This window comes from Arachis hypogaea, chromosome 10 (assembly GCF_003086295.3).
Source record: "Arachis hypogaea cultivar Tifrunner chromosome 10, arahy.Tifrunner.gnm2.J5K5, whole genome shotgun sequence".
Taxonomy (NCBI): domain Eukaryota; kingdom Viridiplantae; phylum Streptophyta; class Magnoliopsida; order Fabales; family Fabaceae; genus Arachis; species Arachis hypogaea.
In genome coordinates this window covers 6,705,533-6,777,621 of record NC_092045.1, presented here as the reverse complement: position 1 = coordinate 6,777,621, position 72,089 = coordinate 6,705,533, and the positions used below count along the sequence as shown (strand labels likewise).

Here is a 72,089-nt window from a genome sequence, read left to right as displayed (position 1 = left end):
CTCACCAAGCTTTTCGATCTGCCAGTGTGAGTATGTCGTTGTTTCGATTGATTCACAATATTTTTTCTGCACTTCTCTTATTATGCCATCAAACATAAGAGTGATTACACACCGAATTTGTCCATATCAACGTAGTATAAATAGTACTATTTTCTCACGAATTCAAAATAGGTTACATGTGTCTCAGGTTTATTGCGATATCCAAGGAACTATTTCTAATGCTCTTTACAAATTTTGGCGGGCGTTCCTCAATATTTTGTTCAAGCATCTTCATTGATTTGTAACACTCATGATACAAGCTATTCTTTGTTTCGTTCCTGGACCTCCCTATACTTTTTAAGGTTGTACTTTTGATGCCTCTAATACTATCTTCATTAAAGTGGAACATTTCTGATAACATTATTATTCCAAAATTTGGTATTTTTGCGTCCTATGTGCCTTTGAGCATCAAAAACATAAAATAGATTGTCTGTTGTTTAAATGAATCTACCTCGTTTGCCTATGGGTTAAGGCTGGCTCTGAGGTTTATACACCATGTGCAGGTCTGTGTATCATTCATGGTTCACTTCAGCATCTTTTCTCACATTCCGTTCGCCTCAGAGCAACCAAGACCTGATACACAGACATGGACCAATGGTGGATAGGCGATGAAGACTTGGACCCAGAGACAAACGAGGTAGATTTATTTGAACAACACATTGAAAACTTATTTTTTGTTTCTGATGCTCAAAGGTGCAAAAGACGCAAGAATACCAAATTTTGGAATGATGTCATCGGTAACAAATTTTGAACCTTCCATATATTCAAAATGATTAGACGTTATTATATTTATTTTCTCACATCTTGGCCACAAGGGTCACATAAATATAGTTATGTTCTTTATAGATTTTGATGCATAATGAAGAAAGCTCGTTTAAGTGTAAGAGAAGCTCTGGAACAACCTATTAATAGTGGAAAGATCATACTGAAATTCAACAGATAACTACAACCAATTGGAGATGGAGCTGGTCTATTGAGTGAAATTCTTGGATTGCTAGGTGCTGACTAATTCTTGGATTGCTAGGTGCTGACTACAATAAATTTCCTATATGTGAGGAAATTTGAAGAAATGAGCCAGACAAGGACAAGATTTATAATGATTGTGTAAAGGTAAAAATTAGTAGCGTTGTTGAATTAAATCGATTCTTTCATTTAACAATTACTTACAATTTAAACTTCTTATTGCAAGAAATATTCTACTTTGATAAAGATAGTATTGAAAGTATCAAAAGTACAATTTTAAAAAGTATAGGGAGGTCTTGGAAGGAAATAAGGAATAGGTTGGATCATGAGTGTTACAAATCAACAAAGACGCTTGAACAAAATATTGAGGAACTCCCGCCGGAAATTGATAAAGAGCATTGGAGATGGTTCTTTGAGTATCGCAGTAAACCTGAGACACAGGTAACATATTTTGAATTCGTGAGAAAATAATACTATGTATGCTACATTGGTATGGACAAATTCCGTGTGTAATTACTCTTATGTTTTATGGCATAATAGGTACGGGTGTAATCGGCTCAGTTCGGTTCGGTTTTGGACCGAAAACCAACCGAACCGACCTGATCGGTTCTTCAAAGAGACCAACCGTTCGGTTGGCTGCAGTTTGAGCAACCGAACCGAACCAACGGTGGTTTGGTTCGGTCGGTTTTTTCGGTTTTTTTACACCTACTTATCTGAATTTAAAATGCCATAAAATGAAATTTAAAACCTTCAATAAACTAGAAAAACAAGAGTTTATCACATCCAAATCCAATACAAATTCAACTTAATTAAACATAAAACAAAAACAATTAAAAATGTCTAGCAAAACAACAAGGTTAAAGGGTAAATGTGTAAAAACAAAGTTTCTGAACCAATATTTCGGTTCGGTTTGGTTCGGTTCGGTTTTTACTGAGCCAACCGAAAACCAAACCGAACCGATCGGTTTAATTCGAAAAAAACCAAAAAAACCGGTTTTTTTTATTTTCTTTTCGGTTGTTGTAAATTTCGGTTCGGTTTTGCGGTAAAATTTGGTCCGGTTCGGTAACTTACACCCCTAATAATAGGAAAAGTGCAAGAAAAATGCTGGTGAGGTAAAGAAAAGAAGAGGTAATTTACGTTTAAATTCACTTTGAACTTTATTATCTACTACATTTCTTTTTATTTGGGTGGAATATGGTGATGGTGTAAACTATATTGTTACTGTCAGAATTACAGAATGAAAGATAGTAGAGGTGATTTATGGAATTAGTGCATAAACGAATTCATGGCTCCTAGATTCATGAAGAAGCTCGGGCCATTGGTATAAGTACTATGTTGAGATCCTTTATGTTGTTTCTCGTTTGTTTTAATTATAAAATTGTGTTGAATACGCTCTAACCCGTAATTACTTATGTTTGCTTATTTATGTTTATAGGAAAAAATTATAGAGATTGAGCAGCGTGATGTATCCTCTAAAATGTTGTTTAAGGATGATTCGTTTGTCCAAGCTCTCGGAAAAGAGCACTCGGGTAGAGTGCGTGGTGTGGATTTTGGAACAATGCCAAGTCAACTCTTCCATCCGAGTTCGCATTTGTCAGTGGATAGAGCTCAAACAGAGGACACCCAAAGGATGCTATTTGAACTACAAGCAGAGGTGGCAGCCAAGAAGTTGAAAAGGAAGGTAATGGAGAATTTAGTAGCAGCAGAAAAGATTGTGCTTTAGGTTATCTAATTCAACGTGTGCTTTATGTTATCTAATTCAACGGCAAGGTCGGGAGTTACCACTAGACATTGATGCACGGATGAATTCCTTGGAGGGATAGGAGTGGAAGATAGATATTAAGAGTTGATCTTATTTTATTTGAAGTGTACATTTTTTTTTAATTTGACTATGCAGCTTTATTAATTAGAGATATACTTTATTAATATTAATATAAATATATTAGTTTGTTTCGCAGTTATATTTTCTTGAGTTTTCGCCCTCAATTTGAATTTTTAGTGGAAAATTAATAGGATTTTTAATATTAAAAAATAACTCCCAAAAAATAGAAAAAACCCAAAATATTTAAAGAAAAACAAATTAATATATTTTAATTTAAAAAGTTAGCAGCATCAAATAGTGGCGATTTGTAACTAACGAAAATAGACTCGGAAAAAATTTGCAATTTTTCAAATAGCAGTGATTTGTAATTGCCAAAAAAAATAAATAAAATAGCAGCACATAATAGCAGCAGTTTGTATCCATCGCAAAACAGCATCGTTATCCTATTTGGGCATATTGCGGCGGTTAAAATCTGCTGCCATGCAATCTGACATGAAATGTCTGAATAGTGGCTGTTATACTAGCGGTTTCTGGGAACCGCCGTAATACTTAACCACCGTGCGCTAAAGGATGACGGTTCAAGGACTGCTGGAGAGCGATTTTGCGGTGGTTTAAAAATGCCGCAAATAGCAAAAAATTCGCCACTAATATATGCATCTGTTATAGTGAATTGACTTTTTCTTAGGAGGCAAACAATCTTTTTAAAAAAGTTAGAGATGTACAATTCAATTTGTTTTTTCAATTAGTTCACCACAATGGATAAAATAGAAAATTAAAGAAGGTTGAAAATATATATATGTCCCTCGTACAGTACCTTGAGTTAATGATTAAACACTTATTTCAGCTAATTTTTCTTATGACTATCATCATCAAATAATGTAATTTCATAATACTAAGGGGGGAGGATATAAGAAGCTAAAAGAAAAATTAACATTTATAAGAAATATGTTGTCTTTATTTTGTTCTTGCAAAATACATTATAAAGTTGAAGTGAAAAATGTTATTTGATTACAAGATTTTGCAAATCAATTGCCAAACGAAATTATTGTCCTAAAGAAATTTACAAATCTTATTTATCAGGTACAAGTATTTTAACATGATTAATATCCCAAATGATAATAAGGGAACCTAAAGTGTAGAAAAATGGTTGGTTCCTAAAGTAAATTCTCAAAATAGAAAAATTATTATTGATCAAGATGGTCTTATTATAGAGATAAATACTCGTACAAAGCATAATATAACTATTTGTAAAACCTTAAAAGAGGTTCAGGTATTCAACTGAAAATAAAAATATCTCAAAAGACTATGTCACTATGAGAAATGTGAAAAGTATGTTAAAGGCTTATTTTTTGCCGAAGTTAAAAGACACAAATCGAGTTGAAATTGAAGTACATTTGAAATAAAAATGATTTTTAAGTGTATAACCAAAATCCCTCACGTTGTAAAGATAGTGGGTTATAAGTTTTGTGCGAAATGAATCTTGACATTGATTATATTGCTATAAATGTGGTAGACTTGATTATACTTAGATCTCTTAAGATCAAGGTTTTGAAAATCGGACTGGACCGGCTAGTTCAACCACGTTAACTAGAAATCGGTTATCTGGCCGGTCCGGTTGACCTCAATTGCTTTGCAAAAATCTGGTTAAAAAATCGACGGAACCGGCAGTTAACTGACGAACTGGCCAGGTTTTTCAAGTCCTGCTTTTATGATCTACTCTGGAAACAGCGTCATTTTGACGCCAGGAAAATAATAAAAAGAAAACCTGAATCCACTAACCCAATCCCCTACGAACACCTCATTCAGTCTATCTCCTTTCCAACCCTAATTTCCTATTTTCCCCTAACGAGTAGAAGTAACTCCACCTCCCTCAGTCCCATTCCCTTGCCACCCTCGCTGGTCGAACCTTTTGTCGTGGTCTTCTTGAGGCTTCTGTCGTCGTCGCCTGGTCATCTGAAGCTTCTATCATCGGCGTTGTTTGGTTGTCACGTCGTCGGAAGGTCGGTTTAAGCTTCTGCCATCGTCGTCGTCAGAAGGTTAGTTCAAAACTTCTGTCGTCCACCGCCTCTGTTCTGTCCTTGCCGCTGTGGACTTTAGGTTTTCTTTGCTCTTTCTGCCACCCTGAACTTGTCTATCCTTGGTGGTCTTTCTTCTCCAATTAGCACTCCTCCACTACTTCCAGTATTTTTTGCTTCCGTTATTTTTTATGATTCTGATTTCTGAGTTAATTTCTCTGATTCTTGTTAACTTTTTATTTTCTAATTCTTGTTAATCCTTTTTGTAAGTTAATTTTTCTTATTTTTGTTCATTTTTTATGATTCTTGTTAATTCTTTTTCTAAGTTAATTTTTTTGAAATAATTTGTTCATTATTGATGGAATCTTGTTAATTTTGTTGATTTTTTATGGAATTCTATGGATTAACATAATGTTGAGGTTCGGGTTAATTGTATGGATGTCCATAATCTTGGCATCTTGTTAATGTTGTCGATTTTTTATGCAATTCTATGGATTAACATAATGTTGAGGTTCAGGTTAATTGTATGGATGTCCATAATTTTGATGGTACCTATGTCCATAATCTTGAGGTTCAGGTTTATCGCCATAATCTTGATGGTAACTGTTAATTTTGTTAATTATGTTCAAAATGTTTAGGTTCAGGTTAATTGTATAATATTTTTTAATAATTTTATTTAATATTTAATTAAATTAGTTTGACTCGTTAAACTATTAAACCAGTTACTCGACTAATTTATTGACCGGTCTGATTCTTGCAACTTTGCTTAAGACTCTGATAGTAAAAGAAACAAGACATGTTTAACAAAAAAATGTTATTGTGGCATGTTATTTGAAAGGCGTAGAAAGTGAAATTGAAATAAAAGTCCCTAAAGGATTCAAAATACTTGAAGCACATAATTTTTTTTATAGATTTATTCAATAAGACTTTAAAAATAATCGTATGAACTAAAACAATTTGGACTCATGTGTATAATGGCCTTAGTGAATACTTATTGAAAGATGAATATAAAAATAATTGTTTATGTCCATGTACTTTCATAAAAATGTTTGAATTAAAGTTTGTTATATTTGTTTATTTGATAATTTAGGATCTTCTGAAGAGATCCTAAACACCATGGATTATTGAAAAAAAGAATTTAAAATGAAAGATCTTACGATCAAATTTTTTCTTGGCGTACACTTGAATATCCGTGAGATGATGTTGTTAGTGGTATAATCTTAGTTGAGGCATGTTCACCACTTTGCATGATATGAATGCTTATATGTTTTGATAAGTGACAATATGTGCTTATGTTTCTTGTTTTAACGAGTGTTTTGAAAAGAAATAAATATGTATCTTTTGCATGACTTTATCCTAAATCTTTTGGTTGATTATATGGATTAAGGATAACTCATTGCATGATATATGTTTTATGATATAACATTTGGTTTGATGAGTAATTCTGATAGATATCATGTTTCGACAAAGATTCGATACAAAAAGTTTTTACTATTTTACGGGAAGTAAAAGTGGATTTTACATGAGAATTTATACATCAAATTCAAGTACAAGCTCATCATGAAATCAATCATGCATGCAATGAAGATAAAGTGACAAGAACAAGTCCAACAAGCAAAAGTTTAGTTGTAGGACTTTAATTTTTACTCCATAAAAGTAAATCAAGTTTATCTAATTTTTTTTAAATAATTTTTTTTTGTTTTGATAGAAAAATAATTTTTAGGATTATATATATCTTGGAATCCAATTTTTTTGAAGGGGGCAAGTTCACCATGCCCCTCGGTGAATCTTGTCAAATTTATAAGGTTCGTCGTGCCCCTTGCCAAACTTCAAATGCTTTAACTTCACAATCACTTCTTTTTTAGAGTTGGGGAGCACCATTTCTACTACGCTATTACTCCATGCATGCATATGCCACAAACAATTGAACAAATAATAACTTGAACATCTAATTTCATCCCAGTTTTTCTCATGAGTTTTCAAGAGTACGTATTCTCAAAAATACTAATGTGAAAGTACAAAAATGTAATGTCATTTCTAAATACGGCTTGTTCCTGTGTATTCCTCAAATGGAGACGATGATAATGTTGTTGCCGTTGCCGCCGGCGATGTTGAAGAAGTCATACTTGTTGTCTGTTCAGTATTTAACTCCGAACTTTTCTTCTCACCCAAACCAAACTAGATTTCTTTAGAATTAAGAGTCTTGCTCATAGTGTATGTTCTTCCCAAATTGGAGGCACAGAGACTTTGAAGTTCATCATAGAATTTTTGTAAAGTTTGCTGAGGGATTCGGCAAACTTTGGTCAATATGCTGAGTTTGTAAAGGGGCACGGCAAACTTGTCCTCCACCAAAAAAGAAAATTAGATTCTAGAATATAATTCCAGAATTATTTTTATGTGAAAATACTTTTTTATTTTATTTCAAAAAAAAAAATTTAAGTTTATCTCTCAAGTTAAAAGCATATTTTGTCAAAGTTAAAATGATTATAGAAGGTAAGACCCAACCTAATCATAATCAAGGTGCCAAAGTTCGAAATTTGAATTTTCGAGCAATTCACATAGAGAATTGACCCCTATGTTATTATTGAGGATCAATCCTCACATGTTAGCTAATCCAAAAATTTAAATTTTGCTATGTGAGGATATTTCTATCGTAAAGGTTGGAATCAAGCTTATACATTTAAAAGACACAAAGACCCTACCAAAAAGTCAAAAACGTATTTTCTTGACCAATAGGTTCTTTCCATCTATTCCCAACGAATATGGGAGTTTAAAGGCCTATAAATAGAGGTTTATGTGAATGTTTTCAATACATTACATCTTTTATATTGATAAAAAAATTTAAATTTCACAAATTTTCAAAAGAATTTTTATCAAAATTTAAGAGATAACTTTAAAATTATCATAGTGATTCATTTGTAATTATATATTCTTTTAAGACAGTTTGTATAATCTGAGTTTTATCTTTTCCCATTGTGAAAGAAGAATTGTATAACTTTTTTACTTAAAATATGATTCTCTAAAGGTGATTTCTTTGATACTCATCTAATTTAAAGGTATTACATACTCTTCTTATGTGTTCCAATTAATTGATGACAAGTGTATTGATAAACCCCATTTTGAAGGTTTATCTTGCATTGATTTTAAGAGATTTTAATACCTTTTACCCTCATTTATCCAATGAAATTGCATGGTTTTGTGATTGTCTCCTTATTTGTGCTTAGATGTGAAAACATGCTTTTAAACCCTTAATTTGATGGTTTTAATCTCCCTTTGATTCCACTAGATGCCTTGATATGTTTGTTAGTGATTTCAGATTGAAAAGGGCTAGGAATGGATCAAAGGAGTGAAGAGGGAAAGCATGCAAAGTGGAGAAATCATGAAAAGTCAAAGAAGTTGAACTCGCCCATGGACGCGCGCGCGCACCTGGCGCTTGCGCGCACCTGCGAATTACCCCATGGACGCGTACGCGTGATGTGCGTGTATGCGTCGGTGCTGGTTTATGATTTTTTAAATGAAAACGTGACCAACGAATTCTGAGGGTTGTGGGGCCCAATTCCAACCAACTTTGGCGCCAAAGATGCTATTTAAAGCCAAGGATTGAAGAGCAAAGGGAGATTTAGTTCATATTCACACATTAGGATTAGTTTGGAAGTAGTTTCTAGAGAGAGAAGCTCTCACTTCTCTCTAGAATTAGGATTAGGATTAGGATTAGTTCTTAGATCTAGGTTTTAATCTTTGCTTTCTTCTACTTCTACCTTTCAATTCCTTGTTGTTAGATTCATCTTCTTCTATTCTTTTGTTGTAATTTCCTTTATGTTGTTCTTATGCTTTGTTGTAGATCTAGTATTGTTCCTTCTACATTCTTTCAATTCAATAAGAGGTAATTCATAATAATTGTTCTTCTTTGATTTTCTATTGTTGATCTCTTGTTTTTGTAGTTATAGATTCCTTTAATTCTTGCATTTAATAATGTTTACTTCTATTGCACTTTATGTGTTTGTTGAAATGTCTCTTTTAGTTTTAATATAGATTTTGTTCCTCTTGGCCTAGGTAGAGTAATTAGTGACTCTTGAGTTATCTAATTCCTTTGTTGATTGATAATTGGAGAGATTGCTAATTGGTTTGGAGTGCACTAAAGCTAGTCTTTCCTTGGGAGTTGGCTAGAACTTGTGGCTCAAGTCAATTCATCCACTTGAATTTCCTTTATTTAGTAAGGGTTAACTAAGTGGTAGCAATGAACAATTCTCATCACAATTGAGAAGGATAACTAGGATAGGACTTCTAATTCTCATATCTTGCCAAGAGCCTTTTATAGTTGTTAGTTTATTTTCATTGCCATTTACTTTCATGCCTCTTATCCAAAACCCCAAAACAACTCAAACCAATAACAAGACACTTTATTGTAATTCCTAGGGAGAACGACCCGAGGTTTGAATACTTCGGTTTATAAAATTAGGGGTTTGTTACTTGTGACAAACAATCTTTTGTATGAAAGGATTATTGTTGGTATAGCTTGCAACGAGAATTCATTTGTGAAATTCTAAACCGTCAAAAATCCAATCATCAAAATGGCGCCGTTGCCGGAGAATTACAATGGTGTTGTGTTATTGGTTATTGTATATATGTGAATATTGTGAATATGTTTGCTTTTTGCTTCTTTGTTAGTTTTTAGTTTGTTCTCTTTATTTGTTCCTATTTTTTTTTTGTTTTTGCCTTCTCTTGCTATCATGAATTCTCACTTTGGCTATGAGTGTGATTAGAATTATGTTGTAGGTGATGAGAACTTCAATGAGAATGTGTATCAAGGATGGGACAATCAAAGGTGGGAGGAGCCATATGCATATGATCAATCTTCATGGCAACAACCTCCACCAATGCACTATGAAGAAGAGTCATTCTATGATGCATATCAATCCAATGGCTATGGTGAATCATCTTGTGACTTTCAAGAACCACCACCATATGCCTATGAACCATATCCTCAACATAACTCTCAACCATACTCACAAGCCCCTTCTTACCAACCACCTTCATATGACCCTAATCCATATCCATCATACCAACAACCATATAAGCCATATGAACCACACATAGAGCCACCACCACTCCAACATCAACATTTTTAAGAGCTACCTCCTCCACATTATTACCAAGATGAACCACCTCCAATATATGAAAATTTTCAACCACAAGATGAATACTACTTTCCACCACAACCTCCCATGGAAGAATACTCATGTCCTTCAATCCAAGAGCCACATGATCCTAATCATATTATTCAAGAGAAACAAGAGTCAAGGGATCATCTCAAGGAAGCATTGGATCAATTTCAAGAAACCATGGAGTGTGTTGTACAACAAGTGGAAAGAATGGAAAACATTGAACCCCCACAATTCTACCAAGAACAATCACCTTCCTATTATGAACCCTTCCCCCAAAATGATGAACCCTTCCACCCACCCCAATCTCTAATGGATGAAACCCTTGGTGTTCTTGCTCAAGGACAAGAAGAGATGAAAAGGGATGTGCAAAATTTTATGGCCGCCTTGGATGCGGTAACAAATCAATTAGCCTCCCAATGCTTGAACACTCAAGGAACTCCCATGGCTACATGTGGAGAATCGAATGAAGAACATAACATGAAGGAGAGATTGGAAACTCCGGTGGGAAATGAAGGAAGTTGCTTTGTATTGGAACAATTGGAGGAAGCTTTAATTGTTGAAGACAAGGAAGAAGTGGTAGAAGACTTAGGAGATGCGGAGCCTCCATGGGAACATAGAGTTGAAGAAAACTCCTCCAAGATGATTGAAATTGATGCTAGGGAGGAAAGTGCACACCTTCCAAGGCATACTCCATATGAAGACTTGGATGGGATAGAGCAAGGATTGAGTTCCCTTGGTGATGAATATCAAGCACCAAGTCTTAGTGGTGAAGAATCCTTTGAACATGAAGAACCTTCTCCGGTTGGATTTGAAAGCATTGAGGAGGTAAATTTTTCTCACCCTCCCTATTATGATTTGAGTAAAGGAAAAGGTTTAGATAAAATTGTTGAACAAAGGATTGAGATTAAGAGATCTTGTGAAGAGGTGGAAATCCCTAGAGATAGAAGAACGGGGGTTGGTTACGCTTTATCAAGATCTTTGGAAGCATCTTTGCCTAGGTTGCCATCTACACCTTCATTTGAGTGGGTGAAATTCATTTCTATTAGCTTTATTATCCCACTTGAATATGGTTTGCTTGAAACGGATGGCCAACTTAGGGAAGTTTGTGGGATGAAGCGTAAGCGGAAAAGGTTTTGTGGTGAGCGTTGCAAATCAAGACTCATTATGGTTGATGCATCAAACATGAGATATAAAGGTTGGAGTAGTGCTCAAATAGATGGGTCTAGGAGGATTGTTGGGCACTTCATAGAGAATTCTTCTTGTTCACCACCCGGATGGACTAATAATGATGATCAATCTCAAGACGGGTGTGAAAACAAAGTGTGGGACCCCGGATCACAAGAAGAGGATCAACTTCGGGAGCCCCAAGCTTATGAAGAACTCCATCAAGACTTGGCTCAATCCATAAAGAATCTTGGGGCACAATGGAGAACCAAGCATTGGTGGGAGTTCCAAGATGAATACAAGCACAAGCCACCTTGAGAGGAGCTCCCCATAAGTCCAACTTAAGGACAATAAACAAAAGTGCTAGGTGGGAGACAACCCACCATGGTAAAATCCTTTCATTCTCTCTTTTGTACATATTGATAGAATTAGTTTAAATTCATGTTTTGATTAGTTAGTTGAGTATAGTTGGTAGTATAATATGTTAAATAAGGTTTTATGGTATTTTGGTAGCTGTTTGGAGGTTTGGAATGCTTGGATTGGTGCAAGAACTTAGGAAAATTTTGAAAAACAGAGCACCATCCGCGCGTACGTGCACTGCGTGCGCACGCGCACTTTAAGCATTTTCGACCACTTACGTGTCCGCGTACATGGCGCGCGCGTGTAGATACAGAAGTTCCACTCCCAGCTAGCAAACCCGAGAGTTAGGCCTCCACTGTGCGAATGTTGAGCCTTAGGCCCAATACCATCCGCGCGTGCGCGCACTTGGCGCGTACGCGCCCATCATGCTGAATTCGCAAGGTACGCGCAAGCGCACATGGCGCACGCGCGCAGATTATACCACCTGCACTCCTGGTACTTTTACCAGAGAGTTGTGCCAACTCTGGGCCAACATTGGGCCGACGGCCTGGCTGACCATCCACGCAGACGCGCACTGTACGCGTCCGCGCCCACGCCCACATCCCCATATACGCGCTAGCGCACTGTCCGCGGCCGCGCCACTCTCGAAATAAGCCATCGACGCACGCGCGTCATGCGTGCGTACGCATGGATGCCCTTTCCTCCATCCACTTCTTTTCTTCTCCTCTTTCCATTTCTTTCCTTCCCCTTTCTTCCTCCCTTCTTCTACCCCTCATCCAACACTTCCAAACACCATGGATAACCATTTATTTTAGTTAGTTATTAGTTAGTTAGTTAGTTAATTAGTTAGTTCGTTAGTTGATTAGTTAGTTTTAGTTTAGTTTTCATTTTATTTTCTCTCTTTTCATCATAAGTGTTGGATTGATATTCTTGTTTACCATTAATTGCTGCTAAGTATTAAAAATGGATGTTTTCTTAACATCATTATGTTTACAATCTTTGTTGGATTCTATGATTGAGGTTATACTTTACTACTTGGTTTTGAGTTTTTCATGTTTACCTTTTGAAAATACCAAGTGATGAAAATTGCCTTCGAGCTTGTGACTCGTTTGAATTACATAATTTGGCCACCATGTGATTTGAACCGTATTCTTTGGTTAGGCAATCTCTTGATGGATGATGATGTGCATTTACCTTAATGCATGGTATTTCATGATCATATGCATCCATATATGTTTGACTTGAATGCTTCCATGCTTCTCTAATGCTTGTTTTACCTTACAAGTTTACTTAAAGCATCTCAAGCACACTAGGATAAGTGAAGTGCATGCTTCTTTTGTGACATAACTTTTAGGCTAATGTGTGTTCTAAACCGCGCAATTTAGAATTCACACACCTACTTGTCATCAATGTCACACTAATTCACTCACTCAATTCTAGTGATTTACCTCATTCCAACAATTATGCTTCCTTGCTTTTGTTTTCCCATCTTATGGTGTTATATTTTTGTCTTTCATGATGAATGCACCACAAGCAATAATGGAAGCAAGACTAAGAACACGCAGCAATCCGGAGAGTCGCCGTACCCCCTTGCTCATCTTTGAGTGCACCGAGGACGGTGCAAACTTTTAAGTGTGGGGAGGTCGTCCGACCGGTCGGCGATTTTGGGTGACAAATTTCTAATCCCAACACTTTTGCATTTCATTTTAGGTTTTTAGGATTTTTGTTGCATTTTCTTAATTTTTGCATATGTATACACAATAAGCTTAGTCAAAATAATGAAAATTTTCAAGATTTCTATCTATAGGGCACCTCAATTGATTTGAGTGAAAACCTTTCATAAAACTTGCTTGAATCATATATATATATTGTGGATCATATTTTTGAGCTAAGAACACAAGCAAGTGAGATTTGAGCCTAATGGTGTGGTTACATCCTATAACCACTTATTTTCCTTCTTGTGTGCATTATTCTCTTTCTATGAATGTAATCTTTGATTTGTTTGATTCTTTATGTCCATTATTTTGTGTATACATGCATTTATATGATTGAGGCCATCATTTCATTTAGCTCACTTACCCAAATGGCCTTACCTTTCATCTTCCTTTGTTAGCCAATTTTGAGCCTACGATTAACCCACTTGGTTCTTTAATTTAGCACATTACAAGCCTTAAAGCGGAAAACAATAAATGTCCTTATTTGGATCTTTGATTAGCTTAGGCTAGTGTGTGTGAGTATCATTCAAGTGTGGGAACCTTAGGACATTGGGAGAGTTAAAGGTAGTTTTGTATTGTTATTGAAATTATTGGGAATTGGGTATATACTCATGTATTGATCAAATGTAAAACCTTATGCATTGATGCTCTTGTATATAAAAAAAATGAGAAAAACAAAAGAAAAAGAAAAGAAAAATAAATATGGAAAAAAAATATAGAAAAAGAAAGAAAAAAAAGAAAGAAAAAGAAGAAAAAGAAAGAAATAAAAAGGGGACAAAATGCCCCAAATCAAAGTGTAGCTCAATAAAATCAATGCATGAGTGTTGTGAAATGAAAAGAAATTGCATGAGTATGTGAAAAAGTGAGAAATGGGTAGTTAGGTTAGCTTTGAAATTGTATAGGATGTCATAGGTTAGGTGGGAAGTTTAAGCTAATCAAAGATTCAAATTTCAAACTCACTTGACCAAATATGCATCCTACCTTGACCCTAGCCCCATTACAACCAAAGAAAAGACCTCGTGATATATGTATGCATGCATGAAATATTTGTTGATTGTTAGAAGAAAAACAAATCTTAGAAAGCATGATTAGGAGAGAATTGAGAGAATCGACCCTAAACACTTGAGCGAATAGAGTGCAAATACATCCGGTGAGGGTTTGATGCTCAATTACATGTTTCCACCTATGATCATCTCTTTTCATGCAAGTTTGTAAACATATTTAATAACTCTATTCAATTGTGGATTAGACTTGCTAGTCCTTAGCCCTTGTGCATATATGTTTCTTGGGAATTGATTTATTTTGACCAAGCAATTGCATTCATTTAGATAGTTGCATCTAGGTAGATTGCATTTAGTTAGTTCCATTGAATAAATGCCATACCTTTACTGCATTCTTGGTTTAAGCATGAGGACATGCTTGGCTTAAGTGTGGGGAGGTTGATAAACCCCATTTTGACGGTTTATCTTGCATTGATTTTAAGAGATTTTAATACCTTTTACCCTCATTTATCCAATGAAATAGCATGGTTTTGTGATTGTCTCCTTATTTGTGCTTAAATGTGAAAACATGCTTTTAAACCCTTAATTTGATGGTTTTAATCTCCTTTTGATTCCACTAGATGCCTTGATATGTTTGTTAGTGATTTCAGATTGAAAAGGGCCAGGAATGGATCAAAGGAGTGAAGAGGGAAAGCATGCAAAGTGGAGAAATCATGAAAAGTCAAAGAAGTTGAACTCGCCCATGGACGCGCGCGCGCACCTGGCGCTTGCGCGCACCTACGAATTACCCCATGGACGCGTACACGTGATGTGCGTGTATGCGTCGGTGCTGGTTTATGATTTTTTAAATGAAAATGTGACCAACGAATTCTGAGGGTTGTGGGGCCCAATTCCAACCAACTTTGGTGCCAAAGATGCTATTTAAAGCCAAGGATTGAAGAGCAAAGGGAGATTTAGTTCATATTCACACATTAGGATTAGTTTAGAAGTAGTTTCTAGAGAGAGAAGCTCTCACTTCTCTCTAGAATTAGGATTAGGATTAAGATTAGTTCTTAGATCTAGGTTTTAATCTTTGCTTTCTTCTACTTCTACCTTTCAATTCCTTGTTGTTAGATTCATCTTCTTCTATTCTTTTGTTGTAATTTCCTTTATGTTGTTCTTATGCTTTGTTGTAGATCTAGTATTGTTCCTTCTACATTCTTTCAATTCAATAAGAGGTAATTCATAATAATTGTTCTTCTTTGATTTTCTATTGTTGATCTCTTGTTTTTGTAGTTATAGATTCCTTTAATTCTTGCATTTAATAATGTTTACTTCTATTGCACTTTATGTGTTTGTTGAAATGTCTCTTTTAGTTTTAATGTAGATTTTGTTCCTCTTGGCCTAGGTAGAGTAATTAGTGACTCTTGAGTTATCTAATTCCTTTGTTGATTGATAATTGGAGAGATTGCTAATTGGTTTGGAGTGCACTAAAGCTAGTCTTTCCTTGGGAGTTGGCTAGGACTTGTGGCTCAAGTCAATTCATCCACTTGAATTTCCTTTATTTAGTAAGGGTTAACTAAGTGGTAGCAATGAACAATTCTCATCACAATTGAGAAGGATAACTAGGATAGGACTTCTAATTCTCATATCTTGCCAAGAGCCTTTTATAGTTGTTAGTTTATTTTCATTGCCATTTACTTTCATGCCTCTTATCCAAAACCCCAAAACAACTCAAACTAATAACAAGACACTTTATTGTAATTCCTAGGGAGAACGACCCGAGATTTGAATACTTCGGTTTATAAAATTAGGGGTTTGTTACTTGTGACAAACAATCTTTTGTATGAAAGGATTATTGTTGGTTTAGAAACTATACTTGCAACGAGAATTCATTTGTGAAATTCTAAGCCGTCAAAAATCCAATCATCATGTATTCATTAATTCCAATCAGCAAATGAATTTTTAATTTTTAAAAATTAAAAATAATAAATTTAATACATGTATTAGATACTTTATATATACATAACTTAATACACTGTACATAAGTTTTAACTCTGGTTAAATCAAATCACCATACATGGTAAACCTTAAATAAATTATTTAAAAAAAATTAAAATTGGGCCAATTCTCCCTAACCCTAATCCCATCAACGGCACCAATTCCCCAGTGAGGCAGCAAGCCAACAACCCCTCTAGGCTCCAACCCCGCCGGCCGTCTCGTCATCTTCGTCTCGCCGGACACGGTGCGGCTCCGACGACCTCCCTGCACGTCGCGTTTTGGCTCGCAGCCTCGCAGGTCGTCTTCTTCACCGCAGCTCCTTGCTCTGTCGATGCTGTCATCGCTTCCTCTCTATCACTGTTGCCTCCCCTTTGCCAGAGTCTGCTTCGCCGTGCTCGAATAGGTTGGTCTCCTACTCTCCTCACTTTTCTGTGTTGGTGAAGTGAAAGTGTGAAACCCATTATCTCTATTTTTTTGTTATTCAACTGGATTTTAATTTAATTAAGTGAGTGAGTAACTGATTAATGATGTTGAATTGTTGATTATGAATCTGTTTATGTTATATTGTTAATGGCAGATTGATGATGTTTATGTTATATCTGTTTATGAATCTGATTAATGATGTTGAATTGTTGATTCTTGGCCGTGTAACATACATAGGTTAATGGCAGATTGATATTTGTTTTCTGATTATTAGTGTTTATGGTTGTTTTGTTGGCATACCAAACTTTATGCCATATTCATCCCAGCCACTCTTCTCTACTACACAATCATCTCCAGAAACTATATAGCAATCTTCAATTTTGGTGTTTGTGCAAGAATGTAAGAATAGGAAAAAAATCAACAAAATGTAAGAAAAAAAATTTATTAATTTATATTCTATATGATTTGTTTAGGCACTCTTAGTTTGTTGTTTGGAGATGGAGTAATATAGTCTCAAACTCTGCCGGGATGATTTAATCGATACCCATATAAAAAGTTATAACGTTAAAAAAAAATTAAACATATTTGCTATGTTTCAAGATGCTAAAGCAAACACTCCCTTAATGGATAGATGCATAAAATTGAATCTGTCATGTGATTTGCTTCCGGCATTGAAGCATAAGAGAATCAAGTGCCTCATAACTTGACCCACCTTTGGCCAACGATTTCAACACACTCTCTTTGACCTCTTTGACTCTCTCTTCCATCGCCTTCCTTTCTTCACCCTCCATTACACCCCCTTACCACTCTCCTATTAATAGTAGTTGTTATTTTGTTGGTGTCACAAAAGTCAAAAACTCAAATGTGATTTTGAAATGCTTTTAAGACTCTAATTTGAATAATGTGACCATATATATGAACTAATAACTATATCACAAGATTAGGATTATTATTATTATTATTACCTGCTATAAGTTGGATGAACATGCCATGATCGTGAATTCAGGAGTGTATATTAAAAATTATAGGAAACAAGATTTTATTAAAAAGTATAAAACAAATAATTTAGGGTATTGGAGTCTGACTTTCCATATATATGCATATGGCCACAAGCCCACAAAGATGGAAGTGACATAATAAACCCGGATTGTCAGGACTTTCTGATCTCTTGTGATATTTGAACATCAACAGCATCAATTGGCTTACTCAGCTTATCTCCATTGATTATATAATAATACATCTATAGTCTTAATTTGAGATAATAATGCATGCATCATCCTTGAAACATTAATAAAGATTCCTGCTAATCAGCATCTTGATATTATAATGAACTGTTATGTCTAATTGAAAATTTAATTTAATTGATTTTGTAAGAAATATAATTTTATATTATATAGAATCATTTTTTATATATTTTTCTGTATTGTTACTATAACAAAGTTTTCATAGCGTGAGGTTATACTTTATAATATACATTGAGATAAGTATTTTTAGAGTAATTACTTTTAAAGTGCATATTAAATGTAATATAAACACGAATACTATTGTAGTAGTATTAACTAATTTCATGTCTATTTTTGTATTAGTTATCTTTAGAATTTGAATCTTGGTTGTTCTTAAAATATTGGTGAAGATATTATTTTAAATTTTTTAAGTTTTTGACTATTTTTTATTTTTTATTTATGTGAGACCGGTTTTACCAGTTCAACCAGTGATTTATCGATTGAACCAATAAACCAGTGAACCAGTAACCTAACCGGTTTGAAAAATCTAAGCTGCTATTTTATAACTTTGAAAACTAAATATTGCTTAAAACTATCATCATGAACTTATAAACACCTTAAAATTAATTAATACATAGGTGCGTTTATTCAAATTTTTCTTATATATATATATATATATATATATATATATATATATATATATTTGTTTACTATTAGTTAATAATTTTTTGATTACATTGATTGATTGTGTATTATTATTTATTGTGATAATATTTTTTTTACTATGCAAATTTCCTTAGATGCAATTAAATAGTATTGTGCTCATACATTTTTTTTACATTTTATGTTAATAATAGACTTACAACACAAGTATGGGGAGTGTTCACAAAAATTCAACAAAGAGTTCTGTTGAATTTGATGATTTGAATTTTGAGTATAGTGGTTCTAGTGAAGAGAATGATATAAATATATCTCAAAAGAAGGGTACAATTGATGAAGCTATGAAAATGGTTGATCTTGGAGATGGATTTGGTGAAGTTGAGAAGAAGTTAACTGAGTTGACCAAGGATGACATTTGGAATATTGAGCATGATAGTGTAGAGCAGTGTGTTCAATTCTACAAAAATTATGCCAAAGTACATGGTTTTGTTGCAAGGTGTGATGAAAAGGGTTATGATTTCAACGACAACCTTAACATGAGACAAATGGTTTGTAATAGAGAGGGTACACAGAGAAAGAAGTATCTGGAGATGGAGAATAGAAAAAGAGACCACAGGCCGATAACACGTGTAATATGTCAAGCCAGAATTAGATTTCACTATGATATGAAATTGAGGAAGTGGAAAGTCACTGCATTTAAAGAGACTCACAATCATGACCTTATCCCACCTAAATATATATAATTTGTCCCTGCATATCGCGTAATGATCGAGGCCGACAAAGCACAAGCCAACAGTCTGCATGATTATGGTGTGAGAACTTGCCATATAATGGGTTTCATGTTAAAGCAAAAGGGAGGACCTGAAAAAATTGGTTTTACAAAGAAGAATTTGTATAATCATTTCGACAAATCAAAGCGTGCTAAAGTGAAAGATGGTGATGCATATGCAGCATTGAGTTACTTGATTTCTAAGGCCGGTGAAGATCCATTATTGCAAGAAAAATTTACTCTGAAAGATAATAAACTTAAAAATTTAGTATGGGCTGACGGAGCTAGCATAATCGATTATCAATGTTTTAGCGATGTACTAGCATTTGACACAACATACCAGAAGAATAAATATAACAAGCCATTGGTTGTCTTCTCAGGAACTAACCATCACGGTCAGACATGCATATTTGGTTGTGGCTTGCTAGCAGATAAGAAGCATGAGACATATGTATTAGTTTTGAAGATTTTTCTTGAAATAATGGGTAATAAACATCAAACAGCAGTGGTGACAGATGGTGATCTTGCAATGAGAGGAGCAATTAGAGAGGTGATGCCAAATGCAATGCACCGACTTTGTGCATGGCATTTACATCGCAATGCGTGTGAAGCTATAAAAAATTCTAAGTTTCTTCATGGATGGAAGCACCTTATGTACGAGAATTTTTTTTCCGAATGAGTTTGAAGATAAATGGCATCGCTTAGTATCAAAATTCAAGCTTTCCGAAAACGAATGGGTGAAAAAACATACGAGATCAAAAGGATGTGGGCTTCTACATATTTGAACGACACGTTTTTTGGTCGAATTAGGACTACGTCACAATGTGAAGGAATTCATTCGTTGATAAAGCACTATATTGGTAAAAAATGTTATCTTTTGGATTTGATGCATAATCTTAACGAGGCAGTGAGGCAATATCAGACAAATGAGCTATTATCTGATTTTAAGTCATTGTTCTCCAGTCCAGTTTTAACTACATGTTTCGAAGACATCGAAAAGGAAGCAGCCAATATTTTTACCCATAATATGTTTAAAGAGGTAAAGAATGAGATACTAGAAGTGAGTAAACTAAACGTTGTTAGCGGTATTTGGATAGCAACTTGGATGAAGAACTGCATTTGGATTGATGATTATAACATTTATGTAAGTTACATTACATGATAAATTTCTAATTGTTTAATTTCTAATTACATAAGTGTGACTTACTTCTGGTTTTATCATTTGAAGGTTGATGATGCAACTAGGATGCGCATTGCTATAGATTTGATCATGAAGTCATACAATCATGAAATCATACAATCTGAAAAAAAACACCATTATCAAAGCTGCTAAGAAGAACTACAAAAAAATTTAGGAAAAGAACAAGAATTTAGTTAAAAAATAAGAGTATATGTTAGTTCTTATTGCATCAGTTGGAAAAATTCTAAATAAATTATGTTAACTATAAATGATATAAATAAGTCATTTTGGTGCTAGTACTTTTGTAATGCGATTTTTTTTGTGGTAGCTATCTATTGTTATAGAATCTTTCTATATATAAATTAAAATCTATAATAATCCTATATATTTATATTTTGGAATATTAAATTTTCTTTCTCTTTGTAAGAATAGATTTTGTTATGACAGCTTTTTTTATAGAATGTTTCAACCATTTCTATCATTCAAAAAAATTTCTATTAATTAAAGACTATATAAAACTCAACAACAAATAAGGGTATGTTTATAAATTTTTAATGTATATATCACTTAAAATACATATAAAAAAGTAATTCCTAATTACATTATTTACAAATAAAATTTCAATTGACTTTTCAAACATTGCAAAACAATGCATCTTTTTTTTATACAACTAATTGAAGGAGTGACTAATTTTTAACAAATCAAATTTATAACCTCTTCATTACCTGCATGTCATGAAATTATTATTAAATAAAAATAAAGAAATCTCAAAGATATAATTTTGTATCACAAGTAACTACAAAAGATCATATCTACAATAATTTTAACTCAACAATGATCACTATTACATAACTAATTTAAACTCGTATGTTCAAAGCAAATTTTATTCAAGTAAATATTACAAAATGCTTCAAATTAAGTACTCTGTTTCTGCTAAATTTGTGTACCAATTTTTATTGATTGGTTAAGCCGCTCGAAATGAACATCACATCTATATAATAAGTATAAACTAATAAATTATAAACAGGAAATGATAATCATCAATACCAGAAATTTTATATGAGCTATAACCTGTATTTATATTGTACGATTATTAAGAATTGTTACTATTAATTTTTTTCCTACTACTCTTTGAAGTACTTTTTGTTTTAGTAATTCTAAATTAATGAAATAATATTGTTACTGAAGGAGAAAAAATTGGAAAAAGAAAATGAAAGATAATAGGCTTCAAAATAGATGATGTAAATGAATATGCCTCTAAACTATCAAACTAAATTCTGAACTTGCGGATTAAAGTATTGACAAGGAATAATTTTAAAAATTTATATTCAAAAATATTTTTAAACAACACATATAGCACAAATAACTCTAGCAGCTATATATATCTACCAAAACGAACTCTAGCTACTATACGAAGTATCTAATGATCATTTAAGCATTTAGTCAAATTGACAGCAGATTTAATAATAATAATAATAATAATAATAATAATAATAATAATAATAATGGTGGCATCTATAGCACAAATAATTTAAGCAAAAATATTTAAAATAGTTCTGGGCTTGGAACAATGAATAAATAGTAGCAAGAACAAGGAAGTGAGGCTACGGCCTGTGAGCATCGAAGGACGAATGCTACCTGCAGAAATGACGGCCAGAGCACAGAGCGCAAGACTTCAGGGCAGAGTTCCGGCGAGAGCAGCGAGAGAAGAGAAGAGAGCAACGAAGCAGAAGACTAGAAGAGAAACAGAGTTGGGGAAGGAGATAAAAACCATACCGCCAAAATCTCTCCTTATCTTCAAAATTGGATCTCGGGTCGGGTATTATTGGTGTTTGGGTTGTTGTGTGAAATCGGAATATTACACAGATGTATGTTACACGGCCAAGAATCAACAATTCAACATCATTAATCAGATTCATAAACACATATAACATAAACATCATCAATCTGCCATTAACAATATAACATAAACAGATTCATAATCAACAATTCAACATCATTAATCAGTTACTCACTCACTTAATTAAATTAAAATCCAGTTGAATAACAAAAAAAAAACAAAGATAATGGGTTTCACACTTTCACTTCACCAACGCAGAGAAGTGAGGAGAGTAGAAGACCAACATGTTCGAGTATGGCGAAGCAGACTCTGGCGAAGGGGAGGCAGCAGTGATGGAGAGGAAGCAATGACAGCACTGACAGAGCAAGGAGCTGAGATGAAGAAGACGACCTGCAAAGCTGCGAGCTAAAACGCGATGTGCAGGGAGGTCGTCGGAGCCGCACCATGTCCGGCGAGACGAAGAGGACGAGATGGTCGGCGGGGTTGGAGCCTGGAGGTGTGTTGGCTTGCTGCCTCACTGGAGAATTGGTGCCATTGAGGGGATTAGGGTTAGAAAAAATTGGCCCAATTTTAATTTTTTTTAAATAATTTATTTAAGGTTTATCATGTATGGTGATTTGATTTAACCAGAGTTAAAACGTGGCTAATTTTTTTTATATTGTTTAAATATATGTGTAATACATTATTATTGGAAGATTAGGTGTTTTTTTTATATGGTGTTTTATTCAAATCGGACGGTCCGATTTGCTTGAAGAGAAAAATAAATTACAAATCGGAAGGTCCGATTTGTTTGAAGAAAAAAATAAATTATAAATCGGAGGGTCCATTTTGTATTTTGTATTTTTTTTTATTTTTTAAAATAAAAATCGGACGGTCCAATTTCAACGTTAAAATTTTTTTTATTTTCGAATTCACAAATCGGACCGTCCGATTTGTGATTGTTTGTTTGAAAAAAATAAATAAAACAAACAAATCGGTGCCTCCGATTTGTACATCCCATACCAATGTGAAACACATTTCTGCTCACAGCTTTTTGTTATACACTTCTCTCTCTTCCACATAAAAAATAACAAGCGTTAAAACGTATGTACAGTATATTAAATTATGTATATATAAAGTATCTAATACATATATTAAATTTATTATTTTTAATTTTTAAAAATTAAAAATTCATTTACTGATTAGAATTAATAAATACATTTGTCATCAATTAATTAGAACACATAAAAAAAATATATAATACCTTTAAATTAGATGGGAATCGAAAAAATCACCTTCTCTAAATCGTGAGGTTAGTTATACTTATACTTATACACCATAGTCAATAAAGATACCGAGAGTTATATAAACACTGAAGACAAAACGCTTTAACTTGTAAATGTCAATTTGTATAGAGTAATCAATTGAACTTTCAACTAATATTTTACATGTCAACATTTATAGTTTAAATAAACTTAAATCATAAATAAAAAGAATTATGTTATATATACATTAAAATCAGTTATTAAAATTAATTATTAATATAAAATATATATTAAAATAAAAATATACATTAAAAATAAATTAAATTATATATGTATTCATACACAAATATATTAGTGATTAATTTTAATAACTAATTTTATTGTACAAATAATATTTTTGAAATAAAAAATAGTAAATTTTTCACAAGTGTGAGCATATAAAGTTTATTATAATGAAGACTAGTTACTGTCATTGTTGGATTAAATATATACTTAATATGTTTTATTATAGATTTGATTAAAAGTATCTGGATTTTAAGATAATAAAAAAAGATAATAGATAATAGAATAATAGATAGATTAATTTATTAACTTTTTAGGTTTTTAGTTTCTTCTCTCAAAACTAGTAGCTCACTTTGTTTTGGATTTTTATTGGAAAATTCCACGCTTCTAGACTTCTATTATTGTAGTGTAGACCCCATGTGTCTTTATTTATTTATTTATGTCCACTTTTAATGAAATTGCCTTTATTAAAAAATATAATAATTAAATTAATCTTTAAAAGATGAGATATTCTCTAAATTTGTTTTTAAAAAATTTTATCAATTAAATTAGTTTTTCAAAAATTATAAATTAATTATATTTGTCCTTTAGTTATTTCATTAATAATTTTCATCAATAATTAGATGATGTGAATTATTAATTGATAGCATATATGACACTTAACATGTTAAATTAAACGTTGATCAAATATGTTTATGAAAATCTATCAATTTAGTCGCTAAGTTATATTGGAAATATAATTTATGTAATTGGGACAAAAAAACTAAATAAATTTTATAAATATATTTTGTCAATGTTTAATTACACGTCAGATATTATATATGTTGTCAATTAATATTTTACAACATTAATTATTGACAAAAATTATTAATAAAATGATTAAATAATAAATATGATTAATTTTTAATTTTTGATAAATCAATTTAATTGAAAAAAAATTAACAATAAATTTAAAAAATATCTTATTTTTAAAAAATTAATTTAACAATTAATCTTTAAAAAATAAAAATTTAGTGAAGAGATCTTGTATTTTGGTCAAATCTAAACTGAAAATCAATCAGAATGGTATCAAATCAACTTAGTGTCATAACCACTATTATTATGGCCATCTCTCACCGTTCATTCAAAAGACATCCTATTTAATTATTAGTTATTAATTATACTTTAATTAAAGTAGGAAAGGGTGGCAAAAGAACCTTCATATGAAACAAATTGATGGCAATAATCCCCAAGTGACCGAATCTAATTTTAATTTGAGACAAAAAAATATAATAATTAAAAATATAATTATAAAAAATTAATAAAAAAATAAAAAAAATAAAAAATAAATTATATTTTTTATTAATTTTTTAATTTTTTTTAATTAAAATAGACATAAACTACACTAATTTAATGTTTGATACATTATTTTTGTTTATCTCTTCTGTCAAATACATTGTTTCTGTATCTCGGTGTCCTGAGCAGCCCTTCATATGAAACAAATTGATGGCGGTATTCCCCAAGTCACCGAATCCAATTCTAATTTGTTTCCGTAATCTAATTCTCCTTGAACAATTTCCAACAAATTGACTTGATAACTGTTTTGGCCTACAGGAGCCACGAGGGTACTATAAAGTTGTGCAACGTATCTAGTTATCTACATAGTCACACCACCCAACATACATAGAATTTCTGAATCTAAACCTTAACCTTGTCCCCGAAAAATTCGATAACAACCAAGTATGGTAGTAAAGGTGTATGGTCCAGCATATGCTTCCCCAAAACGGGTGCTAGTGTGTCTGATTGAGAAACAAGTTGAGTTTGAAACAGTGGATGTTGATCTTTTCAAGGGGGAACATAAGGAACCTGAGTTCCTCAAGTTGCAGGTCCAACTTCTGATTTTTTGTTCTTCTAACTGAACCTCTTATTTACCTTTCTGTTTGCTTTATGTGGTTTCAAGATTTCTTCCTTCTTTGTATTTTTTTATGTATAATTATACGGTGGTACCTTTTCTTCTCCTAATTGTGCAGCCTTTTGGAGTTCTTCCTGTTATTCAAGATGGTGATTATACTCTCTATGGTTAGCTCACTCAATCCCTTACAAATTTCGTCAATTTTCCTTTCTCTTTCCCTTTTTTAAGTGCCATGCTTAGTAATTTAGTTTTATAAAATAATTTTAGTTGGATGGATGAAAGAAATGTGATAGTTAATTTGACGAAAGTGTGGAATCTAGCAAGATGATAATCTAGCAAGGATTTGTGTCTATTTTGCTAGATTTGGTTCTTGTGCAGCGACTAAAATATAAGAAATTGAAACAAAAATAAAACTCAATATTTTGTTTGGTATAAAATTGGAGACAAAAACTGAAACAAGAATAAAATTTTAATTTAATTTGAACAAAGGGTAAAATTAAAATTAATTAATTAAAATGAGAGTATTTTAAGTATAAAATGTTATTAAAGTTTCAATTTTTTCTCTAAAAATTTCAGTCTCCTATGTCCCTATTTTGTAGAGATACTAAAATATTGAAATTTTAGAGAAAGAAACAGAAATTTTAGTACCAGAGTCTTAGTCTTTCTGTCTATGTGCTAGTACCTCAAAACAAATGCTACTTTTAAGTTGTGTGGAATGATACAATATAAAAGAGTATTTATAGGTGTTAAGAGAATTTTTCATTTAAATTCATTCTAATGCACTTTGTGAAACCAATTCTGCAGAATCTCGTGCAATAATCAGGTACTATGCCGAAAAGTACAGAGATCAAGGGACTGAATTGCTAGGAAAGACAATAGAAGAGAGGGGTCTAGTGGAACAATGGGTTGAAGTTGAAGCCTACAATTTCCAACCTCCAATCTACAAATTAGTGGAGAATATTCTATTTGCCCCAATTCTGGGTGTTCCCTCAGATGCAAAAGCGGTTCAAGAGAGCGACGAAAAGATTGCCAAGGTTCTTGACATATACGAGGAGAGGTTGTCGAAAACCAAGTACTTAGCCGGGGATTTCTTCAGCCTTGCGGATCTTAGCCATCTGGCGTTTGGTCATTATCTTGTGAACCAAACCGGGAGAGGGAATTTGGTTAGAGAAAGGAAGCATGTGAGTGCTTGGTGGGATGATATTAGCAACAGGCCTTCTTGGAAGAAGGTTCTTGATCAATACAAGTACCCTGTCTAATTTGTTTCTATGATCTAGTTAGGAACATAATCAGATAAAGCTACCATGCTACCAATAAGGATCATAATTTGTTTTTCTATATTGCTTTTGTGTGTTTATCATAAGTTATTACATGAGAAATGAGAATAAATATCTTGTGTTGTTGGAGCTTCGCTTGAATACCTCTATTATCATTTAGCAACATCAGTTGAGAATGTAAAATAAGAAATTAAAGATAACATTTTTTGCTAGAATAGAACAATGAAATTCGCTCAAGTAAGCATTAAATTTGAATAATCTAACAAGTATCAACTGAGGAGGAGAAAGTATTGTTGTCCCATACATGGAAAATAGAACAAATTCATCCATAAACAAAGCATGTGCAGCATATGTGGCATTGCATCCATCCATGACCATGATTTGTGATAACTTATCATATAATTGAACTTAGACTATATTTCAGCAATCTTAGATTTTATCTTTAAAGATAGGTTAGTTTCAATCAATAATTTTATCGTTTCTATAATCATCTTTAAATTCAGTTTAACATGATCTTGACAAGTAATAATTCTGATACACATGTGGTTACTATTGTATCTTTTTATCGCCCAACAATATATTTTTATTAGACTAATCTTAAAAACCAAACATAGTTTATTATGTATTGTACATATTTAACATAGAATGACACCTTGTAATAAGCAAAAAAATATCTCTGTATTTCTTTATTAATTTAGATCTGAATTATAGTGTGACTCTTAAAATAAATATTGTAACTTTTGAGAATTACATACAAATTTAAGTACAAATAATATTTTTAACCACCGTAGAATCGATGACAAATATCTAACCGAGTAGAAAAAATCGTCGCAAAAAGTGATGCAAATTAAACAAAAATAATTTTGTAGCCGCCGTTTACAAAATTAATAATTTGATCAATTATTGAATAGTCGAATACACCTATAGTATTGAAATTGGAAGGACATATTGGTCCGTGTATAAAACTAACGGAACTTTGCTAAATATTTTTCAATTAAATAGTTAGAGACTATCTGACTTGTTTTCTCCGAAGGGTGAAAGGCATCCCAAAATACATATTTATTTGCATCTGAGCATGCAAATGGACTTTTTGGGTCGCATAAGTAACTCATCTCAAATCTCCCTGTTCCACAACATCCCACTTGCGCAACCTCAAAACCTGAATATTTTAAAATATTTACAAATAAATAAATAAATAAATTTCGTCTGATATTTCATTTCATTTAAATAACTGCATTTCACCATGACTTACCAATAAATAAACAAACAAATAAATGAATGAATTTAGTCTAATATTTCATGTCATTTAAATAACTGCATTTCACCATAGCTGAATATTAACGGACTATGCTTTGATTTGTTTTGAAAAATAGTTTATCAAAGTTTGTTTTCGAAAAATATATTTTTTTAAAAATTGTAACATATATAAATATAAAAGTAAATTTAGATATTTATTAATATATAATATATTTAAAAAAATTTAATTTTAATAAATATAATGCTCTTAAAAACAATTGTAATATTTAAAAGCTATAAGTACAAGCAAATAATTTTTTATTTATTAAATACAAAACGAAATGATTTTAGTTTTGAAAATAGAAATATATTTTCAAAAGAATAAAATATTAATTTAGTAGGATAACATTTAATTCATTTAAAATTTGTTGAGACTCAAACAAAATATTTAAAACATTAGAAACTAAATTAAATATTTTATTCAAACATTAAGAATTAAAATAATATTTTTCCTTTTCGAAAACCTTAATAATATAGAGAAGTAAACTATGAGTTACTAATAATATCTTTGGACTACAATTTCTTAAATCATGCTTTAACCTTACAAAAAGATAATCAACTTTTTTATTTTATTTTTTATGTGCAGTTAGAATCCCAAATCATATTTAAAAACAACTGAACCGTAATATTTCAATTAAATTGTTTTATTTATGGGCTTCAATAAATTAGTCACTGTAAAACATGTGCTTTTTTAATTAGTTGATTTTAAAAATTTAGTTTCTATATTTGAAATTCTTCCTATACTATATTTCTAATGAATTAAGGAAAGGTATATACTATATATACAAAAACAGTACACTTGTTTTTTAAGGAAAAAATTGGAACCAAAACAAATTATATGATCAGACCAAAACTGAAAAACACATGTTTTAAAGAGATTAAGAAATGGAAACTTGTCTAAGTGTTTATTATGTATTATTTAAGGTAAAAATTCAGTTGAAGTCGACTTCACGTGAAGTTAATACCTGAAAGCTGTTAGAATTATCTAACAGACGTGAGGTCGACTGCACCTGAATTTCTACCATTATTTAAACCATATTAATTGTGGCAATAATATTATTTGAACATTTCTAATAAATAATAATTCACAGTGGACTTACCAAAACGAGAAGGCTGTGTAACAATCTGCAATAAGATATCATATGCATTTGCATCAACTAATTGAAGCCCAGGAAGGTCCTTGTTAAGCTTACTCACTAACCATCTCAATTTACCATTAAATTCCAAAGCCACGTTATTGTATTCCTCCACGCAACCATGAAATTCCATAATGTTTATGGCTCTTTCCAATGGTAAACACCCCATAGGAGGCAACCCTGTCAGAGAAATTTTCCTTGCTCCAAGATGATATATTTCCTTGAAAAAATTCTCAGCTAGTCCAATTAAAAAATTCTCGTATTGTTGAACTTCCCTGAATTGGCACCTATGCTGAGGGAGTGTGTAATAGTTCTCTAGAAAATCATTTGTACCGATGCTAACTAAATATAATGCTTCTTTCAATATTTCATTAGCTTTCTCCTCACCAAGATGTGCCCTTAATTTTCTTTGGTACTCCTTATAGTACTCAATTTCTTTCCATAGAGGTATCACATCCTGTAAAATAATATAAAATAATTAAATTTTCATTTAAAAATAATAGCTTTGATATTTTAGAACAAAAATTCAACCATGAAAAAAAATTATTATGCACAAAGTATATTAGTTCAACTCTGCTTTATAAAGGAGATTTTCCTTGTAGTACATAGTAATTAACAATAAGTTTTTCATTTAGAAATACAATTTTTAAGAGAGAAAAAAAAATTAATATTGTTTAAATGAGATTTGGTAAAATTTTATCAAAAATTTTCAATTTTAAAAAAATCAGGCTATCTTTCTTTAATTTAGAATGTCATGAGTTATTTTATTAAAATACAAATTTTTGGATATAAAAATGATAATTTGCTAATTGGATTAAAGTCAGATACATATTCATACCATACATATGATACAAAAAGATTCTACTATGACATTTATTAAAAAAATTCACAAATATTATTTTTGTTCGTTATCTATCTATATCTCTTTATATTTGGCTCTTAATTTGTAGTTTTATTTCTTTTGATAACAATACTGTTCATACCCTGGCCCAATGTCAAAGGCCCAGGTCCAAATAAAAGGCCTAATCTGTAGGATTAAGCCTAGCTAAGTACCGGCTTTCACGTAAGAAGTCGGTATCAACCACGACTTGCTGTAAAGAAGTCGGACATGAGATTAGCTGGCAGATAAACACTCAATTCAAATGAGTAACCGCCCCTAAAATCTCTCCAACCGCTTCATAAAGCCATGTCTTAACCTCCCTAAGATAATGGGACGGTTAACACCCTAAAGATACGGCACTACTCCAACGGTAGTTATTGGCTCACCACTATAAATACACTGACACCCCTCAGGTATCTCTAAGCCCAATACTCTCTAGACCTGCTAACACCCTTGCTGACTTAGGCATCGGAGTGTCCTTGCAGGTACCACCCCCCATTCACCCACTTGTACAAGTCGGAAGGAGGCTCCAGCGTGTAAACCAACTCGGAGTTCACCCTTCGCGGACGATTGGGCCAACCTACACCATTCATTCCATTAATCTCTGGTTACCCACAGTAACATTGGCGCCGTTGCCGGGGACCCGAGAGATCATCCCTTGATGGCGGACAGATCCTAGGAAGAAGGCCATGTGGAAACAGATTCCGAACAAGAGAATCTGGACACAGGTAATAACAATGTGGACTTAGCCCTCCACCAGGAGGTTAACAATCAGCAGAGAGAGGGCACCTCCGGGGTAAAAAACCCGAAGGCAAACTCCTCAGACGAACGCGAATCAGAAAAAGGCGGACCATCCCACGTAACTGAACTAATGGGGTTAGTCCACAGCCGCCTGGAACAGTTGGAACAAGAGCGGGAGCAACAAAAGGAAACAGAGAAGTATCTAAAAGAGGAGATGGAACGGCGAAAAGAGTTAGAAAGAAAACTCTTAGAGCTGGAATCTTTCCTCAAAAATCGCAACTCCCGTGACCAACAGGAAGAGCCACCATTAGGGGGAGAGGATCCCTTTAGCGAGGACATAATGAGGGCTAAAGTTCCGAGGAACTTCAAAAGCCCTGATATGGACCTCTACGATGGCACTACGGAACCAAAGCATCATCTGAGCAATTTCAAAAGTCGGATGTACCTGGCTGATGCTTCCGACGCTACGCGATGCAAGGCCTTTCCAACCACTTTGTCGAAAGCAGCGATGAAGTGGTTCGATAGCCTTCCCCCGAGATCAATCACCAGCTTTGAAGACCTCTCAAGGAAGTTTTTGATGAGGTTTTCAATTCAGAAAGACAAGGTAAAACATGCACCGAGCCTCCTGGGAATAAAACAGGAGGTCGGGGAATCTTTACGAGCCTATATGGAAAGGTTCAACAAAGCATGTTTGGAGATCCAAGACCTGCCCACAGAGGCAGTCATAATGGGGCTGGTCAATGGGCTCAGAGAAGGTCCCTTCTCACAGTTCATATCTAAAAGACACCCCGTTTCTCTAAGTGATGTACAAGAAAGAGCTGAAAAGTACATCAATATGGAGGAGAATGCCAAATTAAGGGACATGAGTTGGCGACCTGGACTCCCTCCCTCAACTAAAGAGAAGGAAAGGGAAGCCAGGAAAAAGGAAGAACTCGGTCTCGAAAGGCCAAGGAAATATCACTCTTATACTCCCCTAAAAGTTTCTATAGTGGATGTATACAGAGAGATTTGCAACACTGAAAGACTGCCACCCCCCAGACCCATTAAAAATAAAAAAGGGGGGAGCCGCAGCAATTACTGCGAGTACCATAAAATATATGGTCACTCCACGAACGACTGCTACGACCTCAAGAATGTGATAGAAAAGCTGGCTAGAGAAGGTCGGCTTGATAGATATCTCATAGAGAGGTCGGACAACCATGGAAAGAGAAAGCAAGAGGATGTGGATAGAAGAGACCCACCGCCGCAAACTCCAGAGAGGCATATTCATATGATCTCAGGAGGGTTTGCGGGAGGGGGGCTTACTAAATCCTCTCGCAAAAGACATCTTAAAAGAGTCTACCAAGTCAGGGAAGAGTCACCCGACCTCCCTACTATTTCGTTCACAAAAGAAGATGGGCAAGGGATAATCCATGGACACAATGATCCAGTGGTAATAACTATGATCCTAGCAAATGCCCATCTCCACAGAACCCTAGTAGACCAAGGAAGTTCGGCGGACATTCTTTTCAAGCCAGCTTTCGATAAGTTAGGGTTAGATGAGAAAGAGTTGAGAGCCTACCCCGATACCCTATATGGATTAGGGGACACGCCAATAAAACCACTAGGATTTTTGCCCCTTCACACCACTTTTGGAAAAGGGGAAAGATCAAGGACTCTGAGCGTAGACTTCATAGTCATTGATAAAGGGTCAGCCTATAATGCCTTAATTGGCAGGACTACCCTTAATCGGCTCGGAGCAGTGGTATCCACTCCCCACCTCTGCATGAAATTCCCGACCTCAGCGGGAATAGCAACGGTAAGAGGAGATCAAAAATTGGCGAGGAAATGCTACAATGAAAGCCTAAATCTGAGAGGAAAAAGCAAAGAAGTCCACACTATAGAGCTCGGTGGCGCAAGGGCCAGAGAAGAGCTGCGACCTCAACCGGGAGGAAAAATCGAGGATACGAGTTGGTGGGGAGGAAGGAAAAAACACTTACATAGGAGCCAACCTAGGGGAAACCCTAAAACAAGGGTTGGCTGAACTCCTAAGAGCTAATTCCGACCTCTTCGCTTGGAAGGCTTCCGACATGCCCGGGATTGATCCCGAGCTCATGTCCCACAAGCTCTCGGTTTACCCAGGATCTCGACCTGTACAACAAAGAAGACGCAAGCTCGGCACAGAACGAGCCCTAATAGTAGAAGAGCAAGTACAGGCGCTCCTGGAAGCCGGCTTTATTAGAGAGGTCAAGTACCCAACATGGCTAGCCAATGTAGTACTAGTCAAAAAACAGAATGGTAAATGGAGAATGTGCGTCGACTATACCGACCTAAATAAGGCATGTCCTAAGGACCCTTTTCCCCTACCAAGTATTGATACCTTAGTGGACTCCAGCTCGGGGTACCAATACTTGTCGTTCATGGACGCCTACTCGGGATATAATCAAATCCCGATGCATGAGCCAGACCAGGAGAAAACATCATTCATCACACCCAAAGCCAACTATTGCTACGTGGTCATGCCATTCGGATTAAAGAATGCAGGAGCCACATATCAAAGGTTGATGAATAAAGTGTTTTCCCCCCACCTGGGGAGCCTAATGGAAGTATACGTCGACGACATGCTAGTAAAAACCAAGAAAGAAGTCGACCTCTTATCCGACCTCTCACAAGTCTTTGACACCATAAGGTTGCATGGGATGAGACTAAATCCTGCAAAATGCGCCTTCGCGGTGGAAGCAGGAAAATTTCTAGGATTTATGCTAACACAAAGAGGGATTGAGGCCAATCCCGATAAATGTAGAGCCATCCTAGAAATGAAAAGTCCGACTTGTTTGAGAGAAGTCCAGTAGCTCAACGGCCGACTTGCAGCGCTCTCCAGATTTTTGGCAGGATCGGCACTAAAATCCCTTCCACTATTTTCCTTATTAAGAAAGGGATGCCCATTCGAATGGACTCCGGAATGCGAGGAGGCGTTCCAAGAGTTCAAAAGGTTTTTAAGCCAACCTCCTATCCTAACCCGACCAGTGCCAGGAAAAGACCTCGTTCTGTACTTATCCGTAGCAAACAGGGCTGTCTCGTCGGCCCTGATAAAAGAAGACGAGGTCGGACAACACCCAGTCTACTTCATCAGTAAGGTTCTACAAGGCCCTGAACTAAGGTACCACAAACTAGAAAAGTTTGCCTACTCCTTAGTAATAGCCTCACGAAGGCTACGACCTTATTTTCAAGCTCACACAATAAGAGTCCGTACAAACCAACCCATGAAGCAAATCCTTCAAAAGACAGATGTTGCAGGGAGAATGGTTCAATGGGCAATAGAGCTCTCCGAGTTCGATCTGAGATATGAAACTCGGACAGCAATTAAAGCCCAATGCCTTGCCGACTTCGTGGCAGAATACGCAGGGGACCAAGAGGAAAAACCGACTACATGGTAACTCTATGTAGACGGATCCTCCAACAAAACGGGAAGCGGCGCAGGCATAATATTAGTAGATGAAAGAGGAACCCAAATAGAGGTTTCCTTAAAATTTGAATTTCCGGCTTCAAATAATCAGGCAGAATATGAAGCCTTGATAGCCGGACTAAAATTGGCAGAAGAAGTCGGTGCTACAAAAGTGATGATATACAGTGACTCACAGGTGGTGACCTCCCAAATAAGTGGAGAATATCAGGCAAAGGACCCTAATATGAAGAGGTATTTGGAAAAAACTTTGGAACACCTTGGGCGCTTTGCAGAAACCGAGGTCAAACACATAACTCGGGATCTAAACAGCAGAGCGGATGCCCTATCCAAGTTAGCAAGTACCAAACCAGGAGGAAACAACAGAAGCCTGATTCAAGAAACCCTCCAAGAGCCCTCGGTAGCAAAAACAGAAGATAAGCAAGAAGTACTTGAGGTAGTCGGTTTAAACCTCGGATAGATGAATCCCTTAGTCGAATACTTGAAATTCGACATCCTCCCTAAGGAGGAGAAAGAAGCTAAAAAGATCCGAAGGGAAGCACAGCATTACACCTTGGTGAGAAATATCCTCTACAGAAGAGGGATATCAACACCATTGTTAAAATGCATACCGACCTCAAGAACCACCGAGGTATTGGAGGAAGTACATAGCGGGATCTGTGAAAATCATCTCGGAGCAAGATCACTAGCCAGAAAAGTAATCCGAGCTGGATTCTACTGGCCGACCTTGCAAAAAGATGCCACCGAATTTGTGAAAAAGTGTCAACCGTGCCAGATGCATGCAAATTTCCACGTGGCTCCCCCAGAAGAGCTCATTAGTATCACTTCTCCATGGCCTTTTGCAAAATGGGGAATGGATTTGTTAGGTCCTTTTCCCCAAGCGCCAGGACAAGTCAAATACTTGATCGTGGGAATAGATTACTTCACAAAATGGATAGAAGCAGAACCACTAGCCACTATCACCGCTCAAAGAAGTCGTAGGTTCCTCTACAAAAATATCATCACAAGGTATGGGATACCTCATTCCATTACTACGGATAATGGAACCCAATTCACCGACGCTACCTTCAGGAGCTTAGTGGCCAGTATGAAAATCAAGCATCAGTTCACCTCGGTGGAACACCCACAGGCCAATGGGCAAGCCGAGGCAGCCAACAAAATCATACTGGCAGGACTAAAGAAGAGACTACAGGAAGCAAAGGGAGCTTGGGCTGAAGAGCTCCCTCAGGTGTTATGGGCTTATAGGACAACCCCCCAATCCGCCACAGGAGAAACACCTTTCCGACTAGTCTATGGTCTAGAAGCCATGATTCCAATAGAAGTCAATGAGCAAAGCCCAAGGGTAATTCTCCATGACGAGGTCGGAAATGTACGGGGACACAAAGAGGAGCTCGACTTGCTCCCCGAAGTCCGAGAAGATGCCCAGATAAGAGAAGCGGCATTGAAACAAAGGATGACTACCAGGTACAACAAGAAAGTCATTCGAAGAACATTTGCCCCGGATGACTTGGTCCTAATCAGAAACGACATTGGAGTCAACAAATCAGGAGAAGGAAAGCTCGCCGCAAATTGGAAGGGACCATACAAAATCAAGGAAGTGTTAGGGAAAGGTTATTATAAAATAACCGACCTGAACAGCATTGAGTTACCAAGATCGTGGCATGCTTGTAATATGAAAAGGTACTACAGTTAAAGCGAACTCTACTCCCTGATGTACTCTTTTCCCAACTCCATGATTTTTTCCCAAAAGGGTTTTTTCTGGAGAAGGGTTTTTAACGAGGCATCATAGTAGAGGCTAAGGGAAAATAGGCTATTTACACCCTTAGTAGCAAGAAGGTACCTCCTCAATTAATAAAGATCTTTTCATCTACAATATCTCTTATAACATCCTTCTTTATTTTTCCTAAGTCTTTCTACAAAACGCGCCGACTTAAGCTCGACAAAACGTGAAAATCCCATGAACCGACCTAGATGGTCGTCAGGATAAAACGACGAGGTACAAGTCGGCGTAAAGAGGTTGTATGAGTTGATCGTAAAAACTCGGGAACAATCCGACTCCTAAGTCGAGATGAGACCCGAGTAAATCGAACTCGGAAATACTCCGAGTAGATAAAAAACGCATCACAAAAATAACCTAAGTCATAAAAACTCACTAAAGCAAAGTTGAGTATAAAGGATAACAAAAAGAGATTGGAAAACCTAAGAAAAGTTTAAAGGCTGCATAAAAGCCCTTGAACGAAAAGGCTTGAAAAACAAGACAAGCCAATAGAAAAGGTTTTCAGAAAAAGATCAAGAGGGTTTTCGAAATATCGAAATTAGAAAAGCATACACGCATGAGGTAACTTAAACCCTTATCCAAAAAAAGGGCATTTATTTTGTTAATCTAAACCCTTATTCAAAAAAGGGCACTTGCTGGAATATTTTGTTTACGGCCTTAAAAGGCCAAAGGAAATTGTTCAAGTGTCACCAAATAAATGAGTTTAAAAAAGGGGGGACTCACAGGCCGAGCCCCCATATAGCCATAAAAAATTCATTTTTTCAGAAGAGTAGAAGGATCACCACCACCAGACTCAGGAGGAGCGCCACCGGGACCAGGAAGAGAGGCTGAAGAGGAGGTCGGAGGAACAACTGAAGAGCTCGGAGCGTCTTCAGGACGAGGAGGGGACTCAATAATCCTCTGCCCCCGAGTCTTCAGTTCTGACTCGGAAACAACCACGGGGACAGGAGGATCCACGATAGCACCATCAATAACGACTTTATCAGGATGTAAAGGAGAAAGATCCAAGTCGGGAGCGATAACTCTGACTTGCTCCAGGAAAATTCTCCAAGACACCTCGGCACCATCAGCAATAGAGTCCTCCAACTCGGCATACGCATTCCAGGAATTCAGCAAATCCTTCCTCACAGACACAAGATCCTGAAATAAACTCTGGTAACTATCTTGTGCTGTCTTCCTCAAGTTCGCCTCCATAGTACATTGGGCCCGCAGCTTGCTCTCCTTCTCCCGGAGGCTATCTCTCTCCTCTCTCAATTTAGCTACCTCCTCCTTCAACTCCCTCTCATGACCCTGGTAAGCAAGAAGCCTCCCCTCCAGCTCCTTAACCTTCGAGGTTACCCCCAAAGAGCTGAGGGGAGTCTTCTCAAAGATATCCAAAAGCTTGCCACAAACACCCGCCGTCCGAAAACTCTCCTCAGCCAGAATGGTGAGGTGGTTTCGAATAGAAACATCATCCATGCTTATATGAGGATAGATGTTGACGAATGCAAGAGCATCCGCCTTAACCCCACCATCAAAAGAAGAGCCAGACTCTAAAGTCTTACGCTTCTTCTTCTCTGGCTCAGGAAGAAGTCGGGCAGAAGGAAGTGGTCGGGACAAGCTGGAAGAAGAAATCACAATGGGCTGAGAGGGAGTCCCCACGTTTTGAGGAGGAGGAGGAGGAGGAGGAGGGGAGACGATTGCCCTGGCACCACCGGCCCTAGCCCGAGATTTTGCCTTAGCCTCCTGAACCCTCTGGTAAGATTCCTGAGCATTCTTCCTTGCCATATCTACAAAAAGAAATAAATTAGCAAAATTTACAAGTCGGCAAAAACTCAAAGAAACAAGTCGGAAATAGGAAATGCATTTACTACCTAGTTGCGACCGAACAAAGGTCGGCGTCCCCTGAAGGAATTTCCTAGTATCCAAGTATGGGCCCTCCCCCACGCTTCTCGGAAAAACCCCACAATGGCCGCCTCCACCTCGTCTAGGTCATCTAGACCATACTTTTCACAAGGGGAGGCCTCCAGCCAATAAAGGGGAAAGCGAGGGGAAGAATGCTCATCCAGGAAAAAGGGGTGGTGACCCTCTACAGCTTGCACTTTGAAAAAATAATTTTTGAAGTCATGGAAGGATTCATCAAAAAGAGTGAAAATCCTCCGACCTTGTATGGCTCGGAAGGATACCCATTGTTGTTTGTTGTTTAGCCCACTAAAGGGCTTAGTCATATGGAAAAGAAAGAAGAAAATCCTCAAAGAAGTCGGAAAGTCCAAAGCGTGACTAACAAACTGAAAAATCTTCAGAAAACCCCAAGAATTGGGGTGAAGTTGAGTAGGGGCAACTCGACAGTGGTGCAAAACAGATACTTCAAAATCCGAGAAAGGAAGGAAAACACCCAAGCGGGTGATCATACATTCATACATAAAGAAAAAATGAGGGGCCGCCTCATTGATTCTCCCAAAACAAACCCGGTCTTCCGGACCCGGGGTTATCAACTCATATTTTGGCTCGTCCTCCTCCGAAGTACAAAGCCTGTGATGAGTACGAAGATGAGTGATAAACTCAGCGTCGACCAAGGGTTCCTCCCCAAGGACCGTGACATCAACCCATTGAGAAAGAACATCTACAGAAGCCATTTTTTCTTTATATAAAAGGTAACAGAAACCTACAAAAAAAAAAGAAAAAGAAAATCAAAAAACACGGTCCCTAAAGAGAGGGGATACGAAGCCGAAATCTACAGACCAACCTATCCACCCACAAAACAAAAGCATAAGGCATGACGTGAAAGAAGTAAAACTAACCTTCGTCCGAAAAGTGAAGGTTGGAAAAAGCAGAAATCTTCGAGCACCAGAATGCAGCACGAGCAAGGAAAGAAGAAGTTTGAAAGATTGCAGAAACGGAAAAATGAAAGAGAGGGAAAGTATTTATAAACATGCTAAGGGGCATAATGGTAAAAGCGAAGCAGTCATTAATGAGATTGCACCGTTACCAAAGCCCTCAAATCCCTGAATACTTCCCCAACGGACACGACGCTTGAATTGACGTAACTGTCAGAAACAAAAGGTCGCGAAAATCACGTCGGTTTATAAGACCCATGTTTCCTCCAAATAAGTCGACTACGAACCCGAGTTAAATACTTGAACCCAAGCTCTAAGAGACTTTGGGCTCAAGTAGGGGCACTGTTCATACCCTGGCCCAATGTCAAAGGCCCAGGTCCAAATAAAAGGCCTAATCTGTAGGATTAAGCCTAGCTAAGTACCGGCTTTCACGTAAGAAGTCGGTATCAACCACGACTTGCTCTAAAGAAGTCGGACATGAGATTAGCTGGCAGATAAACACTCAATTCAAATGAGTAACCGCCCCTAAAATCTCTCCAACCGCTTCATAAAGCCATATCTTAACCTCCCTAAGATAATGGGACGGTTAACACCCTAAAGATACGGCACTACTCCAACGGTGGTTATTGGCTCACCACTATAAATACACTGACACCCCTCAGGTATCTCTAAGCCCAATACTCTCTAGACCTGCTAACACCCTTGCTGACTTAGGCATCGGAGTGTCCTTGCAGGTACCACCCCCCATTCACCCACTTGTACAAGTCGGAAGGAGGCTCCAGCGTGTAAACCAACTCGGAGTTCACCCTTCGTGGACGATTGGGCCAACCTACACCATTCATTCCATTAATCTCTGGTTACCCACAGTAACAAATACATTTACTAAGAGTAATTTCTAGTGCAAAATATATAGAGTGAAAGTAATAACACACACTTACAACAACATTTGAAGTAGCATTGTCAAACCCAGTTCTAGCAGACGCAAAACAAACACCATTAGAATAATTGGCCTAAGACCAAAGGCCTCAGAGATAAAATCAGGGGCAATTTTTCCATTTGAGAATCTCCCTGTTGTGTTTCCATCAGGAAAATCACGCCCATAAGGCTCAAAGTTGCTCCTTGCAATTGTTGGAATGAAGTTGTTGTTACCAGAATCAACTGATGAGTCTCCAAACACTATTATTGCTGGAACCTTGTTTTTGTTATAATTATTATTATTATTGACACTGCTGCTATGTAAAAAGAAATGAATTTGAAACAGAAATAATGAGTAACACAAAAAAATTTTCATGATAATAATGTTGGTTATGCTTTTGTGACAAAAATCCTATATTGAGTGCAGAATACTGCAGATAGAGAGGTACCTGTGACAGGTATGCTATTTATTGAGAAGGAGAGGTTATTGTCCTTTTTAATAAGAGGAAAAAATGTTAACTATCACAAATTAACAATTACATTAAGAAAATAGTAATAGACTTAATTGTAATTAGTTAGTCACTTTAGTATATACTAATTAGATTATAAATTAATTTAGCTAAAAAAATTAAAATCTAAAATAATATTTGTTAGGTGGTTAACCTTATATACTTTTTTATGTATCTCAACCACTACAAAATTAATTATATCCATACATTAAAAAATTAGAGACAAAGAAGAAAGAAAAGCAAGAGATACAGATATGGCTACCTCTAATTCAATACTAAACACCGTATATACCTTTAATCTAGGTGAAAAACTTTTGAGATATTTGTCACATAAACAGCCATTACCAAAAAGACCAAAAACTAAAACAAATTAGAGCCAAAAGAAAATGTTTTAGTTTAATACTTTTTCTTACTACTCTTTATGTTTTCAAGTAAGTATTTACTTTTTTTTAATAATTTGTTTTATAAATAAATGTTGATAAAATTAGAAAACTAATTAGTATATATGGAAATGAATATTGTCACTGTTATTGATGAGAAGAAAAAAAATAGGACGATTAATAGATAAGGTAGAAATCAAAGATAATAATAAAATGAGAGTTGGATAGTGATTTTTTACTAGACCTTTAAAAATTTTATTCTTAACCATTCTAAAACCAATAATGACATCATATAATAAGATCTCACAATTTAGTGTTGAACCATACTTTAATCCTATTCATTATAGATATATATTTTTTTAGATGCTTTGCAATATTGCGCACTCATTTGACTTAATTGTGTTTGTTATAAATAAATGTATTCAATTTATGAGTAATCATTAATCACTCATTGAAAATCATTCAAGCATATCTTAAGTGCTGTCTAAATTTTAGCTAATCCTATCATGTTTGAAATAGAGTTAATCAACAAAAATTGAAAAATTGTGCATGTTGGAAGAACTAACTAGGTAGCTGGCATCTACACAAAAGCTCCATCTTAAGTACAAATTTAAAGATCATTCACAAATCTCCCTTGATTTTGAGGGACTGACAAGAGAGATGCTACTAATAAAAAATCTTCAACTGAATTAGTTAGAATAGGTCAACGATAGTTAGTGTACAAAACAAAGTCATAACTCATTTTCTTTGCATGACTTGCATTCTAAAAAATTACAATTTCTCTCAATTCAGTTCTTTCTGATCTAATCTCTTTTTACTATCAGTTCAAGAACTTCAATAAGTTTAAATGCTAATATCAAATGCTTCAAGGGAAAATTTATTATCTGAAAATTAAGGATAATTAGTTGAATGTTGAGACAATTGGTCAAGGTCGAAGAAATGAGAAGATTGTCCATAGATAGATATGAGTATTTGTTAGGATTTGGTTGAATTAGTCCCACATTGCTTAGGATAGCAAATGGAGTGGGTGGCCTAGGCTATAAATATGAGGCTAAGTTCTTCATTTGTTTTTGCACCAGTCAGAAACACTTTAAGCTTGTATCTGATTTTTCTTTTCCTCTGTACTCTTTGATTAGAGAGTGTTGTGAGGTGTAGTTAGATATTTGCTTTGAAAGAGTGTGGGTGTACTGGGGTGCCGGTGAGAGAAAGAAGTCTATGTGTTGTAACAATTTTCACATAGTGATATTCTCTGGTTGTCATTTGACAACGGCCGTGGTTTTTTCTCCGGTAATTGGAGTTTCCACGTTAAATTCTTGTGTTGTGATTGTATCTATTTTATTTCTCTGTCAAAGGTGTTTTCTCAAGGGGGAATGGTGTCTTATTCCCAACAAGTGGTATCAGAGCTTCGGTTCGGTGGGATTTATTCTTAGTATGCTCTGTGGTTGCAGCCTAGTCTAATCTCTTTGGTTGCTGTTGTTGTTGCTGGAAGGCAGTGTGACTCTGTGAGAGTGCAGTTTGGAAAAGGTTCTGGCTAAGGAAAGACTTGGTATTTAAGTGTGTCCATTGTGACCCACCTCTCTTTCCTGGGGACCCTTCCTAGTGCACGGTCTACAGTTGAGTTATAATATTCCAGTATACGGTTGCAACAATGTCAGGATATTCAAGTGCTGTGAAGCTTGAAATAGAGAAATTTGATGGAAGAATCAATTTTGGCTTGTGGCAAGTACAAGTCAAGGATGTGTTGATACAATCAGGTTTGCACAAGGCGTTGAAGGAGAAGATCTCTGGTTGCTCTCTCTATGAGAGAAGATGATGTTCTCTAGAAGACAAGAAGTATCCTCATGGTATTACCGCACTGCCATGGATAAGGATAAGTTGTGGCAATCGGGTCCACAATTGCACACGGGCATTGGTTGGCGTTGAGATGCAAGGTGTGTGGCGGAGTTAGGTCGATGGCTGAAGAACTTCCAGGAAAAGCCAATTTGGAAGTTGCACCATGAATTTTCAGCAAGGTTTCGATCTGTACCAAGGCGAAATTCTTGGAGTGGTCTAATTCCAAGTGAGTATACTTTCATGGTGGAGTATGATAGTTCTCTGAACTATGATTGTCGGTATAGACAATGGCAGCAAAGAATTGTCGGTGTTGACAATGGAAGCTGAAGATGTGTGACTATTTCAATCAAGGTGGAGATTGTTAGGATTTGGTTGAATTAGTCCTACATTGCTTAGGATAGCAAATGGAGTGGGTGGCCTAGGCTATAAATATGAGGCTAAGTTCTTCATTTGTTTTTGCACCAGTCAGAAACACTTTAAGCTTGTATCTGATTTTTCTTTTCCTCTGTACTCTTTGATTAGAGAGTGTTGTGAGGTGTAGTTAGATATTTGCTTTGAAAGAGTGTGGGTGTACTGGGGTGCCGGTGAGAGAAAGAAGTCTATGTGTTGTAACAATTTTCACATAGTGATATTCTCTGGTTGTCATTTGACAACGGCCGTGGTTTTTTCTCCGGTAATTGGAGTTTCCACGTTAAATTCTTGTGTTGTGATTGTATCTATTTTATTTCTCTGTCAAAGGTGTTTTCTCAAGGGGGAATGGTGTCTTATTCCCAACAGTATTTTGGTTAAGACTTGTTGTCCGTCAAAAGATTTAAGGAGCAATCCACATCGGTTTTTGGATAAAGATGAAGATTTGAGACCAAATCAACAACTAAAGTAATGATTGAGAATTTAGAAAATCATGCAACATGAAAACTTGAAGTCCCCAGTCAGTTTCTTCTATAAGTGTATTATGTCTATAAATAGGATAAAGAAATTGGAATCAAGGCATATTTTCATTTTATTATATAAACACATGTACTCTGAAAAATTTTGGATTATACTAATAAAAGGAAGGATGCATTGTTAGTGCATGTGAGTGTTTAGAACAAATTTAATTCTTGTTCTATTTATATTTTTGTATTTTATTTTTTTTATCTTTATAAATTCTACAATTTATCATTTCACAATTTATATTTTTTTAACTTTTATATTTCTGCCAGTTTCATTCAAATTTTTGTTGTATTTTTAGTTTTTTACACATTTTAATACAAATTATCTATTACTTTTTTCTTCATGTGATTTTTCTTACTTACGAAGACATATTTAAATTTTATTTTATTATTTTAAACTATTTAATAGTACTATAAATTTATTGTGCAACTCACAAAATGAAATTATGTTTATTCTTCGAATTAAAATTATGATACTAACTTCATTTATCTTAAATTTAAACAAATTAATTACTCACCAAAATTTATTGAATTGCGTGCATGACTAAATATTATAATAAGACTTTCCAGAAATATGATAAGAAAATAATTTTGGTAAGAAATTTGGATAGATTGAGTAATTGGAATAATGAATCATCAAACATACAAAAGGTTAAGAAGATAAATAATAAAGATGAATGATTTGATTTTAAAGTTGACAGACAATTAAAGGTTCACAGTGAATTTAGTACGTTATGGACCCAATCTAGCAAAAGATAGGTTAAGGCAACGGTAACACAAATACCATAGATCGAAAGAATGGGCCACCCCTATATTAAGGCAATTATATTACACAGCTAATATCTTCTTAAATTTATCAATGTATTTATTATAGGGCATGCAGACATTAAATTTTGATAAATTTAAAAATTTTTCTTTTATAAAGATAGAGAGATTTAAACTTATAATCTCTTAAATGAATATAAGAAGACTCTATCATTTAAATTATAATTTATAAATAAATTTAAAAATTAAAAAATAAATAAAAGTCGGTTTACATTTTCAGTTCATTCGACGTTTTATTTTAATTGTGTGATAAACGAAAGAAAATAATTCACATCAAAAAATAATTTTAGAAGATCGTAGAGTTAAAGAAATTTTTAGTCATCATTGTATAAAATTACAAAAAAAATCTACAATTAAATGAATTATTATATATTTATGTATAATTTTGTATATTACTTCATATATTTTTTAAAAAAATATTCAACCACTAAAATAACTAAATTTAACATAATAAAATAATCAAACATGTTATAACTTAATAATCATTTTTTTTCATAAAAATCATATCTTATACTATAGTTATTTTTTTGTTTTTATGTAGCATGTCTCTGTTTTTTCACATACTGATTCAGTTTTTTCTACTCCTCTAATAATAAAATTATAATTGCCTAAAATTGTTCAAAATGTAATTTTTAATATCAAATTAAAATATTAATCAAGTACGTAGTGCTTGGAATCTTTTGAAATTGGAATTAATTTAATTGAAAAATCAATTATTTTATTTAGAATTAGAAAAAATAGAATTAATTTAATTTTTAAATCTCCTAAATTTGTTTTGATATAATATTTTTTATATATAAATGAGCCAAAGACCCAAGAAAACAAAAAATACCTACATTAAAATCAGGTATATTTACAGGGAGATGTACTCTCATTACATCAAGTACTCCAATTGGATCACTAATCAGCAGATATTACAATTGAAAAACATAAATTTTTGTTGTGTCCTTTAGGCGGAGGACATTGATTCAACAACAGTTTGACAATGAGCCACAGCTATTGAAGAATGGTGGTGGATTATGCAATATAATTGAGGAGAAAAAGATAAAAATGCAATATTTTAAACTCAAATCAATTTAATTCTCACTAATTTACTATTTAAACATAAAAAATAATTTTTAAATCATTATAATTCTCATTTTATATGACTTATTCCAAAATTGATTCAAAATCCAATTTGATTCCAAAATTTTACACTTCCAATTTCCAAACACACGGACAAAATTTAAAGTAGAATTCATATAGTACTTGAATTTTATTGTTTATTGAAAAATGTTAGAGAACTATTAAAAATTATTATTTTTGGTCATTAATTAGTCACTAATATTTAAAAATATAGAATAAAATATATTGTTAAATTACTTCATATTTTTTTGCTTTTACAAAGTAATTAGCCACTAAAATAATATAATCAAACTTATTATAATAGAAAAAATAAACCTGCTGTAGTGCAAATTACCAAACTTGTATACAACATCATTCAAAAAATTTTATAAACACTGAATATGAATTCTTATGTAGTATTTGATTATTAACTTAGTAACTAATTTTTTTTTTACACAAATAGTATAATGTTCCTTTAAAATAACTAGACTAAAACCCCACTGTAGTTCCTATTCATTTGGTTGCCTCCTCCTCTTTCTTTTGCTTTTGTTTTGCCGTAGCATGTTGCCTCTTTCTCTTGTTCTTTATGTCTTTATTTGACTGTCACATGTTCTTTCTATTTCGCAGTGGTATATCACCTCGTATTTCTATTCTTGTGCTTTCAGTGTCGCGACGTCCTCCTCTGTTTTCACTTCAAATTAAATTTTTTAGATAATTAAGAGCTCATTATTACTATAATTATTGCCATAATCATGTATTTTGATCTCTCTAATATCCTCTCTCATGTTCTAATTGTTTCAAGATGACTATTTGCAAAAATAAGTTCGTTGATATTGTTGGTGAACGTCTTCAGTCACATCAACTACTTTTTCATTATTCATGTTATTTGTATTAGCTTTTTTTATATAATTGTTGTATCAAATAAAAATAGGAATAGACATATCCATTGATAATATATAAGTTTGTTCAAAAAAAAGAATTAACAATAGAGAAAAGCTCTACATCAATGTAACTTTCACTCTACGCCCCACAGCCCCTTTTGTTTTACACGCGCCTCTTATAACCTATATAACGAATCCTTATTTTGCGTTATCAATATTTTTCAACGTAAACTTTTTCATACAACGTAAACTTCTTTCGCATTCTTCTTCCTCTTCTTCTTCTTCTTCTTAATTAAATTCGTTATTTTCCTCTTTTGTATTTTTCTTCTCTGCATTATGGATCTGGATTGATTCAACACAATTATCTTCGTCGTTCATCTTCTTCTTCGTTTTTTTTCTTCGATCTGCACTTTTGAATTGAAACAATGAATGAATCAACTTCAAATCAGTTGAATGAGTGCAATTTTGATGATTCTTTTCAAACGCATCAATTTGATGAGGTTTGGATTATTGAATTCTGAATCAAATTTAATGGAATGAAATTTCTAATTTTATTTTAAGTGAATTGAATGGACTGAGGTGATCTACATCTGAATTGAATTCAATTGAATTGATAATATGTAACTGTGAGTAATTGTGAGTGTCAGTAATTGTGAGTGTCAGTAATTGTGAGTAACTCTGAGTAAATGTGAGTAACTTTTCGGTTCGGTAAGTACTAAGGAGGTGGTTCATCACTTTCATATTTTTGGTTTGGTCTGCAAAAAGGATTCTAACAAAAATTAGACCAATATGTTCTATTTTCTTCCCTAAGCACTATATAATAGTTTCACCGCCGTAATTAAGATTTCGGTTCACCATAACTAAGATTTTGGTTCACCATGAGTACTGTGTTCGGTTCACCATGAGTACTGTGTTCGATTCATTCTGCACTATTCAAAACTCTTCTTCCTCACCTTCTACTGCTTCTTCACCAGAGAGAGAAGGAGGAAAAAATAAAAAATACAGTAGCAACAACAACAAAAGAATGACGATAGGGTTTAAGGGTTTAGGGTTTTAGGGTTTAGGGTTTATGGGTTCAGGGTTCAGTGTACAGGGGTTCAGTGTGTTTCAAATTTTTGCTTCGCCCCATGTATTAATTTCAGTTCACCGTATTCATGGTTAAGGGTTTAGGGTTTAGGGGTCTAGGGTTTAGGGTTCAGGGTTCAGGATTTTAGGGGTTTAAGATTTACGTAGGGTTTAGGGTTTAGGGTTTAGCATTTAGGGTTCATGGTTCAGTGTTCAGGGTTCGGATTCAAGGTTTAGGGTTTAGCGTTCAGGGTTCAGAGTTTAGAGTTCAGGGTTCAGGGTTTAGGGTTTAGGTTTTAGGGTGTAGGATCTATGGTTTAGGTTTTAGGGTTTTAGGGATTTAGGGTTTATGGGTTCAGGGTTCAGTGTTCAGGGTTCTGGTTTTAGTGTTTAGGGTTTAGGGTTCAGTGTTTAGGGGTTCATAATTTTTTGGTAAACAGGAGAGCGATTTTGATTACTCTTCTGAAATGAATCAAACTGATAAAGTTTGGATTATTCAATTTTGAATCGAATTGAATGGAATGCAATTGCTAATTTGAATTAAATTAAATGGACAAAGGTGTACTGAATTGAATTGATAATATGTAAATTGTAGGCAGAGTTATTTGAATTTGATTTTATATAATGGATTATGTTTCGTTCGGTTCACCATGAGTACTATGTTCGGTTCACCATGAGTACTGTGTTCGGTTCATCATGAGTATTGTGTTCGGTTCACCATGAGTACTGTGTTCGGTTCATTCTGTAGAAAGATGTTTGAATTTTATTTTATATAATGGATTATGTTTCGTTAACTAAGTACTATACAATTGTATTATTTTCGGTTCACTATAACTAAGATTTCAGTTCACCATGAGTACTGTGTTCGGTTCATTCTGCACTATTCAAAACTCTTCTTCCTCACCTTCTACTGCTTCTTCACCAGAGAGAGAAGGAGAAAAAGACAAAAAAATACAACAGCAACAACAACAAAAGAATGACGATAAGGAGAAAAAACGTGAAGAAGAAGGGTTGCGAAAAAGGAGGAGAAGGAGAAACATGAAGAAGAAGGCGAAGAAGAAGAAGACACTCCGTGCGTAAATGAGCGTGAAAAGAAGAAGAAGAAGAAGAAGCGTAGGGAGAAGACGTGTTGGGCGATTTCGTGTGTATTGGGCACGTGTATTTCACGTTTCATTTAATGGTATCGGATTTTTTTGGTGTTGGGCCAACTTGGTTACATGGTTACATGGATGTGTAGCATCCCCGTTAACAGTAATAAAAAAATAGTTAAGTACGATTTGGTCCTTAAGATATAGATCGAAAAATTTTTTGTTTCCAACCTATTTTGTATACAAAATCGTCCCTAAAGTTTAACTTAATTTTAAAATCGTATTTTTTACTTAAATCTTAAAATTTATTGTCAAATTATCCCTAAATATAAAAATTATAAAATAAAAAGAGAGGGAAAGCGAATCACGGAAAAGGGAAGAAGGGAAAGAAAGGAAGAGGGGGGGAAAATGAGGAAGCGCCGGCGAGACTTGGAACCACCGTCGCCGTCGAGAATCAAAACCAGAGGGAGAAAGAGCTCACGAGAAAGAGAGGAGACGCAAGCCGGTGATGCACTAAAGAGAGGAGGAGGAGAAAGGAGGTGATGTTCCGCGCCTTGCCGCCATCGAGAAGGTCGCGAAGAGAGAAAACGCACGGTCAGGTAGAGGAAGAAGGGTGTCTTGTCTCCATCGCGCTCCGTCACTGTTGCTGCTACTGACCTCGCTGCCGCTTCGCGTCCTCGCTGCTGCTCCTCCCTAGGGTTCTGAGTCTGCTTCTGATTTGTTGATTTTGTTAATTACATTATTGATTTGTTGATTTTGTTAGTCACATTATTTCTGATTCTGATTCCATTGATGCTGTTGACTCTGATTCTATTGTTATTCTGCTTCTGTTTCTTCTGCTTTTATTTCTGATTCTAATTTTATTGTTGTTGCGCTTCTGATTTTGTTTCTCTGATTCTGCTTCTGCTTCTAATTCTTATTCTAATTTCATTGTTGTTTCTTTTATTTCTTCTACTATTGCTGCTATTTGAAATGAATTGTGTTTTGATTTTTTGATATTTGAAATACAAATTTATTTTTTTCAATTTTGTTTCTACTTCTATTTCTGATTCTATTTTTTATGTTTATTACATTGGTTCTACTTATGATTTTATTGTTGTTGCTGCTGATGCTATGATGAAGAAGAAGAAGAAAAAGAAGAAGAGATGTTGCTGTGATGGAGAAGAATATAAATTGGGTATTTTGGTGAAGAAGAAGAAGGGTATTTTAAAACCAAATTAAACTTTAGAGACGATTTTGTATACAAAAAAAAGGTTGGGGGCAAAAAAAATTTTCGACCTATACTTTAGGGCCCAACGTTATACTTAACAAAAAAATTATTTAGTTGTATGAGTATTCAAGAAAATATTAAAGAATCCAATACTTGTATTGCCAAGATTGCTGTCGAGGACAATGACCCAATTAGGGACTTGCCAATAAAACTACTATAGAATCAATAGCATTTGTCTTCTACCCTTCAAGTCTCAAACTGTTCAAAGAATTTGCTAAATATATCGAGAACTTAGTTGTAACCTCCTTAATCAACTGCATACAATCATCTGCACCAACTGTTCAATGGAGATTCTATTAGTAGGCAACAACACAATGATAGAAATTTCTGCGAAAGTGCAATAAGCAGACAAAGAAGCAGAGGTATCTCTAGTTGGAGGCAGGGGCAATATGTTCCTATTAAATAAATGGATAGGGGATTTAGGTATTAAAAAACACACTTTTTGTTAATGAGGCAAGGAACAATCTATCCCTATCAAATTATTATCTGACATGAGGGCAACTAACAGCCACATGAGATCATTCTGTTAAGAGATAACAGAGATATTCACAAAAGAATCTAGATGTACAATGAAATGAATTGTTATGGATTGAAATGTCATTTTTACATCATTAGGGGATGGGGTTTTGTTCAAATAACTATTGAAACAAAATATGCTAAATATTAAAATGTAAACAAAGTTATTCTGATTTAAGTAAATATGTTTAATTAATGATTTTATAATAGGTTAAATTATACTGTCAGTTCTTATAATTTTATTGAATTTGTAATTAAGTTATTTAGAGTTTGAATTATGAATTCTGTAATAGATAACTCTGTCTCTATAGAGGTTTATGGTAGAAATTTAACACAAAATCCTAAAAACGAAAAGAAATATGAAGCTACAGAAGATATTATTTTGGAATGTAAAAAAAAAAAAAAAGTGGGTCGTCTCGCCCCATTTTATGGTGAGTTTTGGTGGGACGGGCCTGGCCGGGTCGCTTTGTCACCCCTAGAGACATCTAATATGACTATACTTGTTTCTCTTAGAGTTAAGGGAATTATAACTTTATTTACAATCTTGCATGCCAAATTCTTTTAAGGTCTTACGATATAACTCTTTTTTGATAATCCAAAAGTACTTTGAAAATTATCTCAATGTATTCGAATTCCTAATACAAAAGAAGAATGTTACTAATACACAAGACTAGCAAAAATATGTTTACTCCCACTCAATTAGTATGTAGTCATCAACCATGTTTATCTCAAAAGACCATATGAGATAATAATTTGATGAAATATAAATTATTAATGATAGAATTTTTTTAGTCTATAGATAAAATTATTTAATTATCTCAAAATTTTTTGGATATCAATTGTCTCATCAACGTTACTATTAAAAAACAAATCCTTATATCCATCTACTATAACTCAAAATCTAATATACTATCAATATCGTTATATTCTTAAATGAGTCTTTTCATAAAATCGAAAGAAAAGTCTCCTTTCAATGCTATATTTTTTTAGTAGAACGCTTTACAATAAAGCATACTTTATATTTTCATATTACTTGTTTAGTTCATTTGGTTTTTAAATACCAATTGCTTAATATTTTTATATAATTAATGATAAACTTAATTTTTTCACTCATAGCATCAATACATAATATTCCACTTAAAATGAGATAATTTTCTTTAGTAAAATATCAAATAACATTTGTTCTCGAGGTATTAAGTTTATCTTTAAGATAATATATTGACTATCTTTCCCTCCCAAATTCAATATCCTCAAATAACTATTAACTTTTTTTCTCCAAAAAATATCTTAATAATGGGATAAAAAAAAGTAAGTACTTTTTATGGTGCAAAATTAAGTAAATTTAAAATTTTATCAAAAAATTAAATTGTAATTTTTAATGTTCTTTTTTAGAGCGATTCTATAATAAATTAAAGTATAAGTAGTTATACTTCACTTAAATGAGATAAATATAAGATATCATTAAAAAAAATAGTAGTTAATGTAAATTTATGATTATTTCAAAAGAAAAATACTTATACCAAAATATATATTTAAATTTGGAAATAAAACAGAATTTATCTATTTCTGATTGAATAAGAATAATCAAATTTGTTAAAATAGAATAGGAACCAAATTATAAAAACATATATACTATATTTTTTTTCGGATTCAAAAAACATAACTCTTTAACAATAATGTAATGATAATAAGAATTTACTATCTCACCTTTCACTAAGTTGTCATTACCCAAAAAGATGAGCAACATCATTTGATAATATACAACTTTATAAAAAATTTTATAGACAATTTATGTGAATAAAAGAGTCAAAATCTACTCACTAAATATGTCTTATTATTGAAACTAAATAAATTTCTCAATCAAAATAAATTAGAGGTTGTCCATTTTTATACACTAAATAATATTTAACATAATATCTCTTCTAGTGTTTTTAGTACTTACAAAAGAAATAACTTAATCCTTTATTTATTTATGTTGTTTCTTTTGAAATATACCATATACAGTTTTTTTATCCTTATTATTTTAAAATTCATATACTTAAAGGATACTTGTCAAGTAAGTACTTTTAGTTTTTTTTTATCAGTCTTTTTTTATTTTGATCTTTTTTTTATTGCACATATTGAAAATTTTTTGACAGTTACAATTTGATAACTGATGTTAAATTGATTTAGTTGTACTAAAAGAAAAATAAAAACTAAATGCATGAATATGCCCTTAGACAACTGTAGCCTTAGTGCATTTAATTTTAAAATAAATCAAAATATTTAGAGAATGTATTCACTTATATTTTTAAGTATGTCTCGTTAAAATAAGTTTGACAAAAATATTATACTTGTTTTAACCATATGACATTTAACAAAGTACTTTTGTATTTTTTAAGAAAATTTCTTTGCAGCAATAATACAGTACCTGTGGGTCTTTTGAAATCTCATATTTTATGATTATATGACTTATACGATTTGAATAATTCCACTTCTCAAGGTTTAGTTTTGCCATTTGAGACTTTATCTATAGAGAGAAAGACTTACTCGATCCTTATTGCAAAATTTAGATACATACATTAGCAAACTTAACCTTAAAACAAAACAATATGTTCATCTAAGTTACATATATCATATGAATAAAATTCATATGATAAAAAGCCCATCACAAATACCTAGCATAACAATAATATTTTGTCTTTAAACAGAAATATTAATTTGTAAATAGTATTTTTAACACAGTAATCAATCATTGATAATAAATTATGTAAACAATAAGTTTATCTTTGAACAAATTTATTTTTTACATGAAACTAAATAATGATCACATTTATTACCACAAATACGCATGTAATTCGGCCAAGTATAGAATTTCTTTTGGATCGATCCATATTCGCATAAACTAAGTGTAACTTGTCAAATATTCTCAATAATATTCTATCAAACAAGTCTATCTTTGAATCGACTCATTATTCACATGAAAATTTAAGAATTATACCTATTTATTATTGCATATATTTTTTTGTATCAATTGGTCAAATACCAACTTTCTTTGGACTGATTAGTGGTTGCATAATTAAATAGAAAATAATCATAAAGTTCAATGTTTATTATTTGGCCAAACAATAAACTTTCTTTAGGCCGATTATTATAGTGTGGCCAAAACTTACTCATGAATCAGTTAGCCTCCGATGAGAAGGTGATAAGACACTCTTCCCACTATGATAGACTTTTAAAAAGTTTTGTATTATGTTCTTCTTGCGGATGTACGACAGAGAGACTGTGTCTGGAATAAGTAATAACTATTAGATGTATTAAATTCTGACATTATAATTGACAAATAAATTTACAGTCAGTAAAATAGGCATGTATTAAATGCATTTATTTGAATTTTGTGGATGTACAAAATTGTTTGACTTTACCTACTTGTTTACGTATATACTATTTGTACTATTTGAGTTATTTATGTCTTGATATGATTGATTTTGAATGTTTTTTATTTTTGGTTTTTTGTGTCGAATGTGAGGAGGTGTTAGAGTTTAGTGAGCCGTTTAGGTTCTAATTTGAATTGTGATAAAAAGAAAAAAGAATCAATTTTAGAGTTAGGACTCGTATCTCATTACATATTTGTATTCAATTTTAAAATTCTGCTAAAATTTGTGGTTATTTATAATTTTTTTTCAGATCTCAGTTTATCTTAGCGATGACAATTTATATTTGGTGAGTTAATTCTATTTTAGTAGTCTTTTTTTTTTAACTTTGTTCTTGTACCTTGTTGCGTAAGTCTTGTCTTGAGAAACAAAATTTTTATTTATTTTATTTTATTGAATTTTTCTAGTTTGAGAACTAATTTAGGTGGTCTTTTTGCAGGTTAGACCTTAAGATTTTTTTTCATATATTTTAAATTTTATAAATAATATTATTTCAAAATAAGCTTTTCATTTAAAATTTTTATTATTCATTTACTTATGTAGTTTCTTTTCTATTTTAGTATATATATATATATATATATATATATATATATATATATATATATGCATGCTCATATTTATGTATTATTATTATTACTGCTTAAAGTTTTAGAAGTCACAGGTTAAATATTGTAATAATATCCTTATCAATAGCCTATTGTTGAGTTTTTCTAGTCTAAGAATCGGTTTAGGTAGCTTTTCTGTGGGCCAGGTCTTGTGATTTCTTTTTTTTTTCATATTTTTATATTTATTTTATAGATTGTATTATTTGAAAATAAAATTTTCATTTGAAATTTGTTGTTATTCGTTTACTTAAGTATTAAATAATATATATTTTTCACAATTATTTTAATGAATTTATATTTTTAAAAATATAAAAAAATTATAATTTCTAAATTTATAAACATTAAAATCTTTATAATTATAAATATGTAATAAACATAATTATAAACTGTTCTAAAGATTACTTGAAACTGGATTTCGACTTAGTCTACATTTGGTAGCCGTCGTTCGAGCTGTTAGTGAGAAGGTGGAATGTGGTATTTGCAAAATACTCTGATGTTTAAGGCAGTAAGAGTCTTATTAGAAGGTTTAAGTATATTGAAATTTAGTTATACCTGAGAGTGTCAGTGTATTTATAGAGGATGAGCCAATAACTACCGTTGGAATAGTTCCACTTTTGGTGGTAGATAACCGTCCTTTTATCTTAAGGTTGTTGTGATCTCTCTTCTAGAAGTAGCTGAGAGATATTAGGGAAAGTTATAACTCCTCCAGGCGGGGAGTTGTCTTCTTGTAGCGTTCTCGTCCGACTTTTAAGGAGGTCAGTTATACAGTAGATATATTTTGGACTTTTCGCATGCTCTTGGACCTGACTTATGTTTTTGGGTCAGATATGAACAGAATCAAGTTTTTTGAAACAAAATAATAAAATTAACATTGTCCAAAGTAAAATATATATTGTCTAAAATATATAATTAAACATTCACAAGTTTAAAACATAATCAATCAAATCCAAAAACACTAAATTAGAACATAAAAAAAAATCTTAAACCCCACGAGAAAATCTGTCTCGTCCCGCCAAAACCCACAGTTTAAGCGATATGGATTAAGCAAACTTTTAATGTGTGACGATCTCAATTTTTTAATCCGATCCACATTTTTTTTTACGAATTACACGAACCAACCGATAAATTTAGGCAATTTTACCACCCTTATAAAAAATTGATTCTAACTGATTGATATACAAATAACCCATTTTAATTAACAGTTGTCCCTGGGCCAGTAGGGTCACTTGTGGTCAATTTGCTGGTTTGGCTTGATGGACTGACTGGATTGGACCTGGCAAGGTAGGATGGTAACTAAACAATGATTAAATTTTAAAGAAACAATTCAGGATTCATCAAATTAAAAAATAAATAAATAAATAAAAAGTACATATTTTTTTAATATATTCATTCTCTCTTCACCACAAGTACTCTCTTTTCCATGCTCAAACCATATGCATTCATTTCATCTCCCAAATATGCTTTGTTTGTTACTATTTATAGTGTAATAGGTAGTGCAAGAAATTTTTTTTAAGAATTGTATTCCAATATAAATTAATTTTCTTTTAGTCGGGTTTAGATAAGGAAGATGTTTCGATCGCCACGTGTCTTAAACAATTTGGGTCCACAGACATGATTCCTGAATAATTTTAGAAGAAGAAATACATTGGTCGATAAAACTAGTTTTATTTGTTTTTAATAAGAGAAAAGAATAAATAGGTCCTGACATTTTGGTTCGTGGCCATTTAAATTTTCAACGATTTGAAAATACATTTAAGTCATTAACCTTCTCAAAATCTGAACGCATTGATTTATCTGTTCACTTGGATTTGACAGACCCAACAAAAAAATCAAGCATGGCTTCTATTGTACTGGCCTAGTGGCCTATATATGAATGCATACGTAAGAGAGTTTTTAAAATGGGACAAATTAGATCCAGAAATTAATATGTCTAGATTTTAAAAATGTCAAGAACTTAAATGTATTTTCAAATCTTCAAGGATATAAACGACTGCAGGCCAAAAAGTTAAGGACCTATTTGTCATTTTCTCTTAAACAGGGCTAAACTGCAAAAATTGGTTTTTAATAAACTAGTTTTATATTATACACTGTAGTTTCAATTCAGTTTTTTTTTCCCTAAACAAATTAGTTTTTATAGAATGACTTTATTCAATTTCAGTTTAGTTTGGTTAAATTGATTTTTTGAACACCTTTAGTTTAGGGTCATTTTCTTTTTCTAGGTGAAGCTGAATGTAAATAATATTCATTACACGATATTGGTTGATTAGTCATGTTGCTTATAGGATCTAAGCATAGAAATTCAAGAGGGCAATACCATGTCAAACATACAGAGGATATAATTTGAGATAGTCATCATACTTCAGAGGTAATCAGAGTTTTCCTTTTTCTATTATGCAATTAAGCCCATTGCCATAAGTTACAACTTATCATGTTATCAAACTAGGCTTTTATTAAATTTGGCTTCATGATAGCATGAAAATCTAGCCTGGCACTAATTAAACCATTGATAACATAGTTTTCATATGGAACCTACTAAGAATTTATTAGGTACATAATAAAACGTTTTTCTATTATTCTTTTTCTATCATTATCGAATAACAAGAAGATAGACAAAGCTTCACTTTTAAATTAATGTACAATTTCATGATATTATATGTTGGTCTTTACCATTTTTAATATCTAGCAAGTTTTGTAAACTCAATGATGTTAGACAGTATTCTGGGACTATATTTAAGATGATTTTTTAAAGATCTCATGAAATAGTATTCTGATATTCCTTTTTATTCTTGAGTTAGTTAGCTTATCAAAACAAAATTTGATTTCACCTTTTAATGTTCCATATTTTGACATTGGACATTTTTTTTTACTTTTTGATAAAAAAAACTGCTATATTCCTTATTTTACCTTTTAATGTTCCTTTTTTTTATCAATTTGTTTTATTATTATTTATGATTATATTGGTTTGGATGGGAGGTATTACCGTATTACTGCAAAAACGTTAGCATATATATATATATATTTTGTTTTTTACTATATTTTTTAACTTGGTAGGTCAAGGATTAATTCGTCACAAATATGTGCTATATTTAAAGATTTATCGTTAGTCAATAAATTGCTACATATACAAGACAGAATTCAAACTTCAATACTTACTTAAACAGACTAGTAAGCTAATTACTAAATAAATCCAAATTAGTTAAAGAAGATTCAGGAGAAAACGCTACTATTTCTAGTCTTATGTGTAACAAGACTTTTGAATTAAGCAGGAAAGAATTTTCTATTCTCCTATTCATAAAATGTACCATATATTTTTAACTATAATATTTTAATCATTTTAGAATTCAGAGGTTGTTTATAACTCAAATAAAAATCTCACCACTTGATTAGCAGTTAGTGCAAAATTCGAGTTGGAACTATAGTTTTCATTGAGCGAAAAGCACACTGCTTCCTCAGTCAACAACATTCAGTTAATTCAATAACATTTAGCTTTCTTGAGATGATCTTTTTCTCATTCCCTTTATATGATTTCTAGAATTTTAATTTTGATTTGTTTTATTTTTAGGAAATTTCTTAAAAATAAAAGAAAAATACTTATGTGTATTTATATATTTAGCTGTTCTTGCACTGTCTCGAATCAAAAAACACGTGTATCTCAGGTGTAATGTATCTGAGATATGCTTATGTGCAAATACTCTACACAACATGGGGTCAATACATTCGAGATGTAATCATTTTGGAGATTGATTTTCTATACCTAAGATGTGACTGAAAAAGTATTTAAATAATTTCTTCCACGTTTATTTATTTTAATAAATATTATATATTTAATTTAAATAAAAAAATCCCCTTGTACTGTTGTACAGGTATGAAGATGTGGTTTGTGGCAATCACAACTTAATACCCTAACTAACGAGTTTATTATATTCGAGTTATAACCAACTATTAGTGAGGATGTTACCCTAAACTCTATAATAATTAATCTTAATAAATAAAAAATATTTTTGTATGTATTTATATATTTTATATTTATTTATTATTTTAAAATAAAAAATTACAATTGCCATTTTTAAAATATTAGCTCAAATCACATAAACAAACCATTACAAATTTTAATTTATGTGAATGTCGTAAAAAAAGAAACGTTATATACATGTCTTAATTGATGTTTCTATATAAATCAAATTTATTAATTCAAATTAGCCATTCTAATATTAAATCGAATTAATAAGATCCAAATTAGAAGATTTAGATGTAAATTGAATTGATTAGTATCGATTTACATAGGATTAAAATTCGAATTGAGCACTCGTAATTTAGACCCCTAGTAAATCAATAGGAAAAACATCTTTTAAATAATGAATCTTTTTCCTATTTTTTTTTACAGCTCTCAAGTAATCTTTTCTATTTTTTTACCAAATCATATATTTATTTATACTTTGATTGCATTTAATTTAACCCCGTATTAGCATGGGCTCATGAACGCACACCTTTGGCTAATTTGATTCGCTGGAGAGATAAACCAGTGGCTCTTTCCATTGTGCAAACAAGTTGTTTCGATTTAAGCTCATGGTTTAGACTCCTAAAAAATCGAATGGAATGAATTCGATTTATAAGTAACGGCCACTAGTGGTAAATTAAATCCACTGGGTTCGATTTAGCATATATATATATATATATATATATAATTTGAATTCACTTATTTATTTTGAATTGCATTTCACCAAACCCCCACCCAAAACGGCACAGCCAAAGAAAACTGAGGAAAGAAAACCACAAAATTTAAACTATAGAAATGAAAAACGATTCGAATCGTATCTATCAGTTGGATGAAGTTATCTATATTGGTAGTAGCATCAATGAAGAGGTTAGTGAATAGTTTTTTTTTCAAGTTTGATAAGTAATGTTAGTACATTAAGCTGCTTATAGTAGTTTTTTTTTCCTATAAAGATTAGTTAGAAATTAGAATTTTTAAACCAAAAATAGTGGTTAGGGTAGTTATTTAGTAATTTGTTAGAGATTTCAAGGTATGAAGGCTACTTAGATTAGTGATTATAAATAACTATTAGTTAGAGTAATGACAAGAGGCTCAATTAGAATTTGTAAATTATGAATGTTAGATTAATTAGTGAAAATTAATGAAGTTAGAATTTTATTTAACTCAATAGTGCCAATGATAATAGTGGTTTAAGATTGTGATATGTTTTACATTAAAGTTATTTTTTATTAGAGTTTTCCGTCTTTAGTCCACTTAGATTAACTCGAACTTTATTGTTTTTTTGAACATGTAAGATTATTTATGTGTGTTTAGTGCATTTTTTGGATTGGCACATGCATTATTTAATATTCCTTTAGTGAACTATTTTGTTATGGTTCTTATAAAAAATTTTTTATTGTTATGCATTTCCACTGATGTATTACCAGCATGAGAAGGCAGCAGCATATGTCCCTAGATGATAGGATTATACCATATTTACAGATGGCCGGTTTATACCATTTTGCGAAGTTGAATGAGACATGGTTTAGATTGGATGAGCCATTAGTAGGGGTGTTCATGGGTCGGGTGAAACCGGATTTGGTGTGACCCAAACCCGGCCCGAAATATATACCGGACCTATTTGTTAGATCCAAACTTGACTCTAAACCCGATGAAACCTACACACTTTCGGGCCACAATTATATCGGATGAAAATCGGGTGAAAACTAGGCATTAACATTACATTACCTTGATACCTTCTTGTAAGCTAGCATGTGAAAATATCCAAATTTTCAAGACTCCAACCATTATTTGACATGGTAAAATTCACTTAGAAAAGTATAACAAGAACCAACCATTCTCCAAAATTCAAGCATAACTACAATCAATACTAATATTGTCTAATAACACCAAATATTTAAGTTAATATAAATAACACAATATTATGCATTAGTCTAAAGTCTTATGCATTCTAAATATAAAACATTAACTTATAGTCTTATAATGACTAATAACACAAAATATTAAGGTTTACAATACTTAAATTTTCCTTAAAAATAGCCATCATCCATCAATAGCCATTAATGTTGTCAACTTGTTCCTTGTAATGTGGATGCATTAGTGAAACCTACAAAACATATAAAATAAGTCATAAAAAATAAAGATATCATAAATATACCTTCAACAATCTTCTGACTGCTATGAAATTGATCAAACTCTTGATCTCCAACTCTTTGTTTAGAAAGGCACAACCAACTTTGAGTACATATCAAAGCTTTAGCCATTAATGGTGACAAAGAGTTATGAAAGACATCAAGCACATGTCCACCGGTGCTAAAGCATGATTCAGAAGCAACAGTTAAAACCGAAATACCTAAGATGTTACAGGCTATGAGAGAAAAAAATCCTGTATTTTAAAGCATTCACTTTTCACCAAATCAATATATCAAAATTCTCATCTTCCACAGTATTCTCGTCCAAATATCTCTCCACATCTGACTTGCTATCCACATTAGCCTTCTCTCTTTTTTGTTTTTTCCACATACTCACTCTCTTTTCAGAAACTTCTTTGGCACCAGTTGAGACTTTAATATCATCATCCAAAACATCTCTAAATGAATCTCCACCATCATCCCTTCTTTTATCATTAGTAACCTCTTTTTTCATAAAATTTATGCAACGTATTCAATGCGAGTTTAATAAAACCAGTCATGCTAGTAGACACTTCCTTGTCATAAACATCCTCTAAACGCCAACAAAAATAATCTAGTTTGTACCAAAGGTCTAATACAACAGCAACAAGTAACAATAGATTAAATTTATCCATCGGTCTCCAATATTGATCATATTTATGTTTCGTAGAACATGCCATACTTCCTAACAATTCAGAATGAGTTTGGCTCCAAGATGTTAATTGAGAAGCAACAAATGCAATTTCATGAAAATATTTGTTTGATGTAACATGCAAGAAAGATGAGAAATTCAAAATTATATCGTAGAAGATTCTCAATAACTCAATGAATAATTTAGCATGTTGCCAATCAAGTGGTGTAGGTGGACTAACTTTCTTTTTTTTTCCCCACTATTCTCTCCAAACTATTTAAGAAAATCATGTTCTTGATAATAAAGTTTATCAAAAGCTTTTTCAAAATTTTTGGTATGTTTCAATATTAGATAGGTAGAATTCCACCTAGTTAGAATATTCAAGCACACAAGACTTTTAAATTTAATCAACTCAAGCTCAATGTAATCTTTAAATTTTTTTAATCCTTTGAGGAGAGGACCTAATATACCTTACAGCATTCTAATGCTTTAAATTGAAGTTTGTTGTTCTTTAATTCCTTCATTCACTATCAAATTAAGAACATGAGCACAACATCTCACATGCATATACTTTTCTTCACATACCAACTCACTTCTTGCACCTAATTTCCTTTGAAGATAAGTAATAGCTCCATCATTCGAACTTGCATTATCTACTGTGATTGTAAAAGTTTGTTCAATTCCCTACTCTCTCAAGCATTTCTCGATTTTTTTTCTAGCATATCACCCCTGTGGTTCTCAATTTGACAGAAATTTATAATTCTCTTTTATAACTTCTATTCTTCATCAATGAAATATGTAGTCAAGCTCATATAATTTTAATTTTAATTTGATGTTCAGTAGTTTGTTGTCAAACAAACCCGAACACATGACTTTGCCAACCATTTTTTTTATCTTTTTCTTCTCATCTAAACAAAGTTGAAAACAATCTCTTGAGACTGTCATCCTACATGGTACCGTAAATTTTGACTCAAATTGATTTAACATCTTGCAAAACCTTATCCCCCTCAATAACTTTAAACAGCATTTCATCAAGTACAACAAACTCAGCTACAAACTTTTTACAATCTTCTAAGTTATAACCCTTAAAGGCTTTGCAGAGATCCTCTTCTTCCTCAATTTTGGATATATAGATATGAAGTATCCCCTTCTTCCCCACTTTAGTAAATATTCACTTACGAGCACTCTTTAAGTGCTTATTTAGGAAATTTGTGCCATGCTTAGTAGGATAATAACTATATTTTTTCGCAGTAATTACATTTAGCCTGGTGTTATCCCTTTGTCTCAGTCAACAAAAGTTTAGTAAAATGCTGCCAAATATATGATTTCTTTTTCCTACGAGCAGCTTCTGTATTCTCAATATTTGTATCCTTATCTTTTTCATTAACTTGTGGTTCAGCAGGAGTTGTGGTGGCATCAATAGCAGGAGCAGCAAGATTTTCAGCTTCAATTTCTATTGTTTTATTCTCCTCGGTAATTTATAGAGGAATGCAATTATCTCCTCCTCCCTCCTCCCATTGTTCGTTATTTAAACAGAATAAATCAGTAAACACATAAACACCCACACCTAATCAGAGTTCTAATAACCAAAAATCAACTAAATAAATAAGAAAAAAAACAAGTAATAATTTAGAACAACTCAGTAAACTCCAAACATATCAACTAAACAGAACAAATTAGTAAACACATTAACACCCACACCTAATAAAAGTTCTAATAACCAAAAATCAACTAAACAAATCAGAAAAAAACAAGTAATAATTTAGAACAACTCAGTAAACCCCAAACACACTAACTAAACAGAACAAATCAGTAAACACATCAACACTGACACCTAGTTAGAGTTTTAATAACCAAAAACCAACTAAACAAATCAAAAAAATAAGTAATAATTTAGAACAACTCAGTAAACCCCAAAAACATCAACTAAACAGAACAAATCAGTAAATACAGCAACACCCACTCTTAGTCAGAGTTCTAATAACAAAAAATCAACTAAATAAATAAAAAAAACTAGTAATAATTTAAAACAACATAGTAAACCCCAAACACATCAACTAAACAGAACAAATCAGTAAACACATCAACACCCACACCTAATAAGAGTTCTAATAATAAAAAATCAACTAAACAAATAAAAAAAAAGTAATAATTTAGAACAACTCAATAAACCCCAAACACATCAACTAAATAGAACAAATCAGTAATAATAAACACCACAATATCCCTAAATTCACAATAATAAAAAATCAATACCCACAACCTTAACCAGAATTCTAATAATCAAAATCAACACCCACATCCCTAAATTCACAAATTCTGATAATCAAAAATCCTAATCCCTAATCAGAATATTAATTAAATAATAAAATTAATTATTTACCTGAGAAGAAGATCAGATAAGAGAGTGAAGCAGAAGGAGTGGGACTAGCAGAGTAGAGCAATGGTGGGGTAATAATAGAGAAGAAAAAGATGACTGTGCCAAGCATAGAAGTGTCAATTATCACCGAGAAGCAGGGCAGCACCGTAAGTCGTCATTCGTCGGACGTCAATCATTGGTCGTCATTGTCGTCAGTTAAACAAGGAACTTCGCTAGTGACTGGGGTGAGACATGGAGGGCTAAGAAGATAAGGACGGGAAGAGGGGGAGAATACGGGGTGCGTACTTACTGGGAGTGTGTCGTGCATGGCTGCGTGCTGGGAGAATGGGAGTGAGAGAGAAAACAAGGTCAGGGGTCACTGGGGGCCGTAGGAAGTGGGGACTACCAGACTGGGGAGTGGGGAGTGGGGAGTTAGGACTGGGGGAGTGAGGCTGAATGGCTGACGGAGGCAGTAAATGATTGAATGTATTGTTGCCATAACCCCTAATTGTGTAATTTGTAATTGTGTATGATGACCGGACCGGGTTTGGATGACCCGAGCTATGGCCCGGTCCTGGTTTTGCTTCCTTCCTAGATTTCATTTCTTCTCCCTGGGTCACTTCGAGTTTGGGTCTTCATCATCCGAAATTCTTTGAGCCCAGGCCAGATCTTTGGGCCGGACCGGGCCGTGTGCACCCGTAGCCATTAGTGAGTGCATTCGTGGAGCGATGGCGTCCAGAGACGCATACTTTCCATATGTCGTTTGGGGAGTACACGATTATGCTATAGGATGAGCGTTCCAGTTAGGGCTTCCGATCGATAGTCAGTACGTCAACGGATGTATCACAGATTTTCAGAGATACATCGAGGGTGGCCGCCCAGCATGGGCTTAGTTCGAGGAGCTATTGGGTGTTTTACCTCCTACGAACTGCATCAACAAGTTCACAGTGAAGTGCACTTGGATGCAGGAGACGTTCAGTGAGCTTTCTCAGGACGCAGATGATGCTACGGTTAGGAGGTATGCCTGGGCGTATATAATGATGCTGTAATCGATCCAGCTCTTCGATGACAAGTCTGGTCTTCACATTCGTTGGCTACTCTACGCAGCCAAGGTAGAAGACATGGGTCGATACGATTGGAGGTCTACTACTCTCTCATGATTATACTGATACATGTGTCGTGTGGCCAACAGAAACGTTGTAATGTCAGCCGGTCCATTGCAACTCCTTTAGTCATGGATCTTTTAGCAGTTCTCTAGTTTCATGCCTGATGGATTTGATGCCTTTCATTGGCCGTTAGCCTCGAGATATTTGTTGTTTATTTATGGTATGTTTGTTAATATTTTTAATGGGTTATTTCCATTGTTGATAAAACGTCTTGGGTTGCATATGGTTAGGTTATCAGTCAACATTGAGCAAGAAGGGGCCTCGAGTCATGCATTGGAGGCTTAGGATAGATGTACTTCAAGCCGAGGATGTGAGTATTTAGTCTTTCAATATATTTATCATTAATGTTATTTTGTTAATTTTACTATTTATGATGACATGTCATAACTATTTCTATTCACAGTTCACGTAGATGTTATATAGCTCGCCTGATGTCATTCAGGTGGTGCATCCCGAGATACTAGAGTCACGACATATGGCGTTATGGAGGTCTGCGACGGTATTGATATACTTTGTTGCATAGAGTGGCATCAGGTGGATCGGGTGCTACCACAGTTTGGTGGAGTATATCATCGACTCTGGACAGCACTCGATATTGTTACATTGATTTTTTGATATCGAAGAATGGCTAAGATGGAGATCGTTAGTTTTTCAGTACCTTATAGAGTTAGCACATTCATTGGACCAATAGGAAGCAACATGTGTTACAATTTGATGTTGTTCCAAACCCATGACCGTCACATGCATACTTGGAGTGGTGACTGGTGCGGAATTTACAACCACAAACTAACCGACAAGTGCACCGGGTCGTACCAAGTAGTACCGCAAGTGAATGAGGGTCAATCCCACGAGGATTGATGGACTAAGCAACAATGGTTAAGTGATTTACTTAGTTAGACAAACAGAAAATGATGTTTGAGAGTTCAAAAAGCATTAAACAGAAAACTCAGAATATCAGAAGACAGACAATAAATAAGTTGGAAATAAAATATGGAGAAAGCAGTTAAGGCTTCGAAGTTATCTATTTTCTGAATTGACTTTTCTTATTAATTTATTTTAATCATGCAAGATTTAATTCCTGGCAAACTATATATGACTAAACTCTAATTCCTTAGACCTTTTTAGTCTCCTCTAAAATTCATCAACCGCCAATTCCTTGGTCAATTAATTCCAATTAGAGGGTGAAGTTCAATTCTAATTATATGCCACAGAAATCCTAATTACCCAAATATAAAGGGATTATATGTCACGTATCCCGTTAAATCCAGATACATTAGAAATTTAGGAGAATATGTTTTCAAGCTGTTGTTCAAGTAAAGAGCTTTTCTAAGTTATACAAGAACTCAATTAGAAAGAGGGTCATACTTCTGTTCCACCCAATTTCATAAAATAAAGAACGAAAATAATTATTGAAATATAAATCATTACATGAATTAAAATAGAAAAAAAGAAACAGAATCAATCCATACAATAGACAGAGCTCCTAACCTTAATAGTGGATGTTTATTTGCTCATGGAAAAGAGTGAAAACTAGGATTCTGGTAAACTGTAAATTTCGAATGAGGTGGAATCTCCCAGAAGAGAAGTTTCTTTTCCATTTTATATCTAATCCTAATAAATTTAAATTATACATTTTTAAAAAATAAATAATATATTTTTCTATTTTTAAATAAAAATAAAGTTTCAATTAGAATTAATTAAAGCAATCCGTGCATCTTCAATTGATGAATGGGGACCACTTGCTTCGTAAGGAGGCACACCTAACTTCGCATCAAGCCACGCCTTACTTGAGGTATGCAGTGATTGGAGCTATAAGGCTTGTGTTGCTGCGCCCTACTTGAGTGAAGCAAAATCAATGTGGCATGCTTTTGTTATGGCATGCGCCTAACTCAAGCTTTAGTGCGCCTTACTTGGAGTCACGCTCATTGTTGCGTGTTGTTGATGCTGTCTTGCGCTTAACTTGAGTTATTCAGGTTTGAGTGCAAATTGGTGGGAGAGAAGTTTAGACTATTACATATCGTTGGAAAGCTCTGGAAGTTAGCTTTCCAACGCCACTGAAATCATGTCCATTGGATCTCTGTAGCTCGAGTTATTCAGGTTTGAGTGCAAAGAGGTTAGGGTTGACAACATCATTCGCCTTCTTCTCTTTTTCTGCGGAAACTCCATCAAATCCAGCCAAATGCTACCTAAAATAAATAGAATTGCACATGACTCAAATTAACATCAATAGTGGCTAAAAGATAATTAATTCTTGATTAAACTCAATAAATTAAATACAAATTCACTAGAAAAAATAGAGAAGATGCTCACGTATCAGTGACATGAGCATGGTAGGAGATTCTTGTCTCGTGAGCTCTTTTTTAGTGATCCTAGGGCAGTTGCAATCCCAGCTGAAGCGATGCAGAGAGGTCTTGGACAGGTTCCTGATATGGATCACGTGCCTAATGTCCTAGACAGACGTCGTGTTGGGACATGATTGAGTCAGCATGAGTGGAGGTGGCTCGACGATGTGATGATACATTAGAGGACAGAGGTCAAAGACATAGAGGAGCTAGGAGTCGTGGCCAACGAGGAGGGAGGGGTGGTGGTCGAGGTAGAGCTCGACATGGAGGAAGAGGCGAAAAGGATGATGATGGTGGTGGTGACGAGGGTGGTGACAGTGAGAATGATGGTGGAGATGATGGCGGCGAGTGATGGAGATAGTGGTGGAGGACATGATGGTGGGATGGGTGGTGAAGATGGAGGAGGTGATGGAGGCCATGATGGTGGATATGATGGTGGAATGGGTGGTGGTTATAGAAGAGGTGATGGTGGTAGTGGTAATGAAGGAGATGTTAGTGGAGATGCTGGTTATGGTGGTGGCAGATTATGTGATAATAGAGGTGACAGAAATGATGATGGAGGATTTGGTGACTTTTTTTCAGGATTTCTAACAATGATGTGGTGGTGCACGAGAGCTAGATATACATTAGCTTAGGTGATGTGTTATCAGACTTGCTTCGATTTTGTATAGATTCATTGTCAAATTTGGACATGTATATAATGTTAATGCTTTTAGGATTATCATGTAATATTCGTTGGTGTTTGGTTTGTTTATGTGTTATGTCCAAAATATTATGTATTAATATATATATATATATATATTATATTTAATTATTTATAAGGTTTATTAATATTTTTTTATAATATCTTTTAATTTTCATTTAATAAAATTTAATGGTTTAAATAAAATAGCGCATCTAATACGCACAAAATTGTTTGGCTCATTTTAAACGTATCCGTATTTATGGTATCTACATTTAGGAAAATGCTATTTGTACACTAAAATTAGTCATTAATGTATTTATATATAAATATGTGTGATTTAATTTATTTTCAATGTATATTTGTATTTCAACATGTATTTTATATTGGTGGTTGACTTTGGTGGCTGATTTTGATGTACACGTAACATAACCTCTAAATTTAAAATATAAATAAAAGCAGGGACGAACTCAAGGGGCAAGCCCCCCAAACAAATTTTAAAAGCTCATATACTATTATAATAAATGTATTGTATAGAGTAAAATTTAATAATGTAGTGATAGTAAAAAGGGTTACTACTTTTTATGTATTAGGATTAAATTTTTCTATATATATTTATATTATTTGTATTTTTTATTTAATTAAATTTTTTTTACATTTTTTAAAATTAATTTTAACATTTATAATTATAAAAAAATAATTTAATATTATTTATGATAATATTATTTTTTTCTAATTTTATTTAGTTGTTTGTTTTTTATTATTTTTTAATTAATTTTTATCCCTATTATTATACAAAAATACTTTAATATATTTTAAATTCACACAACAAAATTGTTAGTGCAATTAACTTATATTATTTTATGTTATATTTTTAATGATATAAAATATAAAAATATAATTTAATGTCACATAAATCCTTAATAAAATAAATTAATTAACAAAATATTTTAAAATATATAATTTTATATTTTATTAAATGTAAAACTATAAAAAATTATAAAAATTGAGATAATTTTTTTATTTGACAAGTATTTATTATTTTTTTAATCAAAAAATTAATTATAATTATATCTATTATTAAATATATAACATTGTATTTGATTATACAAGATTTTAATTTTCGCCCCCTCCACTCTTAGAATTCTGGATCCGTCCCAGAATAAAAAGTTAATTTTTCACAACTATAAAGATATATAATTTATTATGATAAAGAGTATAAAACTTAAATATTATTCATTGAATAAATATGTACTTAATATATGTTATTATAAAGTTGGTTAAAACTTTAAGAATCTGATAGGAACTTTTTAATTAATATTAGGTTGAAAATCATAAAATTTTGTATAAAAGAGTCAATTCCCAATATAGAATTATACTTTTGTACTGTATATAAAAATCTAACTTTAAAAAAGATAAAAGTAATAAATTAGCCTTCATTTTCTAAAAATATTATACATATTAAACTGCAACAAAATAAAACAATAATTTAGTCCGTGATATTTTTGAGAAATTGCAATCTTAATCTTCAATTATATTTAGAAGAAATTATTTTCATAAATAGATTAATTTATCATAACATTCTAAACATACTAACTTCTTCAACTCTTCTTTTTTCATTTTTAATCCTTGCTTCGAGTTTTTCAGGGCTGAAATCTGAATCGGATCTTAATAAATTTAATATTTTACGTATTATTCAATCAAGAATTTTAGAGATCCAAATTCAATTTGAAGCGTGAATTCGTTTTTGCAAAGTATAAAATTCAACCATCTTAAGGTCCAGAATGGTTCAAATACTATTGGTGGGGCCACTGACGTGATTACTGTGACGGTAATAATGATAGTGGTAGAATAGTTGATGTTGACTATAATAAATGATAAATGATTAATAGATACAAAAAAATAAGATAGTTTTAGAATTTGAAGATAATAAAAAAAATAAAAGATAATTTAAAAATTTTGAATAATTTTTTAAAAATTAACAAAAATTTAAATTTTGAATATTTTTATTAAATATATTTTATTTTTTATAAATGTAATATTAATTTTATTTTTTAATGAATAATTTTAGCATTTTAAAGATTTCATGATAATAATAAATTTTTTTATTTAAATTAATATAATGAATTCATAAAATAAAAATAAAATATTTAAAATTTATTAAATATTAATTTTTTATTTTTTTAATAAGTTAAACACTGTAATTTAGACACCATAACATTTGCAAACTAAAATTGCCATTCATTCAATCTGACGGACAGATTGTCGTTCTGTTTACGTAGTGGACTGGTAGTTGACTAGTTGCTGTGAATTGTGAAGGTGCCACAAGTTGAAGGTAGGTGCAACTAACAATCGTACATAGTCACAAAAAAAAAAAAAACTAACAATAGTACATTACATTATATGTATATTAAAAATTTAAAATCCGTCGCTATAATTAATTATCAATATAAAATATATATTAAAATATAAATATATATATTAAAAATAAATTAAAAATATATTTATATAAAAATATTAATAATTAATTTTAATATATAAATAATATTTTTATATATATTTACATACCCGTGAATTATAATTTGTTTTCAAAAGATTATGATATTATCAAATTTAACTCCAACAATTATCTCGAGATATTTTATCAAATATTATTATTTTGAGGAGTTGGGATGTTTTTTATATGGTTGTTTCTAATATTTTTAAAATTATAATCACTTAGATAGAGAGTAACATATTTATTATGTTTATTAATATTACCTGACCTCTTACATGATTTAGCTAGAATATGATTAGCAATTAATAATGTATTGTTTAGATGATTATCAAGTTAATTAGTTAAGTTATTCTTGTAATGAACTTGTTAGTCATAACCAATATAAATAACTAGGCAACTAACAGAATGTGTAACTGATTGCCAATTTTCATTCATTCATTTTTCTTTCTTATTGTGTTCTCTGGAAACTTCTCTTTCTCCCTTCCGCTGATAACTTCTCACATTCTTAACATGGTATCATCGCCTTCAGATCTATAGCCCTCTTTACCATCTTCTTCTTCTTCCTCTTCTCCTAAACTCACACCATAGAGACTGATGAGAGCTGCTTGGTTCTTTCCATGACAGTGTTCCGATCAGCAAGTTAAGGAGGAGAAGTTCTGAATCTCACATTTCAAGATTCATTGATCACTCTTCTTTTTCTTTCAGTTCTTGATTCTTTCTTTGTGCCTTTTACTATACTGCTTCCAATTTCTTTTCTTCGTGGTTTCTCTCATGGATTCTCAACAAGGTGATCTCGGCAATGCTACTCCGAATGTCGATCTCAATACTCTGTCTCAGTTGCTCCTTCAGATCACTTAACTTCACAATCGGTTGAATTAACCTTCAATACATCCTTCGGCTGATCCTAACAGTCCATATTTTCTTCATCCAGGTGAGAGTCTAGGAAACCCTATCATTTCCTTTCGACTCAATTATCAGAACTAAACTACATGGTCTCGATCTATATGGCTAGTCTTGAAATCGAAGAACAAGATTCTTTTTATTGATGGTTCTCTCCCCAGGCCTGAAATTTTTGATCCCTTATTCACTGCTTGGGATCGCTGTAATACATTTGTTCTCTCATGGTTAAATCTATCCCTCTCTCAAGATATACTTTAAAGTGTGATATGGAGGAATGATGCATCTGATTTATGGAATGATCTGCGAAGAAGATATTACCAGGGTGATCTCTATCATGTGTCTAAACTGTATGAAGAATTGTACAACGCTAAGCAAGGTGATCTTAACATCACATCCTATTTCACAAAAATGAAGGGTCTTTGGGAAGAAATTGACAATTTCAGACTAATCCCTTTGTGTACCACATGCACCAGTGACTGTAATTGTGGGTTAGGAGTGATGCGTTTTTACAGAAATGAAGACTACATAGCAAGATTTCTCTGAGGTCTCAATGAACAGTTTTCTACAGCCAAGACTCAGATCATATTGCAAAAAAACCCTCCCTGATATTGACACTGTCTTTTCCATGTTAACTCAACAAGAACGCCAATTCAGCCCCTTACTTGATTTACAAGATTTCAAGATTTTGTATGCTGCAACATAAGGTCAAACCGCCAATAGAGGCAGGGGTAGAGGTAAAGGGGGCACTACAAGCAGAGGGAGAGGTCAAGGACGAGGTTACAACACCAAACATTGCTCTTTTTGTGAAAAAACTGGACATATCATAGACACATGCTATAAGAAACATGGTCTGCCTCCTCACTTACAAAGAAATGGTGCTGCTAACAACACATTCACTGATGAAGTTGAT

General features: G+C 33.2%; 1 protein-coding gene and 1 pseudogene across 1 annotated transcript; one reads left to right on the top strand and one right to left on the bottom strand.

The window, feature by feature from the left end:
- Positions 1 to 25,053: 25,053 nt before the first annotated feature.
- On the top strand, positions 25,054 to 27,142 carry LOC112714985 (glutathione S-transferase F9). The gene is made up of 3 exons (XM_025766701.3): positions 25,054 to 25,710; positions 25,855 to 25,903; positions 26,541 to 27,142. The coding sequence occupies exons 1-3, from the start codon at positions 25,567 to 25,569 to the stop codon at positions 26,993 to 26,995; spliced, it is 648 nt and encodes a 215-aa protein (XP_025622486.1). The 5' UTR covers positions 25,054 to 25,566; the 3' UTR covers positions 26,996 to 27,142.
- Positions 27,143 to 27,431: 289 nt separating this feature from the next.
- On the bottom strand, positions 27,432 to 65,490 carry LOC112717244 (GDSL esterase/lipase At2g42990-like; annotated as a pseudogene).
- Positions 65,491 to 72,089: the final 6,599 nt, after the last annotated feature.

Excerpts from the sequence above, each read along its gene's own strand:
- LOC112714985 (XM_025766701.3), top strand. The coding sequence starts at position 25,567 with ATGGTAGTAAAGGTGTATGGTCCAGCATATGCTTCCCCAAAACGGGTG. Across the intron at positions 25,711-25,854 it reads CTGAGTTCCTCAAGTTGCAG|CCTTTTGGAGTTCTTCCTGT; the intron begins GTCCAACTTCTG and ends CTAATTGTGCAG. Across the intron at positions 25,904-26,540 it reads TGGTGATTATACTCTCTATG|AATCTCGTGCAATAATCAGG; the intron begins GTTAGCTCACTC and ends CCAATTCTGCAG.